General features: G+C 36.4%; 5 protein-coding genes across 16 annotated transcripts; 3 read left to right on the forward strand and 2 right to left on the reverse strand.

The window, feature by feature from the left end:
- Window positions 1-17,042: 17,042 nt before the first annotated feature.
- LOC132631925 (uncharacterized) lies at window positions 17,043-22,708 on the forward strand. 5 transcript variants are annotated; one of them, XM_060347664.1, is made up of 7 exons: window positions 17,043-17,252; window positions 17,481-17,554; window positions 18,128-18,908; window positions 19,926-19,984; window positions 20,366-20,494; window positions 21,020-21,155; window positions 22,138-22,708. In XM_060347664.1, exons 3-7 carry the CDS (start codon window positions 18,201-18,203, stop codon window positions 22,357-22,359), a joined length of 1,254 nt encoding a protein of 417 aa, XP_060203647.1. In that variant the 5' UTR covers window positions 17,043-17,252; window positions 17,481-17,554; window positions 18,128-18,200; the 3' UTR covers window positions 22,360-22,708. The 5 variants fall into 5 exon arrangements, with proteins under 5 accessions (XP_060203647.1, XP_060203649.1, XP_060203648.1 ...); XM_060347666.1 differs by having other exon boundaries at window positions 17,490-17,554; XM_060347665.1 differs by lacking the exon at window positions 17,043-17,252 and adding an exon at window positions 17,276-17,329.
- A 6,824-nt stretch (window positions 22,709-29,532) lies between these two features.
- LOC132631927 (probable prolyl 4-hydroxylase 12) lies at window positions 29,533-32,342 on the forward strand. 2 transcript variants are annotated; one of them, XM_060347672.1, is made up of 7 exons: window positions 29,533-29,702; window positions 30,554-30,670; window positions 30,912-30,969; window positions 31,068-31,157; window positions 31,456-31,513; window positions 31,636-31,808; window positions 31,899-32,342. In XM_060347672.1, the coding sequence occupies exons 1-7, from the start codon at window positions 29,632-29,634 to the stop codon at window positions 32,247-32,249; spliced, it is 918 nt and encodes a 305-aa protein (XP_060203655.1). In that variant the 5' UTR covers window positions 29,533-29,631; the 3' UTR covers window positions 32,250-32,342. The 2 variants fall into 2 exon arrangements, with proteins under 2 accessions (XP_060203655.1, XP_060203654.1); XM_060347671.1 differs by having other exon boundaries at window positions 29,535-29,702; window positions 30,551-30,670.
- A 1,161-nt stretch (window positions 32,343-33,503) lies between these two features.
- LOC132631928 (gibberellin 20-oxidase-like protein) lies at window positions 33,504-48,270 on the reverse strand. 5 transcript variants are annotated; one of them, XM_060347673.1, is made up of 2 exons: window positions 34,753-35,494; window positions 33,504-34,333 (listed from the first exon to the last, which is right to left on the reverse strand). In XM_060347673.1, exons 1-2 carry the CDS (start codon window positions 35,106-35,108, stop codon window positions 33,742-33,744), a joined length of 948 nt encoding a protein of 315 aa, XP_060203656.1. In that variant the 5' UTR covers window positions 35,109-35,494; the 3' UTR covers window positions 33,504-33,741. The 5 variants fall into 5 exon arrangements, 2 of the variants coding, with proteins under 2 accessions (XP_060203656.1, XP_060203657.1); XM_060347674.1 differs by lacking the exon at window positions 34,753-35,494 and adding an exon at window positions 46,925-48,262 and having other exon boundaries at window positions 33,505-34,333; XR_009579183.1 differs by lacking the exons at window positions 33,504-34,333; window positions 34,753-35,494 and adding exons at window positions 39,539-39,888; window positions 47,852-48,270.
- Window positions 48,271-52,697: 4,427 nt separating this feature from the next.
- Window positions 52,698-58,418, forward strand: LOC132631929 (kinesin-like protein KIN-10C). Of its 2 annotated transcripts, XM_060347675.1 has the most exons (17): window positions 52,698-53,033; window positions 53,463-53,628; window positions 53,717-53,917; window positions 54,021-54,210; window positions 54,306-54,511; window positions 54,608-54,792; window positions 54,889-54,928; window positions 55,386-55,463; window positions 55,567-55,626; window positions 55,748-55,798; window positions 55,920-56,010; window positions 56,119-56,408; window positions 56,498-56,544; window positions 57,424-57,445; window positions 57,532-57,600; window positions 57,702-57,740; window positions 58,176-58,418. In XM_060347675.1, exons 1-17 carry the CDS (start codon window positions 52,834-52,836, stop codon window positions 58,218-58,220), a joined length of 1,980 nt encoding a protein of 659 aa, XP_060203658.1. In that variant the 5' UTR covers window positions 52,698-52,833; the 3' UTR covers window positions 58,221-58,418. The 2 variants fall into 2 exon arrangements, with proteins under 2 accessions (XP_060203658.1, XP_060203659.1); XM_060347676.1 differs by lacking the exons at window positions 55,386-55,463; window positions 55,567-55,626 and having other exon boundaries at window positions 55,742-55,798.
- Window positions 54,553-62,886, reverse strand: LOC132631931 (uncharacterized protein At3g49055). 2 transcript variants are annotated; one of them, XM_060347678.1, is made up of 6 exons: window positions 61,957-62,886; window positions 61,270-61,346; window positions 60,158-60,269; window positions 59,967-60,083; window positions 58,629-59,008; window positions 54,553-54,692 (listed from the first exon to the last, which is right to left on the reverse strand). In XM_060347678.1, exons 1-5 carry the CDS (start codon window positions 62,833-62,835, stop codon window positions 58,664-58,666), a joined length of 1,530 nt encoding a protein of 509 aa, XP_060203661.1. In that variant the 5' UTR covers window positions 62,836-62,886; the 3' UTR covers window positions 54,553-54,692; window positions 58,629-58,663. The 2 variants fall into 2 exon arrangements, with proteins under 2 accessions (XP_060203661.1, XP_060203660.1); XM_060347677.1 differs by lacking the exon at window positions 54,553-54,692 and having other exon boundaries at window positions 58,206-59,008; window positions 61,957-62,885.
- Between the last annotated feature and the right edge of the window lie 8,223 nt (window positions 62,887-71,109).

Here is a 71,109-nt window from a genome sequence, read left to right on the forward strand (position 1 = left end):
CAACGGAGTTCTAATTTTCTACGTCACCCCCCGACGGACTTAAGACAATAAAGCAACAACCATAAACAAGCAAATTTCAGCTCATAAGCTCACACGTTTTAGTTTCTACTGGCTCGTTCTACTCTTGGAAAGATTACATTTGGTGGGGTGATCCTACATTTCCCATAACGACTGGAAGGGTCATTACACCAGATACCAATTAAAAAATCGTTCGTCCCCGAACGGACAAAGATGAAAAATCTAGGGAGGAGTTACCTGTCTCGGCGAAAAGCTGAGCGTATTTGCTACGCATATCAGATTCTGTTTCCAAAGTAGCTTCCTCCACCGGACGATTCTTCCACTGAACTTTCATGGAGGCTATTTCCTTCGACCTCAGCTTGCGAACATCCCTGTCTAAGATAGCAACGGGCTCTTCCTCATACAACAAATTCTCATTTAGCAAAATCGAATCCTAACGGATTATGTAGGAACCATCACTGTGGTACCTCTTCAACATCGACACATGGAACACCGAATGAACGCCTGATAGACCCGGAGGTAAAGCCAACTTGTAAGCCACTTCTCCTACGCGTTTGAGGATCTTAAACGGACCAATATACCTCGGGATAAGCTTTCCCTTCTTCCCAAACCTCATTACACCCTTCATTGGTGAGACCTTCAACAACACTTGCTCTCCTTCCTCAAACTCAAGATCTCGGACTTTGCGGTCTACATACTCCTTCTGCCTACTCTGCGCGGCCAGAAGCTTGGCTCGAATCACCTTCACCTTCTCTAGGGACTCTCTCAAAAGGTCGGTACCCCAAGGTCTTACCTCGAACGCATCAAACCATCCCATAGGAGACCTACACCTCCTTCCGTACAACGCCTCAAATAGGGCCATATCAATACTCGAGTGATAGCTATTATTGTAGGAAAATTCAACCAAAGGTAAGAATTTATCCTAATGCCCATCGAAATCCATCACACACGCACGAAGCATATCCTCAAGAAACTAAACAGTCCGCTCAGACTGCCCGTCAGTATGAGGGTGGAAGGCTGTGCTAAGATCTAACTTCGTACCCAATTCCTCGTGCAAACACTCCCAAAACCTGGATGTGAACGTGGTGCCTCTGTCGGACACGATGGAGATAGGAACCCCGTGAAGCCTAAGCACCTCACGAATATAGATTTTAGACAATTTCTCCGCATCATAAGTTATCTTCACTAGAATAAAGTGGGCAGACTTAGTCAACCTGTCAACAATAACCCAGATAGAGTCAAACTTCCCTAGCGTCTTTAGAAGACCCACCACGAAATCCATGGCTATTCTTTCCCACTTCCACTCAGGAATGGGCATCCTCTGCAGTGTACCCCTAGGTTTCTGATGTTCAGACTTCACCTGTTGGCAATTCAGACATTGAGCAACGAACTCTACTATATCACGCTTCATCCTAGTCCACCAATAATGTTGCCTCAAATCACGATACATCTTAGTGGCACCTGGATGGATAGAATACCTCAAACTATGAGCCTCTGTTAGAATGGTCTTGATCAAGTCGCCCACACGTGCCACACACGCTCACTCTTTGATTCGCAGCACGCCTTCCTCATCAATCATGGCCTATTTGGCCTCATCACGCCATACTTTATCACGTATTTTACACAACTTAGCATCCTCAAACTGCTTAGCTTTAATCTGCTCTAAAAATGACGACCAAGCCTCAACACAAGCCAACACTTTGCCTGTGTTAGAAATATCCAGTCTCATAAAACTGTTAGCCAGAGTCTGAACCTCTCTAGCTAACGGATGCTTAGAAGAAATCAAACGAGTCAGACTCCCCATGTTAGCCGACTTCCTGCTCAAAGCGTTAGCTACTACATTTGCCTTACTAGGGTGATACACAAAATGGCGATGTCATAATCTTTCAGTAATTCCATCCATCTCCGCTGTTTAGAGTTCAGATCCTTCTGAGTGAACACACGCTGCAAACTGCGATGGTCTATGTACACCTCACAATGGACACCATACAAGTAGTACCTCCAGATTTTCAACGCATACACCACTGCTGCCAACTTTAGATCGTGAGTAGGATAGTTTTTATCATGCACCTTTAACTACCGAAAAGCATAAGCAATCACCTTCTTTTCCTGCATCAAAACAACACCCAAACTAGAACGTGAAGCATCACAATAAATAACAAAAACCTTGCCCTCCATGGGCAATGCTAGAATCGGTGCGGTAGTCAACAAAGTTTTGAGCTTTTGGAAGCTCTTGTCACACTCGTCGGACCACTGAAACGGTACCTCTTTCTGAGTTAAGAGGGTCAAATAAGAAGCAATAGAGGCAAACCCTTTCATAAACCGACTATAGTAGCTAGCCAGACCCACGAAACTACGGATCTAAGTCACTGATGTGGGCCTAGCCCATTCCCTGACTGCTTGAATTTTCTGAGGATCCACCATAATACTTTCCTTTGAAATAACATGCCCCAAGAAAGATACATAAGACAACTAGAATTCATGCTTGGAGAATTTAGCATACAGCTCCTTCTCTTGCAATACACCAAGAGGAATTCTCAAATGTTTCTCATGCTCTTCCTTACTCCTACAGTACACCAGGATATCATCAATGAACACTATTACGACTGAGTCTAAATAGGGCTTAAACACACTGTTCATCATGAACGCAGCTGGGGCATTTGTAAGCCCAAAACACATAACCAAGAACTAATAGTGCCCATACCTGGTCCGAAAAGCGGTTTTAGGAACATCCTCTGCTCGAATCTTCAACTGATGGTACCCTGACCTTAAATCGATTTTAGAGAACACAGAAGCTCCCTGTAACTGATCAAACATGTCATCAATACGAGGAATGGGATACTTGTTTCCGACAGTTACCTTATTCAGTTGACGGTAATCAATACATATACACATGGACCTATCCTTTTTCTTAACAAACAACACAGGAGCACCCCACGAAAAGGCACTCGGGCGAATAAACCCCTAACTCAAAAGATCTTGCAACTACTCCTTCAATTCCCTGAGTTCTGCTGGCACTATCCTATAAGGTGGGATAGAGATAGGATCAGTCCCTGGGTCTAAGTCAATCCTGAAGTCAATGTCACGATCCGGTGGCATACCAGGCAAGTCCGCAGGGAACACATCCGCAAACTTGCGTACCACTGGAACCGAATCAAGGGATAGAGTATCTGCACTAGTGTCACAGATATATGCCAGATAAGCTAGACAACCTTTCTCTACTAGCTTCCTAGTACGAACAAAGGATATTACTTTTTTAGGGAGGGGACTAAGGTTATCCTTCCACTTGAGTCTAGGTGCCCCGGGCATGGCTAGTGTAACAGTCTTATAATGGCAATTTAGTATAGCATAATGCGGGGACAACCAACTCATACCCAAAATAACATCGAAATCTACCATGTCTAAGGTCATCAAATCCGTCTAAGTACTATACCCTATAAAAGTAATTGCACATGCAGGGTAGACGTTATCCAACAGGAGTAGATGCATAAATAGGGGCATCAAGGGTATCACACATCATATCCAGACCCACAGCAAAATAGGTAGATACATAGGAAAAAGTAAAGCCCGGATCAAACAAAACAGAAGCCATACGGTCATAAACTGAGATAGTACTTGTGATAACCGCATCGGAGGCCTCAGCCTCGAGTCTACCTGGGAAGGCGTAAAAATGACTACGCCCTCCCATCGCCTGTGAACCACCTCGATTACTATTACCAGTCTGAGCCCCGCCCTTGCCAGGCTGTTGTCCGCCTCTACCAGCCACTGGACCGCCTCAGTTAGGCTGGGCGCCACCTCTACCAGCAGTGTGGCCGCCCTGCCCTGCTAGTTACCGATCTTTACCCCCTCGATCTGGTGCAAACGGAGCTCGGGGAGCCTGATACTGAGTCCCCTGTCCACTCTGTCTAAGTCTGGGGCAATACCTCTTGATATGCCCTACCTCACCACACTCAAAGTAAGCATGACCCAGCATAGGCCGCTGAACAGAAACTGATGAAGTAGTGTAGCCTCAATGCTGACCGGAAGCCTGATAATTTGCCCCTGATGGGCCCCCAGCTGACACCTATATCGCGGACTGGACATGATGCCCTGAATACACCTGTGAACTCTGACCTCTCGAGAAGGGGTTGCTGAACATCCCACCCCTATGAGCCTTCTTCTCTACCTGCTTCAGATGACTCTCCTACCTAATATCCTCAACAATACGGACATGCTCCACTATCTCCTGGAATGAAGCTCCAGTGGCTACAAGCTGAAGAGCTAATAACTGAAGCCCCGTGTTCAATCCTTTCACGAACCACCGTATCTTCTCCCCCTCAGTGGGTAGCAACTGAAGAGCACAACGGGATAGGGAGTGGAAACGAGACTCATACACAGCAACCGACGAGTTCCCTTGATCAATAGTAGTGAACTCATCCTTCCTTCGGTCTCTCAGAGTACGCGGAACGTACTTATCCAGAAACACAGAGTAAAACTGACCCAAGTCAACAGAGGAGACCCAGCTGGCCTACACTCCACATAAGCGCTCCACTAAAGCTTGGCATCACCCAAGAACTGGAAGGTCACAAACTCTACCCCGTACTTATCCACGGCCCCCATCTTATGAAGCCTCTCGTGACAGTCGATGATGAACTCATATGCGTCCTCTAACTCAGTACCATAGAACACAGGAGGTTTCATTTTTTGTGAACCTCAAAAACAGATCATGCTTCTCGCCAATCATCATTGGCCCTACAACTGGCCTCGAAAAGGCCTCAAATCCCGAAACATCCTCCAAGCGAGGTGCTACCGCTGCTGCATGCTGAACCCCCGGAGCCTATGCTCTGTCCGGATCTGGGGCTGCTACTCCTGCGCCCCTACCTGCTGGACCAGTTGCTATAGCTCCATCCCGTGCTAGCCCATGCAACTAATTCAGCACCTGTGCCATAGCGTCTGGTATACCCTGAGCAGCTGCAGCTCCTGGCGGAATTAGTACTGCTGTTGGCTGGGTCGGTGCAGCTGCATCTCCCGCTGCCTCGTTAGGAACCACTGGAGGCACAGAGTCAACCACTGGGATGCCGCCCCTTGCTGGGGCCGCCCCTGTGCCAGCTTCTCTACCTCTGACTGCTGTCGTGCGTGTTCTCGCCATCTACGAGATAATGAAGGATAGTTAGATACTAATTTGAATCATCAGATACCAATTGGAATCAGTAGCATGAAAGAAAGAAAAAGGAGTTTTCCTAGTGTCTGGCAACCTCACGAAGATAAGTATAGATGTATCCGTACCGATCCGCAAGACTCTGCTAGAGATTTCCTAGACGATGAGATCGACGAACCTAAAGCCCTGATACCAATGGTGTCACGTCCCAACCCTCCATGACTGGCACCCAACTAAATCTTAGTGGCAAACCAACACGCAAGACATCTATCCAGTCAAATCCAATTTTCTATTAACAAAACTAATCAGTTATTACTCATTCAAACATCAAATGAACAAAATAAGTCGTGCCATAAAATACCGAAATAAGTGCGGAAGTTCTAACTATTACAAAATCCCCAAAATTCGAAAGTCATCGTATAAGACTCTAATCTAAAACATTTCTAAGGAATGAAATCTAACTAATAAATAACCATAATGTCCAGAGTACGAAAAGACGTCATAGAAGGAAGATCTTCGGGCGGCATGGCATGGGAAGAAGCCCACCCTAAATCTGTCAGCAAACGTCCTTCACGCTAGATGTGAGAGCGGGTAGCGGTCTCTGTATCACAATCTGCACTCAAAAGAATGCAGCAAGGTAGTATCAATGCAAACACTATGTACCAGTAGATATCATAGGCTGACTAAAATTATTATCAGGCATATTTCATAAAATCAATAGAATAAATAAGCCAGTCAACAAACATGAATATCAATAAATCACAGCAAGTCAACTAAGGTTTATCAATATTCTAGGGTTTCCATTTTAGTTTCACCATTAAAGAACCATGAAGGGGATAACAATAATGAAGAAGAATTGAATGATAGAATGGAAATCAATGGAACTTACCTCTCAAGGTCTCTTGCCCTAGCTCAGAAATTCACCCAAGCTACTTGTTGGGAAGTGTGTTGATGTTTTGTGAATAGAGAATATGAGACTAAGTATAAAAATCTCGGGCTACTATTTTCCGTCGGCCACTACAGCGGTCATCACGCCGCTGCAGCGGTCTCGCTATAGCCGACCCAAAGAAAATCCTCTCACCGCTACTCCTACCGTCACAACGGTCCATATCTGACAGTGAGCTCGACTTTTTGTCCAGTTTTTCCTCCTATAACCTAACATTTCATTCGAGGCCTCAAAAACACATAACAAACATGCACTGATACGTAAAGACGTCCTACGAATCCACCCGTGGCCTCAGAATTCCCAAAGAAGTTCTAATATTCTACGTCACCCCCCGACGCACTCAAGACAATCAAGCAACAACCACAAAAAAGTAAAATTTCAGCTTATAAGCTCACACGATTTAGTTTCTACTGGCTCGTTCTACCCTTGGAAAGGTTACATTTGGTAGGATGATCCTACATTTCCCATAATGGATGGAAGGATCGTTATACATGGATAATCGACCCACATGATATATCATATGATTTCATGAAGTACTGATTCATTCCTTGAAAAATATAGCCCTGTCATCTATGATACTCACATGGTATCTTAGAGACTGGTTCATTTCATAAAAAGACACTTCACAATCCTCTATGATACCGACGCGGTATATATCATATATTGACAGAGTATCATAGAGGACTGGTTCATTTCTTAAAAAAACTCATTAGTCCTCTATAATACCCATATGGTATGTGTCATATACTGACAGGGTCTTATACAGAACTGACGGTTCATTTCTTCAAGAAAAACACTCAGTCCTCTATGATATCAACTTGGTATATATCATATACTGACAGTCATACACAGTGGCGGACCCAGAAATTTGAACAAACGGGTTCAACAGTGACAAAATTGAACCAACAGTTGATACTAACAGCGACCTTAGACACTATAAAAGAGCACTATTACGACACTAATTGTGCTTCTAATTTTTATTCTAATAATCATATTTGGTTTACAGTGTTGTCTAATACCAATGTATTTTTTTTTTTGGTCAAAGAAAAACTAATCAATGTTTTTTTTACGGGAAAAAAGATTAATCAATGTAACTTTTAGGTTATGCCTATACTTTTAACAGTTCAACAAAGCGACAACGATATGACACCACTTTTCAAAAAAGAAAAATGCACGTTATAAGTTTTAAACTTCTTAAGCCGAATTATTAGTTTAAATGGTTTTACAATGCATATATTCTCTAAATACATAAATAATTTAATAAACCATGTATATAATATCCTTTAGAAAATTTCTCATAAAGTTCTAACATGTTTAAAAATTCATTAAGTTTCAGTCATTATGCATCTTCAATTTTTATATTTTATTTTAAGTGTTCAATTCTGAGAGTTATAATTTAATAGTATTGTATTTGATTAATCAAAAAATTTAACAAATTAAAGCACAAAATTAAATAATAATAATAATGAATAATCAATTTTGAAACAAGAAGTATCCTGGCCTTTTTTATTTTATTTTTTTAATAAAAACAGCCTATTAGGCTAACGAAACACAATAACTAAATATAACATTTCTCAACTTAATAGAATCACAAATGTAAAATACTTACGAATTACTAATCTTATTAAGACATCCATAAGTAAAGTAATGCAGTACAACTGTAAGAGTATACCAAAAGTAATTTCACAATCAGAGGGAAATTACGTTATCAAAAATATTACACTAGGAATCGAACACGCGACCAACCTAAAGTGGAGTTTGATCCCACTTGTACCGATGCACCACAACTTCCGCTTCTTGTAAGTGGATTCATTTTCATTACATATACAATATTTTGTTTTGACAGCCAAATTAATATGTAAAAAATAATATTTTTCCCGGACGAAGTGGGTTCAGCTGAACCCACTTGCAACAACGTGGGTCCGCCCCTGCTCATACATTCAAGAAAAATAAAACTCAATCCTCTATGATACGCACATGGTATATGTCAAATACCAACAGGGTGTCATAGAAGATCGATTCATTCCTTCTCAAAATGATACTCAGCCCTTTGTGATACCCACTTGGTATATCATATATATACTGACAGCGTATCATAGAAGATCGTCAGTTCATTCTTCAAGAAAAACACTCAGTCCTTTATGATAACATCTTGGTATATATCATATACTGATAGGGTATCATAGAGGGTAGATTTATTCCAACACTAGGTAGTCCTCTATGATGCTCATATCGTATATATCATATACTGATAGGATATCATAGAGGACAAGTTAAAAAAATACGTCTTAGTATTCTATGATACCCACATGGTGTACCATGTACTGACAGTGTATCAATACAGGACTGCTCATTCCTTTAAAAAAAAAAAAATCCAATCCTATGTGATACCCATATGGTATATATCATATACAGACAGGGTATCATTAATGACTGACTCACATGATATATCATATACTAGCAAGATATCATAGATGATTGATTCATTCTTTTAAAAAAGAGCTCAATCCTCTATGGTGTCTACATAGTATATATCATATACTGACATGGTATCATACAGGACTGGTGGTTCGTTCCATTAAGAAAAACACTCACTCCTCTATGATATAAACCTGATATATATCATATACTGATTAAATATCATAAATGGCAGATTCAATCCTTAATAAAACACTACTCAGTCCTCTATGATGCTTACATGGTATATGTCATATATTGACAGGGTATCATAGATAGAAGGTTCATTCCAACACTACTCAGTCCTTTATGATATCCATGTGATATATATCATATACTAACAGATTGTTATATAAGATTGATTAATTCCTTCAAAAACATACTCTCTAGTTCTCTATGATACGCATATGGTATATTATATACTGACAGGGCATCATAGAAGACTATTATCAGTTCATTCTTTCAAGAAAAACACTCAGTCATCTTTTATGATATCAACCTGGTATATGCCATATACTGGCAGGGTATCATAGATGGCAGGTTCATTCCAAAACTACTTAGGCCTCATTTGTTTTCATTAAGATTAAGACGTCTGAATCTGAATGCACATCTGAATGATTAAGATGTTGTCTCTAGGTCTGAATACTGAATGATTAAGACTGTTTATTTTTCAACATCTGAATGTGCATAATGTATTCATTTAAACATAATAAATATACAATTCAACTAAAAAATAACTAAATATCATAAAATAAAAACAATAAAATAAAATATTATTTGATAAAAAATGAAACACTTATGTTCACTAGTAATGGTAGAGATGATTTGTAGTCGTGGTGGGTGGTGGTCGGTGGTTGGGGTAAGGGTTGGTAGTGGGGGTGGTGTGAAGTGGGGTTGGGGGTGGAAGGTGGGGATAGTGGGGAGTGAGAGTGGGGTGGGTGGTGTGGGGTTGGTGGTGGGGTAGGACATGGCGATCAAGGGTGGGTGGTGTGAGGGGGTAAGGGTTGGTCGGGTGGGGTTGGTGGGGAGGGTGGGTTGGGGTTGAGTGGAGTGTGGGTGTGGTTGAAGTGAAGGGGTGGGGTTGGAGTGGAGGGTGGGTGGGTGGTGGGGGTGGGATTGAGGTAGAGGGGTGGGGTTGGGGTGGAGCTTGTGGTAAAAAAAAAAAAAATTCATACAAGCATACCTCTTAATGATGTTAAGACTTGGTTTAAGATCTTAATGATTAAGACTTATTCAGACCCAATAAGTGCTTAGATCATAATGCAAACAAATGAACTTAATAGCCTAAGGTCTGAACCATTCAGATTCAGACCTCCAATAAGTGCAAACAAATGAGGCCTTAGTCTTCTATGATGCCCACATAGTATATATCATATTCTTACAGAGTATCATAAAATATTGGTTGTTTCCTTCAAAAAAATACACTCCAGTCCTCTGTGATACCCACATGGTATCATATACTGATAGGGTATCATAGATGACTGACAATTCATTCCTTCAAGAAAAACACTTAGTCCTCTATGATACAAAACCGGTATATCTCATATACTGACAGGGTATCATAGAGAATAAATTCATTTTGAAAATTCATTTTTTAAAGCATTTTAAACAAGTTTTACTTGTGAAAAATAATATAAAAAGTAGGGTCATACATTTAGATACAAGTTTTGTTTGCATTAATTATTTTTCTTTATTACTTCGTCTTATAATCTAATTATTTAACTTTTTTTATTTTTTATTATCTAAAAACAATTAGGTAATATTTTTATTTTATTTTTATCCTTAAAAAAAACAAAAAGAAAAAATAGAAAAAGACAAAAGATAAATGAAAAAGAATTTACATACAATGATGCAAACACACCACCCACATTGGAAAGAAAAGAATGGCGAACTGGAAATTCAGAAAAAAAAAATGACGTCCAACAATGAATAGTGGTCATGGCTTTAAGCTACAACAATACAGGTGTGCACTTCCGTTAAGATTTAGAGCCCGTTTGGATCGACTTAAAAGTTGTTTTCAGTTTTTTTGAGTGTTTAACTGATCAATTTAAAGCCATTTTATGTTTAAAATAAGCTCAAAAAAATAATTGGACCCGTTTGGCTTAGCTTATCTAAAGCAGCTTATAAGCTGTTTTCAGCTTACGAGCCAAAGAAAAAAAAAGTTGGGCTATCCCAATTTTTTTTTTTTTTTTGGCTTATAAAATGTTTCCAGCTTATAAGCTGTTTTTTTTAAGCCCATCCAAACAGGCTCTTAGGGTCGAATTGGTGCTTTTGTTGGTGGTGTCAGTTGGGGGTACTCGGGTAATTTTTTTTTGACCGAATGAGCAGTGCTCAAATTAAATTTATAAGAGGGTATTTTTATGTAAATAGTTTGCCTATAGGGGGCATTTTGTGTTGTTTCCCCAATAAAAAAAAATATTTTTTTTTGCACGGATTATTCTTCTTTTGGGGTGGTTTCTAATCTTGGCCCCTTAAATTGATGGTCTTTAATTTTTACTCTTTACTTAAAAAGGTGGCCAAAAATATCTCGAAGTTTTGAGTTTGAACCCCCGCTTAATAAAAAAAAAACGCAAGGCAAGGCAGACATAAGTAAAAGTCCGCCTTATAAGGTAAAGTTGGTCTTACAAGACAAAATTTGTCGTTTCCGACATAAGTTCTATGTAATTTTTTTACCTATGCCTTAGCAAAATTATTATTATTTCTTACTCTGCTGGGTTTCTAACCCAGAATCTCGAAGTATTTTCGGCCACCTTTTTAAGTGAAGGGTAAAAATTAAAGACCAACAAATTGAGGAGCAAAAATTAAAGACCAATCCGTATTAAGGGCAATCGTGGAAATTGTACAAAAAAAAAAGTAAGATGAGAAATAAAACAACCGATTCTAAAAGGCCCATCTTATAAATACTTGTAGACTATTTGACCAAACTTATTTTTCACCCAAAAGTACTTTTTTTTAATAATTGTTTATTTTTAAAGAAAAGGGTGGTGTTTGACCAAACTTCTGGAGAAAATAAGTGCTTCTGGAGTAGCAGAAATTGTTTTTCAGAGGCTAAAAAATAGCTTCTGTCCAAATGCACTTTTGAGAAAATATACTTAGAAATACTTTTTAAAAGTTTGATCAAACACTAATTGCTGCTCAAAAATATTTTTTAATAATTAGTCAGAAACAAATTATTTTTTACCAAAAACACTTTTTTTAAAATTATTTTAAAATAAATTGATTTTACAAGCTTGGTCTGTAGTACCAAGCTCACTTTCGATTTGATATATTTATTTGTGTGGCCCGTATTTCCCTTGTCATAAATCAAAACGCTATCCATTTGAACTTCTAGATCATATACTACAATAAATTCTCTTAGTTTGGTTTCTAATAACTGACCTATGATGTATACTCATTATATTTATTTTCATCCCTTGTCATAAATCAAAACGCTATCTATTTGAACATCTAGATCTATAGTACAATAAAAATAAATTCTCTTAGTTTGGTTTCTAATAACTGACCTTTGATGTATATTCATTCTATTTATTTTTATTTATCTAAGGTGGATTTTACACTCCCACTAAAAAATAATGCATATTTTATATAATACCCATATTAATTATTGTGTAGAATTTCAATAGCCTCAGGGATTGAGTTGTTAATATTAAGGGTGAAACAAGTTTTTTTATTTTTATTATTAATATGCTAATGTGGACAAATATAAGCGAAAATTTATTTTTAATATAGTGAACAAATTAAAGTAAATGAAGGGAGTAAATCACAAAGTAGATTAATAGCGTGTTTGCCAAGCTTTTGGGAGTTCAAAAGTGTTTTGTTTCTTCCAAAAAATGCTTATGTCACACCCTAATCTCGCTAGGGTGTGATGGGCACCCGACCCTTACTTAGGGCCGAGCGAACCCTCTGACTCTTAGTACACACATAGTCTCTTCGGACTTTTAAATCAAACAAGAATGAAATACATAATAAAGGCTTTCAGAAACTTTCTTTTCATCGTGCTCAAATCAAGTAAAATCTGTAATCATAAGGAATCTGTAACATAATACATAATGGCACATCGGCTGGTGGAGCCGCTTACAAGACTGACATGCTATACCCACGACTCTGTCTGCAAAATCTCTAACTTCGACCAAGACATCATAGCATAATACTCTGACCCGGCAACACTCCAGGGGCAATTGGAGCCTGCCAATCCCGCTGGAACATCTTCTATAATGGCTTCTACTCATCTGGGTGTACCTGCGCGGCATGAAACGCAGCCCCCGAAGAAAGGGGGTCAGTACGGAATATGTACTGAGCATGTAAGGCATGGAATACAAAAAAGAGGATCATAACTGAAACAGAGATTTACCAGAATCAAGTATGACCCTTTAAAATCATCAAAGCACTTGCCTTTTGAAGTGAAAATCATGTATGTCATCATCATATATCATATATCATATAACGTGCCCCGGCCCTCTAGTGAGGGACGCGGTGAATGAAATCATGTATGTCAATATCATGTATCATATGTGCATGAGACGTGCCCCGACCCTCTATTGAGGGACGCGGTGAATAAAATCATGTATGTCAATGTCATGTATCATATATGCAGGTAACGTGCCCCGGCCCTCTATTGCGGGACGCGGTGAATAGAGTCATCATATGCCATCCTGGCCGCCACCCCGTCATCATGTCATCATATCATATATATATATATAATGTGCCCCGACCCGCAAGTGAGGGACGCGGTGAACAATGCAGAGGAGTACGCACGAGAACATACCCTGGCCCGGGACGCAGTGGAGGATACATTAAGGCATGCACGAGCAGAGTCGTGAGAAACTATATGCACATAAAACAACTTTCAGACTCGATGAATAAGTACACAAACGACATGTGAAAGATCATAAACACGTTTCGAGGCAATTCGAGTTAGTATACGAAAGTTAGGGACATTTTACTACAGAAACCTCTTTGAGCGTTTCAAAAGCTATTTTTGGAAAATCAAAGCAATAATCATATCAAATACCTTTTTGAATATCACTATGGACCAATCAAAATAAAACTCTGGGAACCATACACACGTATCAAGACATAGCAAAACAGCTTTCGGAAGTCAAGAACGTTAGCCATCCTAGTGGCTCTAAGAATAGGAGATTCTTTGAAATCATACATATACTTTGTCTGTTTGTTTCACAAGGATCATGCCAAAAGAAAGAAAGGGTAAGCCTTACATACCTGCTCCACGTCCTATTAGCTACGCTTAATTGTCCAAGCTCGCTATCGCTAGTCTACATGCAAGAAGATTTACACAATCATCAAACACATCGTCACACACTTGTCTTAGTCTTTCAAATAAATTCATTTATAATCTGCCGAAATTTCGGCAGCATTTCCCCTGTAAATACAACCATCCCCGAGAATCCAACTCGGCCAAATTATCAACAACAATCCGAGAATTCAACTCGGTCAAATTATTAACAACAATACCAACGATCATACTAACAACTTCAACAATCAATCCAAAATATATTCTAACATTAACAACCCTTGTTACACAATTCAACGACATTTCATTTATATTCAATTTAATCACATATAGTCAAGCTAACACCAATGATCTCACATTCAAGTGTTAATCCGAAATCATTCTAACATGATTCAAGAACACTTCAAACAATTTACATAATATTCAAAACAACCCAACCAACATACCACTTCACCCGAAACCTTCCGAATTCAACAAGAACAATAACAACACATTTCCTTTCCTTCCAAATTCATAAACTACACCAACAATCTATACATTAACAACTTCATTCTCATAATTATGAGAAACCATACTAATGTCAAATTAACTTCTTCAACAATCCCACAACAATTACAACTTCATTTCAAACCACCCAACCTTCATTTTTATTATGGAATCCACAACAACAACAATCAAACTACTAAATAAAAATCAATTCATCTGATCTTAGCAATATACCCTTATTCGGCCATGACCTATATATACATATTTCATGAATTTCATCCATTTCCACATACTACAACATGCACAAATCATCCATTACACATGAAGGAGAAGATTAAACCTTACCTTTATTCTTTGACTTCTCCACTCGGCTAGGGCTTATGAGTTGCCCAAATGAATGCTTTGCTTACTCCAACAACTCCTCCATGTTGTTAGGGACGTTCCACTTGGTTGAATTACTAGAAGAAAATATTTTTTGATCAATTTTCCATGGCATGAATTTTTTTGGAGCCATGGCCGAATGGCCCTTTCTTTTTTTTCTTTCTTTTTCTTCTTCTCCAAGCTTCTTGAATTTTCTAAGTGTGAAGGTGATGATAAATATGACTAATAAGTCATCTATATATACATATATTATACATCCATGTGGGCCAAAGCCCACCCCACTTGGACGACCACATGGCCCTTTCATGAACTTTCTTGAACTTCTTGTGAAATTCCCATTTTGCCCCTAGCCTTCCACAATATTACCATGAACCATCTTGTGAATTTTCCTTTTTATCCTTAGCCTTTCTCAATATTTCCATACTAATAAACAACTTGCACATTAAAATAATTTTGGAAAATAGTCTTGCCCTTAACTTACCACGACTACCTTGAAATATCCGAATGTACAAAATACGGGCTATAACAACTTATTTTTTTTAAAAAGTGAGGTGTTTAATCAAATTTTGGGAGAAAATAATTACTTTTGAGGAGCAACAAAAGTTGTTTCTTAGAAGCTAAAAAAGTACAGTTTTTTCCCAAAAACACTTTTGAGAAAATACACTTAGAAGTTAGAAGCACTTTTTAAAAGTTTGGCCAAACACTAATTGCTGCTCAAAAAATTTCTTTAAATTAATTTACCAACTACAAATTGCTTCTCACCTAAAAAACACTTTTGGAAAAAACACTTTTAGAAAATAAAATGATTTTAAAATCTTGGCCAAATAGGCTATGATACACTATTATGAAGTGACATCTAAGGGAAGATTTCCAAAATTATTCCAAATGGTAAAGTTATTCAATGTGCGTAAGGAGCTTTATTATTATTATTATTATTATTATTATTATTATTATTATTATTATTTTTTGTTGATTCGTAATGAAATGAATTTAAATCATAAAAATTAGTTCAAATTATAGCAACAACAACATATTTAAATTATAGCAACAACAACATACCCAGTATAATCCCACCAGGTGGGGTCTGAGGAGGATAGAGCGTAAGAAGACCTTGCCCCTATCTTTTGAATGGTAAAGAGGCTGTTTCCGATAGACTACCGACTCAAGGAGAGATGAAAAAGCATCAGTAACAAGAAACATTAATAATAAGCATAATAGCAACAAGATAATATGACGACGTATTAAAAGAAATAGTCACATAGTGTTAGAGGTAAGAACTAGCAATCCAAAATAGTATAGAAAGGCATGATAAAATACTAAAGACCTACAAGAGTAATACTGCGACTATTAGAATGCAAGGATAAGTAAGATAACACTCAAATTCTTACTAACCCTCTACCCTAATCCTAATTCATGTCCTTCATAAACTCCTATCTAAGGTCATGTCCTCGGTAAGTCGGATTTGGGCCATGTCCTGTCTAATCACCTCTCCCCAATACTTCTTCGGCCTACCTCTACCTCTCCTAAAACCGTCCATAGCCAGCCTCTCACACCTCCCTACTGGGGCATCTGCGCATCTCCTCTGCATATGCCCGAACCCTCAATCTCACTTCCTGCATCTTATCCTCCACAGAGGCTGCTCCCTTCTCGCCCCTAATATATTCATTTCTCATCCTATCTCTTCTAGTATGCCCATACATCCATTGCATCCGCATCTTTGCAACTTTTGTCTTCTGAACGTGACAATTTTTGGCTAGCCAGCACTCCGTCTCATACAACATTGTTGGTCTAACCACTACTCTGTAGAACTTGCCTTTAAATTTTGGTGATACCTTCTTATCACACAAGACTTCGGATGCAAGTCTCTATTTCATCCACCCTGCATCAATACGATGTGTGTCATCCTCATCAGTCTCTCTATTTCGTTGAAAAATATACCCAATATAATTTAAACTTTCTTTCTTTTGAATGGCATGAGTACCAAGCCTCACTCCTATGTCAACCTCATGCGTTACGCTATTGAACTTACACTCCAAGTATTCTGTCTTGGTCCTACTCAACCTGAACCCTTTAGATCCAGAGTCTGTCTCCAAACCTCCAACTCAGCATTAACTCCGCTGCAAGACTCGTCAATTAAAACTACATCATCTACGAATAACAGATACAAAAAATAGTTAAATAATATCTTCTCATCTATCAAACTACCCAACACCACCTTATAAAAAGGGTTATGTAGTTTTTTGGCTGGTCCGTTTTCCCTTTCTTTTCTGTTTCCATCTCCTAAAATCTAAATTGGAAGCAAAGGAAAATGAGAAGTGGAAACTATAAATAAAAAGTTCTATGCGTACAAGTTTTCTCTTTTACCCTTTTTCCCTTTTCCATTTTCTTTGGCAACTTCCCTTTCTCCCATAAATCCACTGCACTTTTGAGGAGCAAGGAAAAACACACATAGTAGGAGTAGCTAAAGACAATAAAAACACCAAACACGTAATAAACGATTATCACGACTGTTCGATGAAACAAAATCGACTTTAAAATACTCTCACTACGTTAGCCAAGTGCAAGTTGACTTTCAGGTTAGCTCAAAGCCTCTACCTCCTTTCATTTTCAATTCTTTAAAAGCCAGTTATACACTACAACTCAGCAATATATGGTACACACTTGTCCTGATTTCATTCATTAATTTAATTTCTGGCCCAAAAAAGATGTGAGAGTCCGCGTCTTTGATGTGTTCATTTTCTTGATCACTACCTGAATCTGCTACTTGGGTTTGTCAAAATTTATGCTAATTCTGCTTCTGTTAGGTATTACAGCGTGTTTAACTGCTCAGTTGCCCTAAGGTTGATGGCCCAATTTAGTTAATGTTGAAGACTTAAAGGTATTATCTTTGTACTGCTTCCATTTTTTACCCAATCATAGTTCATGTTACTGTATTAGTGGAAGTTCTAGATGTTAGAAGAAAGGGTCTTTGTAGAATCATGTTCTTCTATTTTCAGCATTCTTGATGCACATAGAACTTGCATATTTTAGTATTTATTTTTTGGCACCAGATGAGATAACTATATTAGCATGTGACTCTCAAGATTCATGTATTTAAATAAATCATCATATTATGAATGTCACTGTGGGAATAAGTCTTTCCTTACTGGTTTGTGACTTGTACGACACTGTCGGATAACTGTAAGATTGTTGAGATTCTCTAGTTTCAAAGAAATCCTAGTTTGCCTTTAAAGACAAATTTGGTAGTATTGGAATGAAGAAGCTCGATTAGAACGTAGTGGATATTGAAGATTCATATAGCCAATCCCAACTAGTTTAGGATTGTGCCACAGTTGATGATTGATCATTGATATTTGTCTGAATGATTGTGAGCTACTCATTTAAGTCGTGGGCATTGTGGCTTTTATACAAGATGTCTTTCAACTTATAATCTGCTACGTTGATCTTGCAGACTTTGGCTATTCTGCTAGTTAATCTCAAGGACATTCTTTATCAATGGTCTAACAGTTAGGCCCTAGGAAATCATGTCGGTTCTCTGTGGTTGCCCCCCTCTCCTTGAATGTGTATACTGTGTAGGATGTGCCCGCTGGGCATGGAAGCGATGCCTCCACAGTGCTGGACATGACAGCGAAAATTGGGGTGTTGCCACAGCTGAAGAATTTGAACCTGTCCCTAGGCTCTGCCGATACATATTGGCTGTATACGAAAATGATCTTAGACAACCTCAGTGGGAACCACCTGAAGGATATGGAATTAATACAGATTGTTTAATTGTGAAGAAAAACTATCCAGATACCGGTGGTCGAGCACCACCCTATCTCTTATATCTGGATCATGATCACGCTGACATAGTTCTTGCTATTAGAGGTCTTAATTTGGCAAAGGAGAGTGATTATGCAGTCTTGTTGGACAATAAGCTGGGAAAACGGAAATTTGATGGTGGGTATGTTCACAATGGGTTACTAAAAGCAGCTGAATTGGTGTTAAATGCAGAATGTGAGGTCTTGAAGCAATTGCTGGAGAAATATCCAAACTATACCTTGACTATTACGGGTCACTCACTTGGGTCAGGTGTAGCAGCATTATTGACAATGGTGATAGCACAAAATCACGACAGGCTGGGCAATATTGATAGGAAAAGAATCAGGTGCTTTGCTATTGCACCAGCTAGATGTATGTCATTGAATCTGGCAGTGAGATATGCAGATGTCATCAACTCCATTGTGCTTCAGGCAAGTTCCTGGATAGTTTTCACTTAGGGTGTGTTTGGTAATTCCAATTTTCTTATGTTTGGTTGGCCTGGTGGTAATTGACTTGAGCCTTGGGGTGCTCCCTTTCAAGGTCTCAAGTTCGAAACCCACTGGGTGCAAACAATTTCTGAGGGCCATCGGACTGGGGTAAAACCCTGAATTACCCGTGGTGCACTTGCGGGAAACTCCTTGCCGAGGGCCTGTGCACCCCCGGGATTAGTCGGGGCTCAAAGAGACCCGGACACCCGGTGCTTAATCAAAAAAAAAAAAATGTTTTGGAAACATTTTCTCTAGGAAAACAAGTTCATTAAAATTGAGGAAAATGACTTCCCTACTAGGAGTGGGGAAAACAAGTTCCATAAGTGGCATTTCAAACTCATTATCTCCTCCCCACCCTCTGCCAGTCCTAAAACCCTACTCCCCACCTCACCCTCACCCCCACTCTATAGTGTTTTCCGAGATTACATATAAATGCCCTTGGAACAATTTTTTTTGCTTACTTACCGAACACCAGAAAATAAGAAAATCACTTATTTTCTTAGAAAATAGTTTCCAGGAATATTTTTTCCATGGAAAACATTTTCCTTCGTACCAAAACACCCTCAATCATCACTTTGGACATTCTTAACCACTCTAGATGGGTACTCTTGGCGTGGCAGCATGTAGCTTTCTACATTTAGTTTCAAGGCCTTGTCAATTTAGCCAACTCTCATCCACTCTGCATAAATAAGCAGATCATGTCCTTTCTTCTGCCTGTGTGCTCTCCATCCTTCTTACAAGGGGAGGTTGATTTATTGGCTTTGGAATATGTGCCTAGAAAGCAAGAAGCTTCTTTTATTGTATAAAATGGTTGCAGAATTTGTTTGCGTTGTTTTTAATCTCTATTTTGATGTCAGTTATCAATATGTCTACTGGTATTTTGGACTTGCTTTGAAGTTTTCTCCAATTGTGCTGGCTGCAAAATTTTTCAATCTAACTCCATCTTCTCTTCTTAAATAGGATGATTTCTTGCCACGGACAGCAACTCCCTTGGAAGATATATTCAAGTCACTATTCTGGTAAAAGATAGTTGAATTTGATCTTGTACTTGCTTTCAAGAGTCCATTCCCTCATTTGGAATAAGAACTTCTGATTCCTCATTTAGAAACTCTCTTGAGGGTGGGGTCCAACTAGGAAGCTTGAGCCCTTCTCTTCTTCGTTTTTTCCTACTCTGGGATTTTGTTCATCTTCTTCTTTATGTTTGTGTGGAAATCCAATTTACTATTTAAAGAAACAGAATCATGTTATTGTGAAGTGTCATTGTACCTGCATTAAGATAAGATTTGGTATAACAGTCATGAAGTGGAGGGTCCAATATTATAGATCCTTTTTTTACATGCTAATGTTAACTCTTCATGAGTAACCTCGTTTATTTTCATTTACTTATATACTTTTTGCAGTTTACCATGCCTGTTATGCCTGAGGTGCATGAGAGATACATGCATCTCAGAAGAGAAGATGCTCAAAGATCCACGCAGACTTTACGCCCCAGGTCGCCTCTACCACATTGTTGAGAGGAAACCTTTTAGGTATTTTCAGACTTTAGGATGTGCTACATGAAATTTTCATAAGTTGTTTCTAGAATATGACTTGGCTATGTATGTGGAAAACAAGAAGTTTAGACACAACCCATCAAATAAACAAGTCCTATGATGGTGGCTGTTATGTAGAATAAGCCTTTTTTATTTTTATGATGGTGGTGTCTGGGCCAGCTTGTCTACCTCAACTATTCTACCGGGTACCTGCTGCCTCCCACTAACACAGCTACCAGGTAACTCTGTCCACCAAGGCTTGGGTAGATATGAATCACCTAGTGTTTTTGTCTCCGCGGGAACTTGAATCATTTATTGTACTTTATACTCGTTCAATACTGTTATGTTTCTGTTTTGAGTAAAAGCATCTAGAGGTTTGGCATAAGAACCACCACAACGATTTGCATAGTACAATACAATCGATAAGGACACCATTTTACACTGCTTTATTTTCTAGTCTACTATTAGGCACATGATTACAACCTCTGATTCCTATACTGCCATGTCTATCCATTAAAACAGATGTGGACGATTTCCACCTGTTGTGAAGACTGCAGTTCCAGTGGATGGGAGATTTGAGCACATAGTTCTCTCTTGTAATGCTACTTCTGATCATGCAATTATCTGGATAGAGAGAGAAGCACGAAGGGCACTGGAAGTAAGTTGTTTGCACTTCTATGACGAGTGATGACTTGTGATATAATTCCAAACAAATTGTACTTTACAACATTTTAGCCTTAGTTTTACTTCTTCTAAAGATGCTAGCTCAGCTGTAGGCTATTTGGAATTCCATAAATTCATGGTTCTGTCACTTTTGTGTATGCCTGCTGCGTTCTGCAATAGACACATACAGACATTTTACTGCTGCACTAACTTTAAACGGTGATGGTTCAAAGTTCAAACTAGCATCTCACGTTTGGAATCCACATCATGGGCTCTCCACCTTATCATCAATGATGATGTTGTCTGTACCCAATCCACCCTTGTAGGGCACTTATGATCTCTTACATCATCAGTTAAGATAGTTTATCAGTGCGATCCTGCTTGGCATAGTTCATCACTCTTAATGGTGGCTGAATACAAGTTGTATCTCTATTGATAAAGACTGGGTAAACCTTTTTTATCGCACAAGTGATCCATGCCTTTCACCTTATTAGTTGTTTCAGCATCAAGTTTCGAAACTTAAAGCAGTAACCATGGTTGCGTCTATTGGTTCCTTTAGTCTATGGAGTGAAGAATTTTAGCAACTTATAAGCTCTTTGGAAATAATTTTAGCACTAATAATATAGTCAACTTTGACTAGCTTGGTATTGATACATAGCTTATTAATAGATTTATAAGATCTTTAAATATTTACGGGGAAATTTGGTAATCATTCATTTTGCTTATGCAAATATTGTTGAATTCGCTTATGGGTAGTTGTTCGGACTTGAATAATGAGGGTTATTTGGCTTGGATATACTTTAAATGAACCACTTGTATCTTGTGATTTCAATTGAACTGTAGAACGAATTTGCTACTTTATTCTATTGATGTGCTCAAAGGAGGTTTTCAATGTATCCTCGTTACCACATGGTAGGTGTTCAAGCTTAAACTGGTTTCGACAATTCTTCACATTCATATTTATTTTGTGCATCCAGTTGATGCAAGTGAGAGATCATGTGACGGAAATTCCAGCAAAGCAAAAGATGGAGCGACAACAGACATTAACTAGAGACCACAACGAGGAACATAAAGCTGCTCTACAGAGGGCTGTCACCTTGGCTGTTCCGCATGCTTTTTCACCTTCTTATTATGGAACTTTTGACAAACTAGGGGAAGAACAGTCTGATAAATCGGTCGGGGATTCATCCACAGGTTAATCAACTAAATGCAAGACCACAGATAACTAGGATGAACTGATTGAGCGTCTATATGAGAAGGATGAGTCAGGTCATATGATTTTGAAGAAATCAAGATCACAATGATAAGAAATGTTGTAGCTTAAGCATTATATATGAGTAGTGATATTTGAAGGAGCATCATTCTTTGATTAAGCCATAATTATTTTAATCTCATTTTGATTGGGTTCTGGTTCTTTTTTTCCTTCTCCTTTTGGTGTGTCAGCTAGTGGCTTGTATGAGTATATTTAGACTTACAGAAAATATGCTGAAGTGGATGTATTTATTAGCCTTTTTCTTGTATAAGATTAATATATGTGAAGATTCTTTCCATGGGGAGCAGCTAAGTAGAGCATAAGGAGTTAACTGCTGAAAATATTTCTATGGACCACAGGATGAACGCCACTGTTGCTGTTCCATAATTAAACTAGTTATAGACAAGGATGCATCATTTCAATTGTTTTTCTGGAGATGCATCTTTTTTTTCCTTCATGAGAGAATATTCCATGTAGAAAATGCATCTTTGTTGGGTTTATTTCGTCGAATGAGATGATAATTATAGAAAGAACAAACTGTCAGAGGTTAATATAGTTTCTGCTATGAAATCTCCAGACCTTATTACCCATTTATCCTATTCTTTTCTTTTTAAAATTATCTTAAGAAAAGCATTTCGTAATGTTGCTAAAAATTATCTGGTAAAGTAACTAACAGAAAAGCTAAATGGAGTAAAGTGTAGTTTTTTTGGACATAAACAAGTCTAAATTTACACTGTCATCACTTGAAAGGTAAAACAGAAAACTATCTATATAAAAATTAAGGCAAAATAAATTGACCCTTAAACTTCAAATGTCGATATCACGTTTAAACTTTACTAGTAACCTATTACACATCAAATATATAAAAAAGTGATATTATTTACCCCTGAGAGCTGATAATCAGTCACATGGTGAGAGGTATCCACACTCTCTCACCACATTATCTCCATGTCAACACCACATCATAAATATAAGAGGGTGCAATGAAATTCCCCCCCCCCCCCCCCCCCCACCCCAACCCCCAAACCCTTCTTCTTCATTTGCACCAGCGCCCCCGCCGCCCAACCCCAAACCCCACTTCTTCTTCTTCTTCATTTCCTCCACCCTCACACCACCCCCACCTCCAGAACCCTTCTTCTTCGTCATTCCACCACCTTGACGCCCTTTTCTCCTCCAACTTCACTGCCGCCCTCGATGCCGACCAAATGGATTCAAAACTTAATCAACTTGATGTGAATGATTTGCCAGTGGATGGTTTTTGACATGATAATACCAAGAGAATAGAGGTAAAAATACCAGTGGATGGTTTTTGACATGAAAGAAAATTTTTGACTGGAAAAATGAAAGCTCGCTGGACTTTTTTTTCCGGCCAACACCCATTAATGTTATCCATTTTTTACGATAAAGGTAGCTTTTCCTTCCAAATGGGAAAAACTAAGAACAAAATTTCTCCCCATGGAGTGGAAGAGAAGGGGGAGGAGACGAGCTCGTCGGAGCTCCGGCGGAGGTGGGTGGGGTGGGGGTTACAAAAAAATTGAATTTTACAATTAAAAAAAAGGAAAAATAAATAATATATAACTAAAACGCGCCTCCTTTTTTATTATTTTTTATATATTGTGCCACATCAACTCTCAGGGTAAATAATATCACTTTTTATATATTAGGTGTGTAATAGATCACTATTAAAATTTAAGTGCGATATTGACATTTGAAGTATAATTTAAAGGTCAATTTATGTCTTTTGCCTTTAAAAATTAATTAGTAATTTTAAGAGAATAGAAAACAATTTTCTATAATAGGTCAAAAAATATTAGTATTTAGTAGTGTAAGAATTTTTTTTATATTATCAATGCATATACCTGAAACTCAAATAAAATGATATACATTTGAAAAGGTAATGGTATTTTACAATGCCTAAGGAAAAAAGAAAGACCTACCTTTAAGACAAAAGAAGCAATTAATAGAGTCCGACACTTTTGTAACCCATTTTTTTTTTTTTTTTGGAACCAAACTAACCCGTTAAAAAAACAAAAAAAAATCAAAGTAGCCTTTACGCACAGTGCGTGAAACCCCTAACAAAAACCCCTCCCATTTCCAGCATACTCTTCTCTTTCATTTCCTCCATTTTCACTCTTTCAATATACTTTTGCACTCCCAAAAACATGTCTCAAAGTTTTGAAACTTCAAAGTTTGCTATACAACCCGATATTTGTGAATGCGGTTATTAAACTAAAAACATCAAAGACCCAAGATAATTCGGGTCGCCGTTTTTGGCATTGTAAAGTGCCCGAAGTAAGTGTTTTTACATTTTTTAGTGTTTTTTTTTTTTCAAATTATCCACATATCCAAATACTATCAATGATGATATTATTTGAATTTAATTCATATTACGCAACATTTCAATGCGCAATATAACATGATTTGACAACACATCATGCATGCCAATTTCAGCTTTTTATGGCACATAAAGGACCGATTTGACAATACAATGGTGCATTTTTTTACCGTTTAGAGACTACTGCGCAACATTTCAATGCGCAATAGGGGTTAATATGAATCTATTTAAGAAGAATGTTGGACGAGGTAAAAACTCATCCATTTCATAAGTTTAAGTCTCTTAAGTCATTAAAAAAAACCTCTCTTAAGTCATTCAAAAATAATAATAATCAAACTTCCTACAAAAAATGGCTCAAGATATTCCACCAGTTAAGGTTTCACTACAATGAGATGGTATTATCCTTGATGACAATAGTACAGTTCGTTACAATAAAAGACCAAACGTTCATGTTAAATGTCCACTTGAAATGTTTTATGAATCACTAGTCACTTACATATATGAAAAAATGAACGTTAATCCAGATGAGTATGAAATCTCTATAATAGGTAGATATCCACAATCAATTTCCCATGGTATACTGCTTTATGGTAGGCATTATATCAATGATGATGATTCTTTGAGGGATTATTTGAATGTGCCAAAAGAATTAAAACATTTAGTCGCCCTTAATGTTCTTGAGATGTATGTTGACAAGATACCCCGAGAGGTCCCGCAAGAACAGCCCAGTCAAGTTAACACGTATGGAGATATTAGTTCCTACGGGGACATTTTGAGTGGCGAGGTGCCGCTGGAAAATCTTACCCAACAATTTAATCAAACTTGGTAAATATACATTCTTATATTATTATTTTGTGCAGTAGCACGTGTTTATTTTCTATATTGGTAAATAACCATTTTTAAATCTTTGTAGGGGTTATAGACCTGATACGAGTAATAATGGGCAATCATCTCAATTTAGTGGAGCAGCTCATTATTATCAAAACTCTCAGTTCAGTGGATCTGATTATTATAATAATTCTCAGTTCGGTGCAGCTGATTATTATCAAAACTCGCCAGTGGTACCAACTGTGGATGAAATGCAGTCCTCTCAGTTTGGTGGAGTTGATCATTCTCCACACCATGCTCATTCTCAATATGTGTAGGTTCATCACCTTGATGTTAAATAATATATATATATATATATATATATGTATGTATGTATATTTGAATTTGGAATTTAACATATGCTTTTTATCGTGTAGGAGGAGGCCTTTCTTAGATGGCGTTGATTGTCCAAGTTATGTGGATACATCAGAGAGTGATGGCAATGAACCAACTAATAATGCAGAGGTATCCGATAATGAAGATAGTGAAGGGGATGAAGAAGATACACATTTTAGTCCTTAGAACCAACTCACCACCACGTACCACCTCCGATGGCGGAAAACCCAATTCCTGACAGACATTATATCAATGATGATGCGCAAAACACACTTGTGATATGGGACAAAGTCGAGCAGATTATTTCAATTTAGATATAAACATGATTACTCATGTGTTACTTAAAGACATTGAGGAAACTCCAAGGTAACTTATCTGACCTAGTACATTATATATCTTATAGCAATTAAAATGTCATTGCTAAATGTTGTTTGTTTAAACTTATGCAGGATGCCCATCAAAACTTGTATTAGCATGGTCCACTCCAAATATGGTAAAATCATAAGCAAGAGAAAGGGATTTCTCGGGCGTAGACGTGCTTTTGAGATGATCTTTGGAACTTGAGAATCCTCTTTTCAGGCGTACTCTCTTCTCTTTAGGCTCCGAGTTCTTTTTGGGACGGGGTATATGGAGGATTTACAACATGCTAATCCTGGTACTGTTGTACAGTGGCCGCTTTTGGAGGGCAGAATTTTCGACTTCGGTTTTTGGGCATTCAAACCAAGTATTGATGGTTTTGTTCACTGCCGGAATGTGATATCGATAGATGGGACGCATGTATATAGTCGATATGACATTAAGCTCCTAATTGCAGTAGGTATGGATGCCAATGGGTTAATATTCCCTATTGCTTTCGCAATTGCCGCCAACGAGAGCAACGAGACATGGGGGATGTTCTTGACTCATCTAAAAACTCATGTTATTAAGGGTCGTCAGGGCATATGTGTCCTATTGGATTGTCATAAAGGCATATTGCACAATATGCATACTCTGGAAGGGTGGCAGCCTCCACATGCTTACCATCGATATTATTTAAGGCACTTAAAGACTAATTTGCAAACAAAGTTTGAAAATGGAACTGTAAACAAATTGATGTGGGGGGCTGCGATGCAACATCAACAAAGAAAATGGGCTGCAAAAAGAGGCATATGTTTGGTTGATGAAATTAGAAGTTGAAAAATGGACGCTTTATGTTGATGGAGGAAGGAGACGGGGCATGCTCACAACGAACAGCTCAGAGTCTTTCAATGGACTCCTCAAATCTACTCGAGGACTACCTGTCACCGCAATGGTAAGACTAACTTTCAAGCGGGTCGTGGAGCGATTTGCGGATAGGACAAGACAGGCCAGAGCCATATTAGCCGAGGACGGAACATGGATGCCAAAGCCTACAAAAAGATGGAGCACCATAGAAGAAAGGCAGATGGCCACCAAATGACTGAGTATGACGTCGTTCAACGAGTGTATAAAGTTAGAACGGGTTATTACAACGGTAAAGGAGGAAATAAACATATCGTTACTGAGCGTACAAAATCATACACTTGTGGTAAATGGCAAACGTACCACATGCCATGTTCTCATGCAGTCAAGTGCTTTGAGAGAATAGCCAGAAATGTAACTGATTACGTGGCGGAGGAATATAAGGTCGTAAAATACCTTAGAGCATATTCCAGCCACTTCCATCCCCTTGGTAATCAAGCTTATTGGCCAGCCGCGCCGTTTTCTATGATTGCGAACAAAAAGCATATCCGTAAATTGGGAAAAACAAGCTAACCCGTTATCATAATCAAACGGATATTAGCGAAAAGACTTACTCTCGCTGCTCGACATGTAAGCAATTTGGGCATGATAAGCGTTCATGTGGGCAAAACTCCCGTGGTGGCAGCACATCTGGAAGTAGAAGAGTGTCTAGAACTTGATTTTTTTTTTTAAGTCTATTGTAATTTAATGATGTATTTCGTTGCTAATGTAATGAAATATTTTTCAATTATTATGAACCTCTCGTATTGGATGCATTATTTTTAAATATTATAGTTATTTTTGCACATTCAAAAGGTGCAGATTACACAATACAATAACAAAATAAAAAAGACATAAAAGAAAAAAACAATTTAATGCAAAGCAGAGTATTTTTTTCTTTTCTATCTTTCTTGAACCAGATGAAAGTTGCCGAGATGAGAATGTTGAGATGGATGTGTGGGCACACTAGGAGCGACAGGATTAGAAATGAGGCTATTCGGGATAAGGTGGGAGTGGCCTCGGTGGAAGACAAGATGCGGGAAATGCGACTGAGATGGTTTGGGCATGTGAAGATGAGAGACATAGATGCCCCAGTGCGGAGGTGTGAGAGGTTAGCCATGGATGGTTTCAGAAGAGGTAGGGGTAGGCCAAAGAAATATTGGGGAGAGGTGATTAGACAGGACATGACGCAGTTACAACTTACCGAGGACATGACCTTAGATAGGAAGGTGTGGAGGACCCACATTAGGGTAGAAGGCTAGTATATAAGTCTCGTTATTTTTCCTTATTAGTAGGCACATTAGCGCATTATAATTTCTTGTGCTTTGATTTATGTTATTATTTGCTACTTTCTGTACTTTGATTACTCTATTTTATCTGTGCCGCTTTCGTGATTTGCATTTCCATATCGCTTTGAATTCCTTGATTATCCTGTTTTACTGTGTCGCTTGCATTATTTCATTGCAATATCGTTTTAAATCTTTTAACCTTATCTGACCCCCTTTTTATGCTTCTATTGAGCCGAGGGTCTCTCGGAAACAGCCATCCTACCTTGGTAGGAGTAAGGTCTGCGTACATTATACCCTCCCCAGACCCCAAGATGTGGGATTTCACTGGGTTGTTGTTGTTGTTGTTGTTGTTGTATCTTTCTTGAACCAAAAAAGAACTTTCATAGCTTTAGGAGTAAAACAAAAGAGATTAATCAAAACCCTATAAAATATAACACTTAAACCTAAATATAACAAGTTTCAAACGTACTTCGGAGCACTTTACATCCCCTAAAACGACGATCCAAATGTATATGTATACTTGATGTAATGAGCCGATATTATTGTACACTAAAAAAAAATTAAGTTCTATATACAATTTTTATATTCCGGTGTTTTGAAACGTGACTAATCTTCGGTCAAAGTACAGAAAAAAGCTTAATTTTGAGTTTGATTTCCAAAGAATAAAAGTTGGGGTCGGGGGGGGGGGGGGGGGGTGGAAGATACTTTGGTTTTTTTTTTTAACGGGTTAGTTTGGTTCCAATTTGTTTTGTTTTTTTTTGGGTTAAAAAATTCCGGACCCCAATTAACATGTTTCATTGCCTATCTGCTGCTTACGCATACCGTTTCTTGGGCTAAAAATTGAAATACGGAGTATCAATTTATTTTAGTGAAATCGCAATTTGTTATTTAAAATATTTGAGAAAATCACAAACCAAAAATGAAAACAGAGAAGAATTATGGTTTCTCCAAAAAAAAAAAAAAGAAGATAGAAACAGATGGCAGCAAGGCATTGTGCCACGTACTGTAGGAGCATGGAGTTTCATGGTCCTCTTTAATTGAGTGACTTGAAACTTCATAGATCCATTTCTAAATTCGAACAACCCCTGTCAGTAAAACTCTGCATTTCCCAAAAAAGAAAGCCCTCACTTTCCTAAATTTCTCTGATTTATCAATGGCCAGCTTTCTTTGGGTCTTTATCTTCTTGGTTCTGGGGATCAGTTCTGAGGTTCTTTTCGCCGAAAAGTCAGTAACATTATCCTACTTTCCTCCCTGCATTTTAATCTTATAATAATCTTTGATTTCTCTTGAGTTCTTCAGTAATTGGTTACTCTATATTAATTGCTACGTTTGTTCATGATTTTTTTATATAAACCTCTCTTGATCTGAGTTCATCATGTAATCTTTTTTTTTTTTTTTTGGTTATTCATAGTTTTTGATATATTTAGTTCTAAGGTTGCTTAGCAGTACGGTTGAGATAATTATAAAAACCTTCATGTAATTGAGGTGATTTATTTAACTTTTTTTTTTTTTCCCGTAGACAGCTTCATTAAATCTTTCAAATGTTGGTAAGACGCCATTACCTCATTTACAACCACCTCGGAAAGTAGAATCCCAAGAAATCTTATAGAAAAGGGAAATAGAGAATTTTGCTAGATTATGAGCTAGCACATTCCATGTTCGAGGAATATATACAAGCTTGATATCTTCAAAAGAACTCAATCAGGTGATTTATTTAATTCGATAGGAGTATTTTTGCGCATTGCAGAAACTGCATACGGCCACAGGAGTATGTTGCCCTTTTTCTATCCCCCTTTAGGTTTCGGTCTTTTAAGCTAAAAATTGGCAGCTTCTATGAATCTGTCAAAATTCCGATTTTTAGCGTTGGGAGTTTGAAAAAGAACCTGATTTATCATATTGGACTGTACATGTGGTTTCCTGAGGAGACATTTTTTGACTGTACTGTAGAAGATGTATTACTGAATGAGTTATAGTAAGCTGCATATTTATAAATGTAAGAACAGCAATAATGACCACAAGTTTTGAAGTTATTTTAATAAACTGTGCTTTACATGATTACCAATTTGTTTCAGAAGTCGAAAAGAATTGAGGGGCAATGAGGTGAATGGGGATGGCATTATAAAGTTGGGCCATCCTGTACGCTCTAATAGATTTGATCCCTCACAAGTCGTTCAACTCTCGTGGCAACCAAGGTCAGGTAGTCTATTCAATCATTAACCGTGTTGCTTCTACAATGTTTTGTGGCATGTAAAGAAATTTCATAAGTGCAAAGGCGGGGTCTAAGTAAGTTACACACAAAAAGGGAAGAAAAGTTTTCTTTGTTACGTTGGTGTGATGAAGGCATGTTTGTTTGGCTTCCTGGTTTTCTTGATGAGATTACTTGAATAATTCTCTGTATGGAGAAATAATGGACATTTTTTTTTCTTGAAATAGGGTTTTCTTCTATAAAGACTTTCTGTCAGCAGAAGAGAGTGATCACTTGATCTCTTTGGTAAATCAGTGCCTCGCAACTTGTAGTGCTATTCTTTTTTTTTTTTTTGGCTTACAAAGTTCTCTAAAATGTGTCTTCGTATGAATGCATGTTTGTAGGTGCATGACAAGAGAAATAGCTCCACAAGTGATAATGCTTCAGTGGATGCAGAGAAGCTTCCAACCATGGGTATTCCTCTAGATGCAGAGGTAAGTTCTTTGTTATCCACAGGGTGCTTTATTTGTTCTAATGCTTCTTTAGAGCATAGATGTGACCAAGCAATTATGTTAAGACAATCTTTAGCACCTAAAATACATTACTTTATGTAGAAAGTCTTTACCTTGTAAATTGAAGATCTTAGTTTATTTTATGCATTAGGGTTATATAAATTCTGCTTACCATGACAATGAACTCCATGCTCACTAAATTTGCTGGAGAGAGAGCAGTTCGTGTTGATAAAACTCCGTACTCAGTACTCATAACACGTTTCTTGATAATTAATTCTAGGATCCTATTTCCTCAAGGATTGAAGAAAGGATCTCAGCTTGGACCTTTCTGCCTAAAGGTAGATTTTTCTGCTAGACATATTAAGTTATCATTTTTTTTTTCTAGGTACCCCTCCCAACTGAAGGTTTTAGGTCCACCTTTTCAGTGTTATATGACTTACCGCTACATCCTTGCCTTTAGGAAACAGCAGGCCGTTGCATGTTCTGCACTCTGGGCGTGAGAATTTAAAGGGGAATTATGGTTATTTTGACAGGGACACCGCACTTAAGTCCAACGAACCATTAATGGCCACTGTCATTTTGTATCTATCAAATGTGACACAGGGTGGTCAGATCCTCTTCCCTGAGTCAGAGGTAAAAGAGAATGCTTTTTGTAGTTGGTTTCGTAATGTCATATTTGCTGTTTGTTCTTTAATCCTGATTTATAAGAATTTTTTGGTGCAGAATAAGATCTTGTCCGACTGTATGGAGAGCATTGATATCCTGAGACCAACTAAAGGAAATGCAATTTTGTTCTTCAATGTCCACCTTGATGCATCTCTTGACAGGAGTAGCTCTCATGCAAGATGCCCTGTCATTGAGGGTGAAATGTGGTATGCCATCAAATTCTTTTATCTCAGAAGTATTACTGTACAAAAGGATCCACTACAATCAGATGATGACACCAGTTGTACAGATGAAGATGATAACTGTGCTCGATGGGCTGCTACTGGAGAGTGTGAAAGAAATCCTGTTTTTATGGTTGGTTCCACTGATTATTACGGTACATGTAGGAAAAGTTGTAATGCATGCTAATTCTCCATTTAATGTTATATGTGCTTTGACTGGTTTTTGTTTTTGACAAAAGCTTCTGATTATATAGTCAAGAATTACTCTCTTTTTTTTTTTTTTTTTTGGCCAAATATATTGTGCTAAGTGTGGCAAACAGATAGACTGTTGGCTCTAAGCTGCTGAAGACTTGGCCTTTCCCCTGTAATAATCAGTGACATTAATTTTTTTTTTTTTTTCCTAATAACAAGTCCCTTAGCTGCCAATGAACTTATTAAAAAAGAAGTCCATTATCTGGCAATGAGGAGAGAATTTTGCCTAAATTCTCTTGGTTGACTAATTATATTCCCAATCCTTTTGTGGTCTGTTAGGTTTTTTATTCTTCCAGGTTTAGATGCTTCACTTCCAGCTAAGTTGATAAGGCCTATTTCATTTTAAATAACCTCTCATTAGAATTTCTGAAACTTATCATTGAAAACTCATTCAGGAATGTCTCTGGTGACCTCTAGAAGCTGCAAAAGGTCAAACATAACTGAGTTGCCACCAATAAAGTTGAAGCAACCTCATGTGCCGCCAAATTGGGGAAAAAAATATTAATGGGTAGGGTTTATAATTATATATCAACTATCCATAGAAATTTTAACTAGCGGTGTAACATGGCAGAGCCAGGAGTTCTAATTTATGGGTTCTAAATAATAACTCTTTTATTTATTGCATTTTGGAGATATTTTTTGTATATATCAAATGAAATTAAATACAAATACACGATTTGAGCCAAAGCTATGAGATTCTGCCAAAACCACCGATGACTAAGGGTGGCTCTGCTCTTGTAATAACTTAATGTGTCATCGCAGGTTATTTATTTTATGTTATATAATAGTTGTACTTGCTATTACGGGTAGTGTAATCACAAGTAATATTATCGTAATATTATCTGATGGTCTAGAAATAAGTTACACGGTTAGTGACACAAAACTTAAAGAAAAGAAGTTATCACACACAGAATACATAACTTAGTACTTTGAAAGAGGAGAACAAACGACTCCATTGCCCAAGATACTATAATTGTTTTTAACATCACTTGTAAAAAGAAATGTTTATAAGCTGCAAAAGGTCAAACATGACTGAGTTGCCACCAATAAAGTGGAAGCAAACTCATGTGCCGCCAAATTGGGAAAAGAGCAAGGGTTTATGTTATAATATACCTACTATCCAAAAAAAATTGGAATTACGCCGGTAACTTAACATGCTATAACATGTTTTCTTTTTATGTTATATATAACAACTGTGCTTGTTATTTGTAATATAATTTGATGATGTAAAAATATATTACATGGTAAGTAATAAAACTTAAAACTCACAAAAAAGGTATCATACATAGAATCATAACTTAGGACATTAAATAAAAGAACGACAAACTCCATTGTGTATAATTGTTTATAACCTCACTTGTACAAAGAAATGTTTTTCACCAGAGACACACCAAACGCGAAAGAAGAAAATGCTACAATCATGATGATTATTTACCTGCAAAATGTTTGACAGTGAAACCAACTTTCTCAAACTTGCCTTTCTCATTGCTTTCTCTAAACTTCAAATAATCAGCACAAACAAAAGGCTTATAGACCCTCAAATTTTCATTCCCCACAATCTCTTCTGGTGCAACAATCAGTTTCTCATCTTCAAAGCACCAAAAGAAAGCGATGGAAAATCGACTTACAGGCTTTTTTAGCACAACTCTGTGTTCAGATGACCTCAATTTCCCATTACTCCAAGCCTGTAAGAGATCTCCAACATTAACAACAAGTGTGTCTTGACAAGGATCAATGTCCATCCACTTGCCTTGTTTGGATCTCACTTGAAGACCACCAACTTCATCTTGATACACTATTGTTATGCAACTCATGTCAGTGTGCATCCCTAGCCCTTCAACTTCTTCTTGTTTCGTGAATTCGGGTGGAGTATAGTTGATCACTCTATGATAGCCATGACACTTGTTAAATTCAGATGCAAATTTCTGCTCAAATTCAGGGCCTAAGCTCATCAGTATGACCTCAACAACGCTTTTGGAGAGTTTTTCCATTTTGCTCCCATAAACCTCCATTGCATGACTATGGGACAAATGACAAAAAGCGAAATCGTTGTCAGATAGACAAATCATGTGACAAGAGATCTTAAACAAACATTTTGTGATGCAAGAAAAGAAAGCATTTCTTCTGGACCATAAACACAACAGCAAAAACTAAAAGCAAAGATGTAGTGTTAAGGTCCAACTAAAGGTGTAGGCTAGCAATCAATGAAGTTGATGAAAACTATAAAAGACCGGGATTCAAATCCCAACAGAGACAAAACATGCTAGGTGATTCTTCTCATCTGCCTAAGCCTTGGCAAGTATAGTTACCTGGTACATGTGCTTGTGGGAGATAGCAGGTATGTACCTGGATGAATAGTCGATCGAGGTGCATGCGAGTTGCCTCGAGCACCAGCATTATCAGAAAAAAGGATGGAGTTTTAAGTTTTTTGATTTTACCTGAACTCTGGAATTGGCTGGTTGATGAGGGCTTGGCAAGTGCTTTGTGCTGAGGCAAAGAAGTCAGGTCCAGACACCCTCAGGCTCTCAAAGAAAGGTGAAGCAATGAAATGGGGAGTGTAGGTTTTTATATTAGATAAGGGTCCAGCATTCAGCTTTACATCACAAGGGAGATGGAATATCTGGTTAGAAAGGAAATGAAGTTGTCTGCATAAATCTCTGGAAATTCCATGGTTGCTGATGTGAAAAAACCCCCATTCTTTACAAGCTAAAGAAAGGGACTTAAGGGAAGATGAACTCAAAGGTCTCGAAACGTCAAAAATGGGAAGTTTTACAGAAGTCTGAGATTCAGACATGCTCAACAAGTATATGATGAGCAGATAAGTTAGTTTCTTCTGTTGTGTTTCTGTACGTGATAGAAGTGAGAAGGGCTTGGCTCCAACTATGTATATAATAAGCAAAAATTTAAAAGGTATACGTATAATAATAACATCGCACTCATCCTGGACTCACTAACTCTAAATCTTGAATTTGTCTCTGAATAAACTTATGTGATAAATGACAAACAAGAATCTCAATTGCTACATTTAGGGATGTGGACAAAACAGATGTGAAAACAAGTAACCCTCCAGAGAAATGAGAATAAATAATTATGCAGGATATAAAGCATGTAACGTACTTAAAATAATATTTTGCAAGCTACTAGTAAGCATAATACTAGGACATTTATCAATTTATTAAGGTTTGACAATTTCTGCATAGAGTTAGCCGACTCCGTTCCCCCCGCCCCCCCCCCCCCCCCCCCGGGCTCCTTTATTTTAAGAAAAAAATAAGGTCAATAAGTGGAGGATGAATTTAAGACGCTGTAAGCAATTAGGAGGCAACAGGCACAAATGATGGAGGAGTGCTGGTCAAAACGGAAAAATACGCCAGCCATGATGTTTGCGCCAAAATGAATAATTAATTGTTGTAATTACAAATTAAAAGAATACATATCACTTAACTATTGTTCATACGGGCAAGATAAATTTGTTACAACTAAAATAGACCGGAGTATTCATTTATTTGATATTTGAAATTATTTTTTGTTGTTTTGTTGGTTCTCAAGCTTGGATTCTTCAATGTCTAAAGTTTGACTTGCCTTACTCGTGATTCATTACTCTGTCGAACAAACACGACAATTAAGCAAAGCACATATTTTATATGCAATCGAGGACATTGTGGCCCTTTTATCTATCTATTTAAAACCTAAATACGTGAAAGAGAAGGAGGAAAAAAACAAAAGTGCTGGTCCCATAGCTCCCTTCCACCCCTGATGACACATTTTATATTTCCTCTCTTTACTCCAAGCAAGGAAGAACCAATTAGAAGTGAAACCTGATATGTACTTGCGTTTGAGTTCGTTTGATTAGAATCAAAGTTTGTATCTTCTGGAAGAAACTACTAAGACCGATTTTATGGCATGTAAATGACCCTTCACATTATTGCATAACTGAGAATCTAGTGCCTCATCCCGAAGATCAAACTATTAGAAATATATTATATTCCTTTCTAATCTATTTCAAAAAAAATGTAATCTCTCTGTATTTAAAAATAATTTACCTTTAAACTTCTCATATTATCCTTAATGAAATGATTAATAGTCATAAAAATGTTTTTAAGTATTTTAGACCATAAGCTCCACAAGTCTTCATTCCTTTCTTAGACTCCATGCCTAGATAAGTGTCATATAAATTGAAACAAAGAAGTTCGCAGGGGGAAGAGAGGGACATTGGACTAGATCTATTTAGCAACGAATTCCACATACAAATAGAGAGAGTCCGGAGCCAAAATGACTTATTTTTACAGTTATTAGACAAAAATAGTCTGCTTTTTTTTTTTTAGACCAAAATGGGTATTTCGTTGCATAACCAACGAAATACCCACACAAGGACTGTTCCGGTGCCGATGAATTTCTTGCATTTCGCTACATGTGTAGCGAAATGCAAGCATTTTTTATTTTATTTTCCTTTGCATTTCGTGAATCAATTCACGAAATAGGCATTTTTAATTTTTTTTTTTTTTTTTTGCATTTTGTTGTGCAATCAACGAAATATGTGTTTTTTTTTTTTGCAATTCGTGACACAATCAACGAAATAGGGTTTTTTTTTTTTTTTTTTTTTTTTTGCAATTCGTGAATAAAAAAAGAAATAGGAAATTATATATATATATTTTTTTTGCATTTCGTGTATTAAAAAACGAAATAGGATAAAAAAAATTTTATTTCGTTCATATAAAAACGAAATTGGAATATATATATATATATATATATATATATATATATATATATATATTTTTTTTTTTTTTTTTTTTTTGCATTTCGTGTATTAATGAACGAAATAGGTTTTTTTTTTAATTTCGTGTATTAATGAAGGAAACTGATTTTTTTTTTTTTTGCATTTCGTAATTTAATGAACGAAATAGTTTTTTTTTTTTTTTTTTTGTATTTCGTGAATAAAAAAACGAAATAGGAAATTATATATATATTTTTTTTTTGCATTTCGTGTATTAAAAAACGAAATAGGAATATATATATATATATTCCTATTTCGTTTTTTTATAAACGAAATGAAAATAAAATTATTTCCTATTTTTTTATATAAACGAAATACAAAAATACAAAAAAAAATTATTTTCATATTTCGTTTTTAGATGAACGAAATAAAAAAAAAAACTTATTTCGTTTTTTAATAAACGAAAAAAAAATAGTTGTAAAGTCAAGACATAACTTTATCTTGAATATGAATATAATTCTAAAAAATATAGGGAGAAAAACTAGTTGTAAAGTCGTCAAACTTTAGATGGTCATAACTTTGCGCTCGGACGTCCGTTTTACGCGTTTTTTTTTTTAACTTGCTTATTTTTTCGAGATCTATGCGAACAAACTACCGCAAGGCGGTTTGGCCGAGCCGATTTTAAAAAAAAAACAGCTTTTATTCCATTCAATTTCAATTTTCCCGTGAATTTTTCAGTTTTATTTACTTATAAGATGATGATACGCAATAGATTTCAACGTAAAAATCTCGGGGTAATGTAGCTGTGAATGTCAATTTCACTTCTGCGGTTTCAATTTTTGAAAATAAAGCTGACCAATTTTCTTGACATATAAAGTTGACTAAAATAACCTTACAGTCAAACACTAAGTTTTTTCAAACAAAACTTACTTCGGGCACCTTTTCAACCTCTAAAATGACGATCCGAACGTCTACGTATCCTTGATGTATTGGGCCTACATTATTGTACGCAGAAAAAAATATCAGGTTCTATATAAAATATTGATGTTTCGGAGTCTTGACACACGACTAATGATTGGTCAAAGTATGGAGAAAAACACTAAGTGTTGCAAAAAATAAAGTTGGCCAATTTTTTTTTTTTGGTACTGTTTCTATAAAGCAGTATTTTACTGCGTTATAGAAAAAAAAATTTGGTACTGTTTTACTGCTTTATAGAAAAATAAAATAAAATATATATATATATATATATATATATATATATATGAAATGCAAAAAATAAAAAATTATAATTTCCTATTTCGTTTTTTTTATTCACGAAATACCAAAAAAAAAAAACTATTTTGTTCATTAAATTACGAAATGCAAAAAAATAAAAAAATAAATCAGTTTCCTTCATTAATACACGAAATAAAAAAAAAGAAAATAAATCAGTTTCCTTCATTAATTCACCAAATACAAAAAAAAATAAAAAAAACCTATTTCGTTCATTAATACACGAATATATATTTTCCAATTTCGTTTTTATATGAACGAAATAAAAAAAAATTATGCTATTTCGTTTTTTAATACACGAAATGCAAAAAAAAAAAAAAAAAAATTATAATTTCCTATTTCTTTTTTTATTCACGAATTGCAACAAAAAAAAAACCCTATTTCGTTGATTGTGTCACGAGATGCCAAAAAAAAAAAACCATAACAAAACAAATCACTTTCGGTGAATCAATTCACGAAATAAAAAAAAAAAAAAACATATTTCGTTGATTGCACAACGAAATGCAAAAAAAAAAAAAAAAAAATACAAATCAGTTTCGTTTTTATTCACGAATTGCAAAAAAAAAAAAAAATGCCTATTTCGTGAATTGATTCACGAAATGCAAAGGAAAAAAAAAACAGTTTTAATTTCACGAATTGCAAAAAAAAAAAAAAAAAAAAAAAATTAAAAATGCCTATTTCGTGAATTGATTCACGAAATGCAAAGGAAAAAAAAAATTCTTGCATTTCGCTACACATGTAGCGAAATGCAAGAAATTCATCGGCCGGAACAGTACTTGTGTGGGTATTTCGTTGGTTATCCAACGAAATACCCATTTTGGTCTAAAAAAAAAAAAGCATACTATTTTTGTCTAATAACTATAAAAATAAGTCATTTTGGCTCCGGACTCCAAATAGGTCTACCTATCCAAAGGATACTTCAAAGGCTTTAGGATTGGTCTCTAGGTCGCGTGCACAATCTTATTTTCCTCCTCGGTCAAGCCCTTCAAAAATATTGTCATCGATGGATGACTTTATATCATCTGCGAAAGAAGTTAGACTAGAACAAAAATCACTTATTAAGTAGCTACCCCCCCTAAAAAAGAAATCGGCAGCTTCATCCAAAATCCAATTAGCAACATAACAATCTTCTTGCTTTGGCCATTGCCCTTAGCTCCAAGTTTCAAATGAAAGGAATGAACTTTTAGAAGTGAGCTACGCATATTTGAATCAGATTTATATAAGATGATTTCTCATTGAGAAAAACAAGACACCAACCAGCCTTTTGTCATTAAATTTGCACGGGAAATAATCGCATGTACAAGCTAAAAGCAGTCAATATAGTCTATAACTGTCCATCCACCAAACCTTGTTTTCCTCATTATTTCTCTCTTGTTACTTATCACAAACTACACTGGAATCACTGAGTATCTGAAAACAGGTTAAAGCTGAAGAAATAGCAAAGATGAGAAAACTATATCCTTAGTTATGGAATGTTACAAACAAGGCAGTGATTTATACTTGAGTCTTCTTTGTAGCTTTATTACTGCTAATATCAAAAGACAGGGATTCCGTCCTCCAAGCATCATTCAGGTTGCTTATCTGAGGTCCTCTACAACTGCAAAAGGGTAGGTAAGAGTTCTTTTAAAAATATTTTTTTAAAAAAACCAAGTTACCTAGTACTCCAGTACATGAAGAGCAATTTCTTAAATATGCTTGGTCACTTGTCAATTTTATATTGCCTAATGATCACTTTTTCTAGATATACGAGCATAAAGTGAGATCAGTTGCAATGTTAAGTGAGATTTAAATGTAAATTAAACTCTCATTTTGAGAAACTCAAATACAAGTACACATAGTTTTGTCAAATACACAGACTTCCCTAAATCATAGCTTTAATGACACTAGGAAACAAAGAAACGACTAAATCCTGGCAGCTGAACGTCAAATTTGCAGTCTGCTTAGGGAATGGAGCAAGGAAAATAGTGGACATAACAACGCTAGCTAAGATATAACTTTTAGCAGTAAGTGAGCTGAAGAACAAATCCATGTCTATTGGGGTTTGTTGTTTAAAAATAATCTGTATAAGTCTAAATAAAGTTTCTGAATCTATAAAACACTTAGTAAAAGCAGATTACACAATCTGTAAAAACTTAAAACCAGTAAATTACAGAAAATGGACAAATGAACAGAAACAGTGTTAGGAAAAATATATTCAGAACATAATCGAGCCCACTTAGTTCAAAGTGTGTCCTTAAGGAAATTATTCCCCTCACAGTACTCGAGGTTGATGGAATATCCCCTCCCAGGATAGAACGATTATCTTACCAAAATAGTAGTACTCCAAATTCTGGTAGCGGCGAACCACTCAATGACAGTATATCACACAGAAAAGAAAACTTTTAAGAAGAGTAGAAGAATAGAGGATTTCAGAAAATTCGTAAGTAATAATCTGAATATTAACTGGAATTTATAGCCATTAACGCACTGGTTGGGAAAAGGTTTGCACCTTTTCAGAAAGGTTTGCAACCTTTCAGAAAATGTACGTTTTTAAAAAAAAAACGGAGGGAAATTTAAATTAATCCGGGGAGAAACGGGTCGCGGGTCAGACACGCGGATCCGGGTCACTAACGGGTCAGAATCTGGAAATAATTAATTAATTAATAAATAATTAAATTAAAATTTAAAAGAATTTTGGTCCAAAAAGATTATCAATCAATCAGATCATTTGACCAAATCCAAATCTAAAGCCAAAGCCAAAGCCGAAGCCGAGCCGAGCGAGCGACGCCGCCGCCGCGTGGGGTCCTTTCCCCCTCAACCCTTTTAGCAACTAGAGAAGGTGTAATGTAATATGTACACATCTCTTTTTCTCTCTTTTTCCTATGTGGGACAGATGTTTTAACCAAAGCACAAGGAACCTTTTACATTTCCCAAAGCAAAAGGGACCTTTTATATTCCCTTCACTTTTCATCCCATCATTTCCCATTCACCAATATCAAAAAACCCAACAATCCCCCACATGAATGGGGAATGACCATAATATAAAAGAATGCGCGGACAAGTGTGATATACAAGCGAAGATTGACTGCATCTGGATAAGTAGGTTTCCCTTTGAACTTTCCGTAGTGAACTTACATCGGATATACTCGATCAATCGGTAGATTTGATATCTTTGAACCGTCGAACTTTGTTGTATACCTAGACAACATAAATCACACAATCAACCTTCAACCATTTATGGTTCTCACGGTTGTGTTCGTTTCAGCCATGAACACCGCCTGGTTTCATGAGTGCATAGAGAATGGGCCTTCACTATCATTCCCTTTTAAAGCGGCTTACACTTAACACTCACATCGGTGATTTCTAAACATGTGGTCTTATAGCCACATTATCTGGTCATACACTGCCAGATTTAGATAATCATTAAAAATCTTAATGCTTTATTAACTCATTAACAAGCCATAAAGTTTTATCCTTATTTCTGAACATTGTCTTCATCCGAGAATGGGTTGAGTTGTTTGACAATGTTGAACCGTTAGTCATAACTTTGTTTGATCTCTTTGAACCTAGTTCTTGGGATCTCCAGTCTGCTAGGTAGAGTTACCGCCATGATGACTTGTCATCGGCCTTAACCCCATTCCCATTGATGATCTACTAACTCCCTCTCTAGATAAGCCTTTTGTAAGCGGATCCGCTACGTTATTTCTTGACTTTACATAGTCAATCGTGATAACGCCACTAGAGAGGAGTTGTCTAACGGTATTGTGTCTTCGTCGTATGTGATGAGATTTTCCGTTATACATTACGCTCCCTGCTCTTCCTATTGCTGCTTGACTGTCACAATGTATACATATAGGAGCCAAAGGTTTGGGCCAGAATGGAATATCTTCTAAGAAATTCCGGAGCCATTCAGCTTCTTCACCGGCCTTGTCTAAAGCTATGAATTCAGATTCCATAGTGGAACGGGCGATGCAAGTCTGTTTGGATGATTTCCAAGACACTGCTCCACTCCCAATTGTGAAAACATACCCACTCGTGGATTAACTTCAGACGATCCAGTGATCCAATTTGCATCACTATATCCCTCAATCACTTCGGGATATTTATTATAATGCAAAGCATAGTCTTGAGTATGTTTCAGATACCCCAAAACTCGTTTCATTGCCATCCAATGTGTGTAATTGGGATTACTTGTAAACCGACTCAGTTTACTAATGGCACATGCTATATCTGGTCGTGTACAATTCATGATATACATCAGACTTCCCAACACTCTCGCATAGTCACCTTGTGATTTACTTTCACCTTCATTCTTTTGAAGTGCGTAACTCACATCAATTGGAGTTCTGGCAATCTTGAAATCCAAGTACTTGAACTTGTCAAGTACTTTCTCTATGTAGTGAGACTGTGATAATGCTATACCTTGTGGAGTTCTATGAATTCTGACTCCTAAGATTACATCAGCAACTCCTAAGTCTTTCATATCAATTTTGCTAGCCAGCATGCGCTTTGTAGCATTTATCATGCTTTGTAGCATTTATATCTGCCATTTCTTTGCTCATTATCAGCATGTCATCAACATACAAACAAACAATGACTTCGTGACTTGGAGTGTTTTTAATGTAAACACATTTATCACACTCATTGATTTTAAAGCCATTTGCCAACATGGTTTGGTCAAATTTAGCATGCCATTGTTTGGGTGCTTGTTTAAGTCCATAAAACGACTTTCAAGTTTGCACACTTTCTTTTCTTTACCAGGAACCACAAAACCCTCGGGTTGTTCCATGTAAATTTCTTCCTCCAAATCACCATTTAAGAAAGCTGTTTTAACATCCATTTGGTGAATTTCAAGACCATACACGGCTGCCAGAGCCACTAACACCCGAATGGACGTTATTCTTGTTACAGGCGAGTATGTGTCAAAATAATCAAGGCCTTCTTTTTGTCTATAACCTTTGACTACAAGTCTTGCCTTATATTTGTCAATAGTGCCATCAGCTTTCATTTTCCTTTTAAAAATCCATTTAGAACCTAAAGGCTTGTTTCCAGGAGGAAGATCAACCACTTCCCATGTGTGGTTATCTAAGATTGATTGAATCTCACTATTGACTGCCTCTTTCCAAAATGCTGAATCAGAAGAAGACATCGCTGCTTTAAATGTTTGAGGCTCATTTTCAAGCAAGAATGTCACAAAATCTGGTCCAAAGGAAGTAGATGTCCTTTGACGTTTGCTACGCCTTGGATCCTTTTCACTTGGTGTACTTTCCTTTGGTTCTTCCCGCGGTCGTTTAGATCTTTCACTTGACGACTCACATTCAATTTTATACTGATAAATATTTTCAAAGAATTCAGCATTATCTGATTCAATTACCGTATTAACATGAATTTCGGGATTGTCGGATTTGTGAACCAAAAACCGACATGCTTTGCTGTTTGTAGCATATCCAATAAAAACACAATCCACAGTTTTTGGTCCGATTTTTACCTTTTTAGGTAAAGGAACTTGTACTTTTGCTAAACACCCCCACACTTTGAAATATTTCAAGTTGGGTTTTCTTCCTTTCCATAGTTCATATGGAATGGATTGTGTTTTGCTGTGGGGCACTCTGTTGAGTATTCGGTTAGCTGTAAGGATAGCTTCCCCCCACAAGCTCAGCGGTAAACCGGAACTTATTAGTAAAGCATTCATCATTTCTTTCAATGTCCGATTTTTCTTTTCCGCAACTCCATTGGATTGTGGTGTGTAGGGGGCAGTGGTTTGATGAATAATTCCATATTCTAAACATATCTCTGCAAAAGGAGATTCGTATTCTCCACCCCTATCACTTCTAATCATTTTTATCTTTTTATTTAGTTGATTTTCGACTTCATTCTTATATTGCTTAAATGCTTCTATTGCTTCATCCTTACTGTTTAGCAAGTAAACATAACAATATCGAGTGTAATCGTCAATAAAAGTTATGAAATACTTTTTCCCACCGCGAGATGGTATTGACTTCATATCACAAATGTCAGTGTGTATTAAGTCTAAAGGATTTGAATTCTTTTGAACGGACTTATACGAATGCTTAACAAACTTTGATTCAACACATATTTGACATTTAGATATATTACACTCAAATTTAGGCAATATTTCAAGATTAATCATTTTCCGCAAGGTTTTGTAATTGAGATGTCCTAAACGAACATGCCATAAATTATTTGACTCCAATAAGTAAGAAGAAGCAGATTTTCCATTAATACTGGCAACAACCATTACATTAAGTTTGAAAAGGCCCTCGGTGAGGTAGCCCTTTCCTACAAACATATCATTCTTACTAAGTACAAATTTATCACTAACCAGCACGCACTTAAACCCATTTTTCACGAGTAGTGCGGCTGAAACTAGGTTCTTCCTAATTGATGGAACATGCATGACGTTGTTGAGAGTCAGCACTTTGCCGGATGTCATCTTCAACAGAACCTTTCCATATCCTTCAACTTTGGCTGTTGCAGTATTTCCCATGTATAGCTCCTCGTCAGGTCCAGCGGGAGTGTAAGTTGTAAATGCTTCCTTAACGGCACACACATGTCGAGTGGCACCAGAATCAAGCCACCACTCCTTTGGGTTGCCAACCAGGTTGCACTCGGACAACATTGCACATAGGTCATCAACATCTTCCACCATGTTTGCCTGACCCTTGTTTTTCTCTTTGTCCTTCTTGGGGACACGACAGTCGGGAGCTTTATGGCCTGCTTTACCATAATTGTAACAATTGCCCTTGAACTTTTTCTTGTTAGGATACTTCTCCTTTCCAGAACGCCTCTTCCTTTTATTGTTCTTTTTCGGAGCAGCATCTTCAACGACACTTGCCCCTTCAATTGGTGAACTCTTACGGTACCTCTTATCAGCGGTTTTGTTATCTTCCTCGATCTTGAGACGAATCACAAGATCCTCCAATTTCATTTCCTTTCTCTTGTGCTTAAGATAATTCTTGAAATCTTTCCATGAGGGTGGCAACTTCTCAATCATTGCAGCCACTTGGAATGCTTCATTCACTACCATACCTTCAGCAATAAGGTCATGGAAGATAAGTTGAAGCTCTTGAACTTGGGTTCCAACAGTTTTTCCATCCATCATTTTGTAGTCTAGGAATTTGGCAACCACAAACTTCTTCAAGCAAGCATCTTCAGTTTTGTACTTCTTTTCCAGTGCACTCCATAATTCTTTGAAGGTCTCTACTGCACTGTAGACGTTGTACAAATCATCTTCTAAGGCACTCAAAATGTAGCCTTTGCACAAAAAATCAGCCTGTTTCCAAGCCTCAGTAACCATGAACTTCTGATTGTCAGGCATGTCGGCGGCAGGCACGGGAGGGTCCTCACTGGTGAACTTTTGCATACCAAGGGTGGTAAGCCAAAAGAACATTCTCTGCTGCCATCCTTTAAAGTTGGCACCGGTGAACTTCGCAGGTTTATCAATCAATCAGATCATTTGACCAAATCTAAATCTAAATCCAAATCCAAATCCAAAGCCGAAGCCGAGCCGAGCGAGCGACGACGACGGCGCGTGGGGTCCTTTCCCCCTCAACCCTTTTAGCAACTAGAGAAGGTGTAATGTAATATGTACACCTCTCTTTTTCTCTCTTTTTCTCTCTTTTTCCTATGTGGGACAGATGCTTTAACCAAAGCACAAGGAACCTTTTACATTTCCCAAAGCAAAAGGGACCTTTTATATTCCCTTCACTTTTCATCCCATCATTTCCCATTCACCAATATCAAAAAACCCAACAGGGTTTTGTGATACTTTTAAGTATGTTTCTCATTTTTGATCCATATATCATTACTTCCTATGCGCTCGTAGTTAAGAAATTTAAAAGACACTAGTGGTGCTACAGATATGGACTTTGACAAGTTTCCAACTATCAACCAGATCTATGAGTTATGGAATTTCCTGTTGAAGACAAAATTACCTTGTGAGACATGGCAATACCTGCAGCTACTGACACTTCCCCATCTGGTAAATACACGGCAGGTACTCTATTATATCATTGGATGGGGGATTATTAGAAAGAGAACTATTTATTTATTTAGGTTAGCAACATGCCCTCTTCACAGGGCCTGTTTCTTTTCTTTTGACCAACAGCATGATTATTTTGTTGATGGGTGGCGGCAAGAATCGAGCTCAGGACCTATTCTGATCTGATACCATATTTGCGTGAGCAAGCCTCATCTAAAAGCTCAAAGTGTCGCAAATGGTTATTATTTGTTCAGGTTATCAACAATATCCCCACTTGAAAGTTAAAAAGTGAGCAACATTTGCTGTCCTCAAATTCGCCGTTAAATATCCATAAATCCAACAAAGAGCATGCATCTCACAACCAAGTTCATGTGATACAAGGACAGTGACTCTAATTTAAAAGGAACTAAGATGAAAAGCATCGAAGATTAAACCTGCAGCAATAATTGAGGCTATTCTGACATTCATCAGGAATTCCCCATCCAAGTTGGCAAATTATTAGGTGCATCTAAACCACTATCTGTTTAAGTAATATTATGTGGATACCTAAACATCAGAGAACTAACAAGTGGTGCAATTTCTAAATCACTAGTCTATGCAGCAGCTTGTGTGAAAGTTCTCATACAAAAGACATTGATCGAATTACCTATGGCGGATGAGGATCGAGCAAGCATTACTTTGTAAGCCATACATCCCTCAGCATCAAACTTTTCAAGCACACTGTTTTTTTACTTGCTTTTCATTCACAGTAACCTCCATAATTTTAGCTTTATAAACCAGGAATCTAGGTACTGGGAACACAACAATTCTGGGGTAGCAAATAAAACAGCATGGTAATATAACACCTGATCCGAATGGGTTAATATAACCCCTGAACAATGTTATTTTATCCCTTGAGCAAGACTTATCAACCCTCTGAGCAACTTGTTATTTTCTTTCCAAAAGGCAAATCTTGAAAGAAACTCATACTAGAGCCTTATAAAATCGTTCAAGTCCTAGACCAATAGCTGATGGTAGACAGTGGTGTAGCCAAGTGTACTGAAGGGGGTCAATTACTCTCCTTCGTCGAAAAGTTACTCTGAGCTAATAGAGTAAAAACAAGTTCTTTTGTATATATATAAATTGTTGAATCAAAATGGCTAAATACATCCACACACTGCAGGTTTGACAAGGGGTTCCAGGGATTCCCAAAACACACACAGACACACAAAATCCCCAGTAGAAACCTGAGGCATCAATCTGTACGATTAAACTGACCGTTATGTCTACAAGAACAGATGGTCAGCTCCATCCATGGGCAACACTTATTGAGGCAGCAATTAGAATTGAAAGACTCTTCTTTTACAGTAAACCAAACTCATTTCACCACTTGCCCAACACAATTAGAAAAGCTCAAAATTTTCATTAAAAAACCAATCTTATCGCATTCAAGTTTATAACTTTACCAACTTTATCAACGAGAAAACAACCTTATTGCAAGTAAAAAAAAAAAACTCCAATAAAACAAAGGTTAACCACAGCTATCAGGTATCAAATATCATGATTTTTTAATCACAGGATCAAGAATCCGCACCAGAGCTGAACTTTGGGGGGTATTCTGAAGAAGAATTAGGTTTCTTGATAGAGCAAGATGACCTAAAGGCTTCAACATGAGACTGACATTTCAAATAGTCACCTTTATTTTCTTCCAAACACTTCTTCAAAGCATCCACATCACAAACCGTCTTCTTCACACTCTTGTTTTCCTTCTCTATTTTCCCCTCCATTTTTTTCACAACCCCACTTCCTTCCCTGTATTATCAAGAATTTTCTTTTGGAAGTTTTGGAACAAAAAGAAAAGGCAAAGTACCTTGGGACCCTCAACTTGTGGATTTTTATTGGATGAACACCTAAATTATGCGTAATTACCTCCGAATTTGGTAACATGATACTCTCGATCCCCCTAGATGCTGGCAATCCATGGTCGTGTGACACACGCGCTGTCACATGAATTTTTTTATCCATATGACATTTTTTAAGGATAAAATATATATTTATTACCTTTTAAAGTTCACCAATTATTTAGATCATCTTTTTTGGGCCAAATCTGTAAAAAAAGAACTTGAAACAATAATATTTTGACCATACTTTTTTTTTATTTGGCTAAAGATAATGATATTCTAATCAAGTTATTTTTATATATTTGGCCAGAAAAAGAAGAAATACACAGTTAAAGCAAATAATCATTGTATCTAAAAAGAAATAAATAAAATATCAATCAAATATTTTAAGAATTTGACCCGAAAAAAATAATGTAGAGTTGAAATAAATAGTAATTGCATGAAAAGAAAAATACACAATTTTTTTTATAGAAAATACACCGTCTAAACTTCATTACTTTTGCTAAACCTTCTTTTTATTTGGCTAAAATAAATAGAGTTTCAACTAAGTTATTTAGATTTGGATCCAAAAAAAGGAAAAAAAAACACATAGTTGAAATAAATAATCATTATATCTAAAAAGAAAAAAATACAATTGGGATAAAATATGCAATGAATATTAAGAAAAAACAAAAGGAAACACAATTGGAAAAAATAAATCATTATATTGATTATATGGCGGTTAATAGTTGAAAAATACTCCACTTGGAAGCTGATTTTTCGATTTTTGACCCTTTCACGCGCCTAAATGAGAGTGTGTTCACGCTCTTTGCCATATCAGTGTCTAGGGGGGTCGAGACTATCATATTACCAAGTTCAGGGGATAATTAAGCCAACACATAGTTTAGGTATACACTAAATAAAAATGGACAAGTTAGGGGTCCCAAGCTATTATGAGGGTAGTCCAAGAAAGAAAAAAGAACTAGGAGAGAGGGATGGACACTTGGTCAGGACTCCTGGACTGGACTTTTGACATATGCTCGAAACCCGAATTGGCCCAACTACACATACCGAGAGAATGACGGGCAATTTGTAGGATTGTCCATAGCTGGGGCGGTTCTTTAATTTTTGTCCCTCAAATTGGTGATCTTTAATTTTTGCCTTCTGCCTCTGTTCAAGGCAGAATTTGCAAAGGCAAAGGGAAAAAGTTAAAGACTACCAATTTGAGAGCCAAAACTTAAAGATCACCAATTTGAAGGATAAAAATTAAAAACCACCCCAAATGAAGGCCAATCCGTGCAAAAAAGGGAGAATGACAAAAATGGACCCTTATTACTACTCCCTCCGGATAAAAAAGAGTGTCCACTTAGCATTTTTTTAGGTAAAAAATGCACACTCTTTTGACCACCAATATACTCCCTTTATTTCAATTTATGTGAACCCGTTACTATTTGAGGGAGTTTACGAGGTAGTACTTTGACCATGTTTTTCTTATATTTTTTTCTTAATTATTTGAATTATAAATTATCACGACTTAAAGTACGTTTTATGTAGTTCCTAAATATATAGATTTTATTTTTACAAACTTAAAAATCTATGTCAAAATTTACGGTTAAAGTTATAAAGTTTGACTCTTTACTCCGAAAAGATTCACATAAATTGAAATGGAGGGAGTATAAGGGAAGATCTCAAAGTTTTGTAGTCCTCACATGATTTTTTTTTTTTTTTGGTCTATTTTACCCTAATTGCTTCGGGAACAATTTTAGGCCTAACTTTGGCTTGCAAAACTATGCCAGAGGCCCAATTTTGGCTTGCAAAACTCCGGATAGAGTTTTGCATTCAAAACTCTGCCTGAGGCCGAAATTTTGCCCGAATAGGCCTAATTTTATTACAAAACTCTATTTTGCGATTTTTTTTTGCTAAGCCGGGGTTCGAATCCTAAGCCTCATGGTATTAAGCGTAGGGCAAAAATTAAAGACCACCCCCCAAATAGGGGCATTCCTGCGAATTGCTCTACTTGAACATGACTCCTCTTTGAATTTCATGGACTGGACTTTTTGACATATTCTCGGCCCAATGTTACACAAGTTTTTGCATGGATTGGCCTTCAAAGGGCGTTGGACTTTTATCCTTCGCTTAAAAAAGTAGCAAAAAATATTTTGAGTTTCTGAGTTCGAATTCTCACTCAATAAATTTAAAAAATCGCAAGGCAAAGTTTTGTAGCAAAGTAGGCCTATTCGGGCAAAAGCCTGCCTTAAGACAGAGATTTGCCTTAATGTAGAATTTGCCTCAAGGCAAAAGTCTGTCTTACGGCAGAGGTTTGCCTTAATGCAAAATTTGCCTCGAGGCAGGTTTGCATTTTTTTTTTATTACTTTGCAAAGCAAAAATTAGGCTAACTTTTGCCCGAATAAGCCTACTTTGCCTTACGATTTTTTTTACTAAGCTGGAATTTGAACACAGAACCTCGGGATATTTTAGTCTAAGGGCAAAAATTAAAGACCAACAATTTTGAAGGGAAAAAATTAAAGACCACCCCCGAATAAGGACATTCGTGAAAAATGTCCAAAAATGGACCCTTATGTCTAGGAATAAGTTTAAAATGATCCCATAAATATACTCGAGTTTTGATCATCTAAGTTTGTCAAAAGTGAGCATTTTTATCTCCTCAACTATTTAACAAACTCTGGCTTAGATTTTATGGAATCGTGAGATGCCATCAAACTATCGAAATGACTCATTTATGCCACTCGTCAATAATTTGGACCATTTATGCCATCGAATTATCGGAAATGACTCATTTATGCCACTCATCAATAGTTTGGCTCATTTGTGCCATCGCTCGTTACCAAAATGACTCATCCATGTCATTTTTCATTAATGTCGGTTTTACAATACCAGATATGACACTCGGCCTCCAAGTAGATCATGGTTGTGCGTGGGTAGGGTGTATAGGTTGGATTTTTTTTATTAATTTGGGATTTAAATTAGGGCTAATTTAATTAAATGACGTAGACTTCTAATTAGAGGCCACGTGTCATATCTGGTATTATAAAACCGGCGTTAATGAGAATGGCATGGATGAGTCATTTTGGTAACGAGCGATGACATAAATGAGCCAAACTATTGATGAGTGGCACAAATGAGCCATTTTCAATAGTTTGATGGCATAAATGAGTTATTTTTAATAGTTCGATGGCATATTTGAGCCTTTTCCAATTTTCTTTTTACTAGAAACATGATTAGGAAAATTCCGTCAACTCTCATAAAACGCAACATCAAAAACTATATCAGACAAAAAACAAATAAAACGTAATAGAAAGTGCACCTCAAAAAACTACAACGCACTTCAAAATGGATAAAAGAAAAAGAAAAAAAAAAGAGTAGAAATTGCAAAATTTTCAGCTATAAATGTGAGTTTACATTTCGTTTGTTTCATTTATAGGAAACTTTAGAATTATACTCCCTCCGTCATGCTCTTTCCGTTTCAATTTATGTGACACTTTTCGCTTTTCGAAAGTCAATTTGACTAAACTTTGAAGCTTAATTGGATTAGATTAACTTAATATTTTAATATTAAAATTTATATATTTGAAAACTACATAAGAAGTACTATAAGTTGCAACTTTTATCATATCAATTCAATGAAAAAATACATCTTAAAATGTTAGTAAAAGTTCATGCAGTTTGAATCTCGGGAACCGAAAAGTACCATATAAATTGAGACAGAGGGAGTAATTTATTGGCACCTTTTACATTTCGAGATTCAAACAAATCTTTCTTTGACTATAATTTTTCATATATCTTTTTAATATATTGAATTATCAATTATTGTTATAGTACTTTTTATGTGGTTTTCGAATATGTAAATTTTATTTTAAAAAACTTAAAAGATTCCATATCTGAATTTACGATTAAAATTAAACCGTTTAACTCTAAAAAATCTAAGTGTGCCACATAAATTGGGGCAAAGGGAGTAGAATATAAAGTTATTTGCTTTGTTCCATTCCATACGATTTTTTTCTAGTTCATTCAAAACAGAATAATTTCTTATATTCAAACTTATTTCTAGTTAGAATTTATCGTGTTTACCTTTAATACCATACAAATAGCCCTACAAACATCATAACATATATAAAATCTTATGGAAAATGCATCGACATCCTTTTAAATTTGCCAACAAATTTCATATGGACATTCAAACTACGATCTATTTCAATTGATCACTTGAACACATGATAAAATATTTTTATTAGATCGTTTCAGTTCAAATTTTAAAAAACAAATCATGTGTGTTCTCAAACGTCTATTAAATAATTTTTTTATTTTTCACCCCATGTCCGGCACCAGCATTGAAGTCCGATTATATCCGAATTCGCACCGTGTAGGCCCCATTCGGGGAAAGGGGTCCTATTAAATAGTTAAATATATTATTTACGCATTAAACTCAAAACGTCATATATTAATTTTATTTTTTTTCGTCATATATTAATTAACAAAAAACAAAAGGGAAAAACTGGACTTATATATAGCGGGATTTAGGAAATATAAAAATGTTGGGAGGAGCGGCAGGAGGACAAATGAAGATTGAATTTGAAAATTGAACCCTAACGGCTACTTGTCTTCGATACAGGATCAGTAACAGTCACCAAACATCCACTCTGTCGGTTTTAATCCCATCTCCATAATTTGTTTTCGATGGCTTTGTCTACACCCGATTCAAATCGCTTGAAACGAATAATGTCTCGTAGAGTACGAATTGTTGGGAAAATCCGAGCATTTACTGATCAAGAGAATGAATTCTATTTGAAGCCGTGGGTCACCGTGTGCCGGACCAAAGAGAGCGATCTCCATTCGTCTACAAAGGTTAAAATTTCATTTGGAGATGAAGTGAGCAGGTAATGTTTGTGCTGAATTTTGAATACTAATTTGGCCATGAGAGGGTTTCAACTTTAATTTCTGTGGTTTCCAGATTGCGGTGTTAACCAGTATTAGTTTGTTTTAGCTACAAATGATGAACAATTGTTTTAAGCGTTAGCCAAGGAACCCACTGCCAATAGGTTAGATCCGCCCATGGATTTAATTGCATGTTAGTCATTGGGTTGTTAGGTCTTGTTCTAGTCCTAATAATGTGAGATTCTATGATATCTTTGGCGAATTTTTGAAGATAGCCATTTGTTGATGTAATTTTTACATAGCTTTCTTTCTTTTGACATTGAATTTGAGCTTGGTATTCTTTGGGTTAATGGCGCTAGGCATCTATCCTTTTTTTTGGAAGGGAAAAATCTGAGATGTTCTATTTTTTTTTATTTTTTTTTATTTTGCAGCCGAAAAGATGTATATGAATTGGATAATTGTTATGAACAAGACGAGGATAATGCTGTAGTATTCACAAGAGAGGTAAGGTCACTGATATCAGAAGTTCTCAGTGGTCGAAATGTATCAATTATTGCATATGGAGCTAAAGGCAGTGGAAAAACCCACACAATCCAGGTCTGTCTTCTGTGTATTTCCCCTTTGCTTATCTAATAATAACCTTCTATTACGTTGAAACTGAGGATATTGTTTCTTTTTGTTGTAGGGTTCTGTGGACAAACAAGGTTTGGCAGCAATGGCAATAGATGAGATCCTTTCGCAGACAAAGGATACAAAGAGAGCAGTGTTCGTTTCTTTTTATGAGGTGTTCCAGGATCATGTCTATGATCTTTTGGATCCTAATCATCCTGAAGTTCAAGTGCTTGAAGATTCTCAAGGAAAAATAAAGCTCAAAGGACTGTCTAAGGCAAGTTAAACTAGTTTAATGACTTAACCTAATCCTGGGAGTAAAATGTTGACAAATTGCATATTGTTATGGTTAAGATCGGTCTCTTCTTTTCTTTTACTAGGTTGCTGTGAATTCCATTTCACAATTTCATGATCTAAGTGCTTGTTGGGCTGCACCATGCTATTCAGTACAAAAGACACCAGTCCAAATGCCCAAAAGGAGTCACAAAGGTTTAATGATACATATAGCATCTGCTGATGACATCCAGGGTAGTAAATGTCCCAATGTGATGAACTTTGTGGATTTGGCAGGTCAGCTAGTCCTAAACCTCCAAAAATTGTAGAGATATTCTCCTATGCTCAATAATTTCATTTTAGTTATCGTCATTGTATGGTTGTGCTCTCAGGCTATGAGGATTCCAGAAGAAGCAGCAAAGATGGAATTATGCTTACGGAAAGTACTAGAATAAACAAGTCTTTATATGCCATAATGAACGTGGTGTACGCTCTGAACACAAATGAAAAGCGTGTGCCTTATCGAGAAGGCAAACTCACTCGGATGCTGCAGGAATCTCTTGGAGGCTCCAATCATGTTGTGTTGCTTACCTGCTTGGTAATCACTTCTCATCATTACATGGTTGATATTCTGTGTACATTCAAAAGTCGTTTGGAAGATTCCTTTTCTCACCCTTCCATTGTTTTGTTATAGAATCCAATTGTTTGCCAAGATACTCTTTATGTAGTAAGTTTGGCTTCACGATCATGTCAAAGCACTGGCCAGATATCGACAAGCTCTGCAATGAAAAGTAAAAAGCACACTAATCAACAAGTACGACTAATGGGTACCCCGTTGTCTGGGAAAAAGAACAACTCTGCTTGCAATTTAACAGGAAGGTATTGCGACATGACATATCATATAATGAACTAGCATATATCGCTGCTTACTGACTGATGCGTACTTAAACATTTGCTTTTGTGCTTTCATTGAAGGAAATTATTCAGTGAGAGAAAAGCTATCATCTCTAAGCAGGTACTGATGCATCTATTGCTTTTGTCCAGACAGAGTTTTATCCTTTTGGTTCTGATTCCTATATAATTGGTTGAATTAACCATTTAAAAAGATAGTTTACTACAAGCCCCCAACATTAGTTGTCAACTTTGCTTTTGTCCAGACAGAGTTTTATCCTTTTGGTTCTGATTCCTATATAATTGGTTGAATTAATTGTTTAAAAAGATAGTTTACTACAAGCCCCCAACTTTATTTGTCAACTCATCTGGTTTGTACCTCTATGTTTTAGGGCATGAAATATAAACTTCTTCACTGCACAAAGTCTTCTCTTTTACTTTTGCAATGTTGCTTTTTCACTTTTTGGTTGGGTTTATTGGTTCACTAAAATGATGGAAATTATCCTAATCTAGCTGAAATCAACTGGCAATTGTTTATATAGCACTTTAACGTGTCATTGATTTGTACCTTAACATCATAGGATGATCTCAACTCAGCTACAAAGTTTAAGCCTCTTTCAGAGAACGCTTCAACCATCACATCTTCCTTCCATAAAAAGGTACACGACTTAATCAGTTGAAGCATTGGTTTACTAAAGATGTTAACATATCATTCATTCTTTAGTTTATGCCATGTGGAACTTACGGTGTTATGTTTTCCAGACTTCTCAAGACAAGTCCAATTCAGTTAGCTCTGGAGCCTTGATATTATCAGCAGAAAATGTAAGTGTTCTTAAATTTTGTGAATGCATTTCTGTTCCTTTTGTATTTTGCTGTTTTGAAGGCTATGCATCGGCTTAATTAATGTAGCTATGCATGGGCGCAACTAATGTATTAGTTTCAGGTAATCCCAAATGCTGTCAAGGAAACAATCTCTGTTAAGAAGATGGAAAAGGTGAGGCAACTTAAATTTGGTTGTATAGTAATCATTTAGTTCAACATTTTCTGCAAGGTACTACTACTGCACTTTTTGACTTGGAGCTGTCTGTGTACTGAGAATTATCTTTGCATCTCAGGATGCCTCTCCACCAAATAAAGCAGAGGATTTAGAAGTTACTCCCGAAGTTCATTGTGATATCAAAGAAATAGTTTCTTTTGCACATGATGGTAGGTTGGGTGACAATTTGATTATTCTGTTTAATAGTGATATCAAAAAATTCAAAGAAATATTTCATTTTCTGAGTTTTTTTTTCCACATATACTATGACCTTGCAGGTATGGTTGGTATAGAGAAGAAAAACGATGACGTGAACATAGACAATGCAGGATCACCACCGCTAAGTGCAAGACTTAGAGAAATAACGAATAATTTACGGTTGTTGGAGGCTTCAACTCCTTTGCATATACTGATGCCAAAGCAATCAGATGCATCCCAAGGAAGCCTTGAAAGTCGTGACATTACAGAACCTAAAACCCCAAAAACTGAAACTGATGTAAGAACTTTGGAGGTTGACAAGTATACTAGTCCTTGGGAAAGATTTCATACCCGCAGTTCTGGAGTAAAGGTAGTGATTTACTTTTTGTGAATAGTTTTTTAAGCATTTTGTTGTTTGATGCTACTTTCAACTCATTCAATCTCCTTTTCATTGTGCAGAATTGCCTTGTCCAAGAATATCTGAATTTCTTAAATACTGCAAGCAAGTAAGTGAACAATTTCCCACGTAACCGGTTCTCCTCTTTATGTATCGTTCTTTTTCCTTTTGGTATTGGTTGTCAATTTTTTGCGGACTAAGATTTTTCTTATCACCCTTCTTTTATTGCCTTAAAAAATACAATAAGACTAACTTGATATTTGCTTCTCAAGCTATATTTCCCTGTCCTGCTTTCACTTTTTTTTTTTTTTGGCAAAATCTCCTTTTAAATTTGCAACAACAACAACAGCCCAGTGAAATCCCACAACGTGGGGTATGGGGAGGGTAGAGTGTACGCATACTCCTACCAAGGTAGGACGGCTGTTTCCGAAAGACCCTCGGTTCAATAGAAAGCATAAAAAGAGGTCAGATAAGGCCAAGAAGTTCAAAGTGTTGTAGAAATGAAAATAACGAAAGCGATTAAGTCATGATGAAGTAGTTTGCAAAGGGGCAGTAGCTATCACAGATAAAATAAGATAATCAAAGTACAGAAAATAACAGATAGTAGCAGAAATCAAAGCAAGAGAAATTATAGCGCGATAATGCGACTACTACTATGAAAGGATAAACGAGACTATCTACTAGCCTTCTTTTAAATTTGCGAAGCAGAAAATTGCAAGTTTGTGTTTTTTTTTTTTGCTTTCCAGCTTTCACCTTTTTGAAACAGTTTCTTTTTAGTTGTAAAACATTAAGTGGTAAAAACTGCAAATTTTAAAAGTAGCAACCTTAATGTAATGTTATCTTAAGCAACAAACCACAAGTTCCTGCAGTTCCTTTTTTGATTGTCGGGGAAAGATTTTAGCCAGAACTAGTCTTATAATCTGCTTTGGTGCTGCGACTATGCATTGGCTAATTTTAACATTCGTCTTTCTCTCATTTGTGATTACAGGGAAGAGTTAACAAGGATCCAGGTAAGCTCGTATTTGGATACTATTCTTTATCATGCCTATCATCATTGCACATAATGGTTTACAAGATAATATCATATTTCACACAGGGCATTGGAGAAAAGAGAGCAACTTACATTCTTGAACTTCGTGAAGATTCTCCAGAACCTTTTAAGAGGGTAAGAACCTTGGAACATAATTCATGGTTTTGCAAGACAGAAAAAAGGATAATAATGTTTGTACTTAAAAATATTGATCTGTTTTATTAACTTTTACTCAGCTTGAAGATTTGCAAGAAGTTGGTCTCTCGGCAAAGGAGGTATTTTCACTAATCTTTACTTCAAAATATCGCTTGGTGTCCAATGTGTAGCAGTTAATATTTTGAGCTACTGTCATTACTGCCTAAGAAGAAAAAATTGAATCTATGCGGGAAAAAGACATTGCTAGTGTAAGTCTTTTGATCTGGTGTATGTGTTGATCTGCATTTGACATTAGTTTTCTCCATGCACTTCACCCCTCTCAAAGGAAAAAAAAAAAAAAAAGGAAGACATCTTGAGTTGAGGGAAAGTAAGAAAAGAACACAAAGATTTAGAAATTTCACTTGATTGTGCAAGAACTTTGTTGGATGAATTAAAGGACTTTCCAAGTATTCAATTGAAATTACTTGAACTTTATTCTCTGGGGGATGAACTAATAGAGAATTCATGCAATTCATGCCATAATTCTTTGGTTTTCTGTTTTGGTTCTTTTGCAGGTAAATGGCTTGATGAGAAGAATGGCTGGACAGCTTTTCAACTAGATTGTGAACAATAGTTCTTTTGATGGCAACTAGAATTTGCCAGCATTTCCATTATGTTGCTAAATCAATTTGTTAGATTATACAGTTTGATATATTTATGTATCAGTTGTTGTAGTTATGTTCTATTATGTAAATGTGAAAAAACTTTTTGCCTTTCCAATGTTCAAGCCTCGGCTATGAATGACTTTTTAATCTTTCCCTTTTTTTATATCTTTTTATCTCCCAATTGGAGTTATTAAACTGGACTTATCTCATGAAACGACCATCCAGGAACAAGAATTATTCTACTGTAGCGATCTCCTTCACTATTATTCTTCGTGAAAGCCATCAATTATCCATAGGATGGAAGCAGAAATTCATGTAAAACATTTAAATAAAGGCTAAAAATTAAGGGAAGAAAGCCTTTACTTTGGGCTCGGAGGAGAGAATGAGACAATCAAACATTAACTGACAAATGCTTGCATTTCTGGTAGCATCCTTGTTACTTGTCGCACAGCAGTTGTATCATTAACAGTGCAGAACTTGAGAGCCCGCCACGGCCAGCATACATGCCTCAATCTACGGCGATTTATTCGCTCCTTTTTCTCCGCTACTTCTAATTGTCTCGTTAGCTCCTCGATCTGCTTACGTAATTCAGTAGCCCTGCTGTCTGCAAGTTGGAGAGATCTCTCAGCTGCCTCCCGCGCTGCGATGGCTGCCGCCTCTAGCTCATCTTTCAGCTGCAACTTGCTATTGGAAGTACGTAAAGCAGCTTTGATCTTTTCCAATTCTTGTTTCTGAATACTGACCTGTCGTTAACAAAAACATCACATTTGCCTTGTATTCACAAACTAGAATTTGTTTTTACTAGTCTGGATATACAAGTAGCAGCTATTGGTGTTAATCATAGGCCAATCAGAAAAAGCGACTCCGTTTTGGTTTGCCTTTTTTTTTTTTTTAGCTTTCTAGCTATTCAGGGCAATTGGTTCTCAAAAGCTCACCTAATTCCAATGGTTGTTTAATGAATTAAGCAGTCAAAACCTATGCTGTTCTTTTTTCCATACAAAGATTCCCAATTACAGACATTGTGACTATCTGAACCCAAAAGGACTAAATAAAGGTTGGAAAAGCTGCGAAGGTACAAAAAAATGCTACTCAAAGTATCTTAAGAAAATTGTTGCAGAAAGCATATGATAGAAACTGCATATCAAAACAGTAGAGTATATCGGTTAATGGCAAAGTAATTAATGCGATGTGTCTCTTTTCTGGGGACAAGCAATTTTCGAGGAATATTACTTAGCGATATCTTATTTTTTGGTTTAGTGCTAAATGTCAAAGAGTTCTGTGTTAGTTGTAATGAATTTGGGAGTGTTCAGGATAGTTTTTCCTCATATTGCAGAAAAGTTTGCTAGCACAGAAGAGAAGCACCACATTCTTCTAGCCTCCTAAGAAAAGCAAATTTCCCAGAGTGAGATAGGGAAGTGTGGCCACCCCCTACTGCATAAATTGGCTAGAAACTGTACACAAATTCGTTTTCATTCTTTCAAAAACAGTGACTGATTGCATTCATTAATCTTAGTTGCATTAGTATCTATTCGGGAATATTTGTTAGATCAGTAGCTATAGGCTATAGCCAACTTACTACTGCTTTATATTACTGACTGACCACCAAATAAAATCTAGCAACTACTTGTGACAACTGACAATGTGAGGGTAGGAAACAAACCAAGCAGAAATAAAAGAGCTCGATTGATCATGCAAACCTACCAGTTCTTCCCGCTTTTTAATAGCTTTCTTACCAGCTTCCACTTCCATTTCACAAGCTTCTCTCCATCTACGGATTTCTTCTTCAGCCTCTTTATTTTCTACCATGAGTTCTGCAACCTGGAAGATGAAACGGGGAAAAGGCATGAAACAGTTCAACATCTTAAGGAGTGTTACCTGAGTCAGAAACTAACCTTTTCAGTAAGCATCATTTCTCTATCTTCCAACTCTTTGATGTATGTCATATTTGCTTCTAGCTTCTGACTTTGTTTGTCTGATAGATGCTGCAGAGACTCCATCTCTGACCTGGAAGTTACTAGATAGTTAAACACAAGACTCCAGGTAAATGATTAAATTATGGTTAATTTTTTGATCATCCATTTAGTCCAATGCTTGCCCCCTCTTATAAGTATGTTCTCTGGTAATCGCATTGAAATAAGAGCGAGTAGAGAGCATGTGTAAGCTGTTGTTTAGTTTGTAATATTGGAGTAATAATATTTTAAATTATTTGGGTACTACAGTCTAAATATTCCAACGTGTTTGTTTTGCGACACAACCTTTAATCACTCTTTTGAGGCAGTGATAATATCAGGCCTCAAGCCTTTCCTTTCTGTTCTCTTCATCTAATTTCTAACATAAGCGAGGTCCTTAGTGCCTGTGTGCGTCTCTTAGTGTTTGTATACATGTCTGAAAGAGAGAAAACAGAATGATTCTCAGGCTCATTTAGGTCCAGTAAATTCCTGTGTGTGAAGTTTCATGAATGAAAGAGGGTGATATTATATCATTCTTGAACTTCTTGCAGTTGCCAGAAATGATCTTTCCCTAATAAAGTAAAATTTAAGCTTCAAGATTGGACCATGCTATGTATTACCCTAAAAAGGTACACTTCACTACATCCAATTGATTGAGCCTCATTCAGAGAATGTCATCCTTGTTAATGTAATGCTATCAAGCACTAGGCTTGATTTTACACTGTATTTAATGTATTGCTACTCATTAGAGCTTCATGCTCCCACTATCTAAGCTTCATGTAAAATATGAAAGATACTATCATATACGTACTACCTACCTTAGTAGGAGTAAGGTCTGCGTACACTCTACCCTCCCCAGACCCCACGTTGTGGGATTTCACTGGGTTGTTGTTGTTGTTGTACTATCATATACATACTTGATTTAAGACAATATATGTTGGATGCAGTCATGGAATATGGTTAATAAAAGAAAGCTAGACAAAAGACCATTCCTAATTTGAAGATGGACATGATAACAATATATCTATGAAAGCAACATATTGCCAGCACAATACCTGGATTCCTCCAAAGACCTCTGCAACTGTGTGATTTCAAGTCTTAACTTCTTTGTTATTGCTTCGACAGTTGAGGCCTGGTAAGTGTCAATGAATAAATTACATCTAGTCAGAAGCACGCTAACTGATTTCCAATCAAGCTTATAAAAATACTACCTTCAAGGTGATGAACCATTCTCTTCTAAATTCGCAATATACACAAAGGTCAAGGATATTGTTGCTAAGTTGATTAAATTAGTCGTAAAACCACCTGAAGAGGTGGCAGGTGAGAAAGAATTTGATGTCATGATCAGTAGCAGTAATGCTCCTATCTGGATCTTAATAGTCATTTCTCAATTGTTAACAAAGTTGTTAGTTATTCGATCATTCGCAGATACATAAATGGAAACATGAATTTTCCTGAACTCAGAATAAGCATATGTACACTATTAAGTTCTTTTCAAGACTGGCATCTACATCTTTATATTTGTATGACTATTGATTCTGAAATTGTCATCTCAATATTTGAATAGCTCTATCGTTGGAGACCTTGCTATTCTTCTTTTCAAATGTCAAGACAAACATAGAGATGCAAAGCCAAATCTCGAATTTAGAGAGAATGGTTCAAAGTTAGCTACCACGGTAAGTTACATATAAGTATATGTGTGTGTGTGTGTGTCTGTGTACATACACAGCCAAAAATGTTACCAGAGCAACAGCTTCTGTTTGGCATTCATCATTATCCGATTTGACGCTGGTATCAGAATCTAGATTATCTGAAGAGGTTTCGCTTTTTGCACTTCCTATCATAAATCCAAACCCAAAGCCAACCTTTTGCAACCCTCTCTCTGCAATCTGCAAAATGGCTCCTTTCTTCTGTTCAGTATTGCACCTTAATCTGTTCAAACTCTTCTCTGCTGCCTCCTTTTCCACTAAAGCAATCTTAAGCAAGCTATTAATATCTCGATTCTCCTCTTCTAAACTCACCACACTATTCTCCAATTCTCTCTTCTCCTTTTTCCTCATTTCCTCACACTCTCTCCATTTTTCCTCAACTAGATTCACCAGTTCTAGAACCAGCTTCAGCTCTACAGAAAACACTGTTGTTTTTTCTCTTTTCTCTTCGCGCTTTAACTCAGAGTTTTCTGCTCCATCCACACACAAATTGAGATTGTCAACCAACCTCAGTAAACTATGCTTCGCAGATTGCACAATCTCCAAATTACGCGAACAAACTGCTGATTGCTCTCTTTTCTCATCTAGTAGTTCCTCAGCTTTCTTTCTTGAGACCTCAAGCTCAGTCCTTATTCTCTCTTTTTCTTCGTAAAAATGCATTTCTCTACGGCGAAAATCATCCTCAAGTCTCTGAATAGCGAGACGAAGTGTGTCTCTTTCCTTGGAGAGATCAACGTATCGCTTGAGAACATCGTCCTTTTGCAACTGAATATGGTGAAGGAGATCATCCTTTTCAGTCAGTTTCAATTGGAGGCTTTGGTTGGAAGCGCGAAGAGTCTCAATTTCCGCGACGAGAGAGTTGTTTCGTGAGCGTAAATAGCGAATGTCATGGGAGATATGTTGAGTTTCCATGGTATCCCGATGTCTCCGTAGTTTGTGATTGAAGTTGTCATGAAGAATAAGAAGGCAAGCACTCGCAAAGGAAGCTACCAGTCAATCAAAATGAATTTCCGTTAGGTGAAAGTAGTAGTATGTACCGGTTTGGCGCAGGAACTTTTGTTACAAAATTACTCACTCTATCTCAATTTATGCGAAGGGAAGGAATTCGGAATAGATAGTCAAAATATTTAGAGTAAATGATCAAAAACACACTTAAACTATCACTTTTTTCGTAAGTTCAATTTTATATCTCAACTATCTATTATTTCCTTTACCTACTTAAACTATTGCTAAAAACACACCTTGACGCTAGTTTAGGTAGGTAAAGGGAACAATAGACAGTTGGTCAATTCTGCATTGAGGTGTGTTTTAATACAAAAGGAGTGATAGTTTAGGTAGGTAAAAGGAACAATGAATAGTTAGGATATGAAACTCACGAAAAAGTGATAGTTTAGGTGTGTTTTTTATTATTAACTCAATATTTAATTTTAACTATGAATTCGGGATAGATTTTTCACATTTTTTAAATAAAATTTATATATTTGAAAAATACACGAAAAGCATGACAAATCACAATAAATAATGACTCAAAATATTTAAAAGAAGAATTTTTAAAAAGTAGTCAAAGAAAAAATTGTTTGACTCCTCAGACAGTAACACCTTTACATAAAATGCGACGAAGAAACTAGTAAATTATTCTCATTTCATCTTATATGGAGTATTACATAGGTTCCATTTTGTTTGATAATATTTTCTTATTAAGTCTGTTTGGGAAGAGTGTCACGTATCTATATTTGTTTAATGAGAAATTCTTATAGCAAAAATGTTATGTCATGTTTAAGATCAGACATTTCAAAAGTTTTATCTGTAGTAGTAATACATATGTAATGACATATCTAAGACCATAAGTTTCAAATTATTTTTTTCTTTTTTTTCAGTAAACTTTGTGCAAGTCAAATTATGACGAAAAAAATGAAACAGAATGAGTAATAGTGTTAAGGTTGTAAATGACATTAACAAAAAATAAAAAGCTTTCGGGTTTCGACATACTTACTGGTTAGCACCTTGTTTGGAACGTTGTTACCCATTGTATTGTATTGTATTGTATTGTATTGTATTGTATTGTATCGTTACCACACTTACAATATTTGTTTTGATTGTTATTTAAAATGTATTGTATCGTATTGTTAATTTCCGTCGCTAAGTAACAATGAAAAACCTCATTTTATGTAACAACTGATTTGGTGTTATCCCATTATTACCTAATTTCTCTTTCCAATTATGTCCTTTATTAGTATTCCATAATCATATTTTACCCTTTACCCTATATTATTAATTATGTGTTCTTCATTCTTCTGTCTACTCCTAAGTTTAGGTTTTGCCCGCTCTTCTTTTCTCTTTTTATCTTTGTCTCCTTCTGTATTTTGGTAAAAAAAGTTTTATTAATAATTAATTATCAATGTTGTTCTCAAATGCTATTTTGTTCTTTTATGCAAGCATAGTACGAGAAATGTTGCTTCTAGATTGAATTTATAAGGAACTTCTAATGAAAAAAATGTATTCCTTCGGTTCATTTTTACTTGTTCACTTTTGACTTTTCACGCTGTTTAAGAAATAATGATTAAGATAAGCATTTTACCGCAATACCCCTATTAACTAATACTCAATCTCAATAATTGAAACCCAAATTACTATACGTCCACTGTTCAACATTAATTTTTTATAGATACTAGCACTTTACAACTCATCCATCTCTTTAGTGCTTCAAATTCTTTGGAGCCAAACAGTAAACGAAGAGGTTTGTGTAAATCCCAATGCTATGCATTGGTTAAGTAAAATTGACCATTACCATTTCTAGAAGCCTTGGTAAATAAATTAAGGGTAAAACAGGAAAAAGAAAGTTGTCTTATATTGATATGTGAAAAAATGAAAATCTATTTTAGAAATAGTGGACAAGTAAAAGTGAACGGAGAAAGTACTTGTTATCGTTTTTAATATTTTTCATTAATTTTGTTACAATCTACATGAATTTAACTGCTTAATATATTTACAAGACATAATTTGTGATAATTTAGCAGAAAGAATTTGTGTTAAATTATTTTTTTAGTAATTATTGATAAATTTAATATTTACAATAGTTTAGGACATTTTAGTAAACTTACCAGTTACAATACAGTACGATACATTCAAACCAATCAACAAAAGTGTTATTTGAAGGAAATTGGACCGGGCCACCCATGTGGCTCAAACCCGGGTCCATAGTAATTAATTAAGTAAATATATAATTAGTTATATATTTATAATTAATATTAGTATTTCAATTATAAGAGGACACAAGTTTAGAGTAAACAATTGCGTCTATTCCGTCTTTTAAAAGAGAACACTCTTTCACAAGAAAAGACAACGTCTGAAATTCTTCTCCTCCCAAAAACAATAGAAAATTCTTCTCCTTCTCTAATTCTCAAGTTCTTGCAAAGTGATTCTATTGAAGATTCTTTCCGAAAGCAAGAACACCTCTGTAACTAAGGTAAGTTATATAGACTGTGGCTATTTCGGTGTAGTTCGTGTTTCATAAACATGTGATTGCAAAATTTGACTAGTGAAACGAATTCAATGATCCTACAAACTGTGTGTTTGATTTAATTCTTCATTGGCATCAGAGCCTGCGTTGTTCGTTTTCCTGGTCTTATTTATTTCTGAAAAAATTACTGCCGTATGAATTTTTTAATTCTGTGTTTGTTCGTGTTTTTTTTTATGAATGATTCAGAAAAGAGTTCTGATAATTCGTCAGATAACAGTAATGTAAAGTTGAACGTATGTTAAAGTTTTTTTATCTGAGTGGCAATTGGGATTAGTTAATGACACCAATTTAATTAGTAATGGTTCTAATGATACTCCATAAGAAAGTAGAGTTCTACTTGGACAATTAGACAAAGTTTACTTGGAAGTTTATTTTCACTATCTGTTACAATTTTTATGTGGTGTGGCTACTGGAATAGCCAATAATCTGAAGAAAAAAAATTGTCTTTTGGCGTTAAAAGCCAGTGATGTTTCTTGTAATTTTCTACAATATTTGTTTGGTGCAACCCTATGAAAACCTGAGAAGTTTATTTTTATTTGCTTCTCTGCCTTTAATGGTTTCTTTACATATAAAGACTTACAGTGGGAATTCATAATTATAAAGTAGGACCCACTGTGTTTTTTACTTTGTCAATCTGGTTCCTAGTTAATAATCACAGTACAAGAATTGTTACTCGAGTTCACTGTGTTGAATAAAAAGGGATTGAAATTTTTTGTTGAGATTATAGTCGAAGAAACTGTATACGGTAGAAACCGGATATGAGGCGAATCGGTGGAACGAGGAACCAGAGGAAGGAATGAGAATGTGAGGGATACTATTCGCCCTTGACCGGGGTAATGCTTGCGCCGGTGTTGGGCAAGGGCACCGACAGGTCTGCCTTCGACGTTGTCGTAGTGGCCAAGCCCGGTGACCCGAGCATCCAAGCCCGATGACCCGAGCATTCATGGCCGTTTGTCCGAGTAGCCGTTGGTCCGTGTGGCTGTTGCATGCGGGCCACGCGCCAGTAGCGTCCTGCCACAGTCAACTACCTACCATGCGAGTGTCAGACGGCGCCGTCAGTCTAATCCCACCAAATCCGTGCAGAGCTGTCCTTGTTATTATTATTTTATTATTTCCCATTGTATGAGACTCATGGAGGTGACACTATAAATATGGCATATCCTCCTCCTTTGGGGGGGGGGGGGGGGGTTGGCTCCTTTACTTTCCAAGAACATTTATAATAAAAGAGTTCATATATATAATCTCTCTTTCAACATCTGATTCGGCCAGGGCCGTTTATTTATATTTATGTTGTGTTTATTCCATCAATTATCCCACATTGTTTATGAGCGTTTGTATTCATAGCGAATCGCCATCATTAGCCATTTTATTGAGGAACTCCCACCTATACATTTTCCCTATCTAACATACATCAAGATCCAAGCACATATTCTATACCCACATACAAATTTAATTGATTATCCGATTCCGGGGTAAACAGAAACCAATGGCAACAACATTTTGGGAAAGATTCTTTTGAACAGAAGATGCTAAACTCTGTTTTCTCGTTTTTGGTCACAAAGCAACATTTGTTTTTGTTAAAAGTAGTGGAATGTTGAGGATCCATTAATTGCACTCTGCCGTGCATTAATATTTGGACTGTGAGTTTCAATATATGACTTTGAAAATTGATATATCCACATACCCGTTTGTGTTTTTTTTTTCTTTGCCTTTGATCAATTTTTTTTGGTCTAAGAAATATTCACTGTTTTGTGTGATTTTTTTTTTTTTGGCATGGCTAAACTTCTCTTACCTTATTTATATAAGATTAAGTGAAAAACTCAGAACTGGGTAAGTAGTTGGATGTGACCAACTAACATTCAAGTTTTAACCTTGACTTGAACGTGATTAGGAGTATGCATTTTGTAATGTATTAATTTTTTTTTTATTAAAATACAACAGAGTGTAAAACTACAGTGAATGGCCAATAAATTGCCTGCAACTGTCACACTAGAAAAGAGTATTTTTTTCATCTGTTATAGAATTTCATTATGAATATCTTGAATTTGTGTAATTTAAGATAAGTATTCCTTAGATATTGATTATGTTAGATTTACAACATATAAGTATTTCAGATGATGATTGGAAACATAGTGAACTTCTGATTCTGAATCTAGTATAAAATAAATATTAACATGATTAATTATTTTCGGAATTTCTATGTATATGAATTTAGGCATGTGAAAAGTACATAGTTGTCTCATGATAGTTTATACTTGTTTAATTCAGTATGTCAACTGCTGCGAAAAATATTGTTGCCGAGCTTAACAAAGGTAATAAGCTAAATGGAGACAATTACGAAATATGGAGTATGAAAATACAATATGTCCTGGAAGAGCAAGAGACTCTTGAAGCTCTTAATGTGTCTATGACAATTCCTGAAAATGGCGATACTCCCCAACATGTGAAAGATCTTGAGGCTTATCAGGCTTGGAAAAAGAAAATTCTCTTGCTCGCATAATGTTGCTGAGTAGCATGGATAACGATATTATGAGAGAATTTCGAAAGTATGACAATGCTAAGGACATGTGGTCCGCTTTAAAAGAAAAGTTTGGTCATACTTCAGTTGCCAAGTTAAGAGCGCTTATTATTAAGTTTGACACCTATAAGAAGCGCCTTGATGATACTATGTGTAAGCATCTGCGCCATATGTCAACTATGGTGAACGAACTTAAAGATGTCAGTCATGTGTTGACCGAAGAGCAACAAGTACAAGCTGTGATTCGCTTCCTACCCCAAAGCTGGGAAAATATGAAAATGCACTTAACCCATAATGTTAGCATCAAAACTATGGAAGATGCTAAGCGACATTTGGAACTCGAGGAAGAGCTCCTTGGGATGGACAAAGCTACTACAAGTGTGTATGTGGCGAGTTCGGGTTCAGAACCTGGAGAAGGCCAAAAACGCAAGTATGGAGGTTTTTTCAAAAGAAAGGGGAAGGGACATGCCTCGAAAAAGCCTAAGTATAATCAACACGAAAAGTAAGGTGCTTATGTTCGAAAGAAGAAAGTGAATATGGCAAAGCTCAAATGCTACAACTATGAGAACATGGGACATTTTGCTCGTGACTGTACTGAGCCTAAAAAGGTTTATGACCTTATTTCTAATTTACATAGTGATGTAAATGTATCATGTTCTGCTTATCTAACTGAAACTCATCATATGTGCATTGTAGACTCGGGAGCCACCGACCATATAGCGAAGGACAAATATGCATTTGTAGAATTTCGATGAATTCAACAAGGAGCAAAATGGATTTATGTAGGAAACAACTCCAAAGTGGAGGTCAAAGGAATTGGTACCTGCAAACTTGAGATGCATGGTGGCCGAACTTTGTTTCTACATGATGTACTATTTGCCCTGTCAATTCGCCGGAATCTAGTCTCAGTCACAATGTTGATTAATTTAGGAGTTCATTTAATCTTTCATGAACATGGTTTGGATTTATATTTGGCCAAGACAAAATATGGCACTCGTTATCCTTGTAATGGTTTTATTCTATTGGATAGTGTACCTAGTTTCGATAATAATGATTTTTGTTTTTCCTTATTTATGTCTACTTCTAATTGTGAAAATGATGTAAATATATGGCATGCTAGGCTTGGTCATATTGGCCAGCAAAGAATGAATCGCTTAGCCAAAGAACATCTTCTTGGCTTTATAGACAAAGTAGATTTGTCTACTTGCGAATATTGCCTAGCCGGAAAAACTGCAAGAAAACCATTTGGAAAAGGTAAAAGTGCCGACACTCCATTGCAGTTAATCCATTCTGACATTTGTGGTCCAATGAATGTAAGGGCAAGACATAGTGCAGTTTATTTCATCACATTTATCGATGATTGTACTCGATATGGTTATGTCTATTTGATTTCTCACAAATCCGAAGCTTTTAGTTGCTATGTTAAGTTTATGAACTTAGTGGAGAATCAACTAGAAAGAAAAATCAAAGCTTTAAGAACCGATCGAGGAAGAGAATATTTGTCTGATGAGTTCAAACAATTATGTGATGAAAAGGGAATTCAAAGGCAATTAAATACTCCCTACACTCCACAACAAAATGGTGTTGCGGAACGACAAAACAGAACCTTGTTAGAAATGGTTAGGTCAATGATGGCACAAGCAAAATTACCTATTACCTATTGGGGTGATGCTTTGCTCCCTGCTGCATTTGTACTTAATCGTGTCCCTTCTAAGTCAGTTACATCTACGCCGTATGAGTTATGGACTAAACGAAAGCCCGATTTGAGCTTTTTGAAGCCTTGGGATTGTGCCGCTTTTATACATAATCCTTTTTCCCGATATGGAAAATTAGGTCCAGGGGGAAGAAAGTGTATCTTTATACGATACTCCGAACAATCTAAGGGTTATGTGTTCTTGAGTGAACAAGATAGTGGCATTGTAACTGAAGTTGAATCACGCGGTGTTACATTCTTAAAGAATGATTTTCCTAAGCAGGGCGAGATAGGTCAAGACTTATCTCTTTATGAAACTACGGACCAGATCGCTTCCGCTACCGACGTTCAAATGGATTTGAGTAGGAGTCATTTTGATGATAATGGATCAGTTCCTACTACCACAAATACTCAACTAGTATTGAATCCTTTTGATATTGCTGGTCCAAGTGGGAGTAACTTACCAATTGATAAATCAATTTATCAATCTTAACCTCGATGAACGAGCCATCCAAAAATTCCGCGTCGTCGATTTGAGATCAAAGGGGAAGCATTTATAGTTACTCCACAAGATGAAGAAGAGCCATAAAATATAAATGAGGCTCTTACATGCCCCGCTAAGGATAAATGGTTAAAAGCAATGGATGAGGAAATAGAGTCAATGAAATCAAACCAAGTTTGGGAATTGGTTGATCTACCAATGTGTCGTAAAGCTATTGGGAACAAATGGGTTCTCAAAATCTAGCGTAAGGCTGATCGTAGTATCGAAAGATATAAAGCTCGTCTCGTAGCTAAGGGGTATACACAACAGGAAGGAATCAATTATGAGGAAACATTTTCACCTGTTGTAAGGTTTACCTTAATAAGGCTAATTTTGTCAATGGTAGCTAATTTAGATCTTGATTGCATCAAATGGATGTAAAAACTGCATTTCTTAATGGAGAACTAGAAGAGAAAATTTATATGGATCAACCTGTAGGTTTTGTGAACAAAGGTCAAGAGCATAAAGTATGCCGACTTCGTAGGTCAATTCATAGCCTTAAGCAATCTTCTAGACTATGGTATTTACGTTTTCATAATGAGATCATCTCATATGGTTTCACTATGATTCATGAAGACCATTGTGTGTACATCAAAATATCTAAAGATAAGTTTGTGATCTTATCATTGTATGTAGATGACATACTTATAGCTACAAGTGACATCGAGTATGTTAAAGAAATAAAAGGGTGGCTATCATCAACATTTGAGATAAAAGATATAGGTGAAGCATCTTATATTCTTGGAGTTAAAATTTCAAGAGATCGTTCAAAGAGATTGTTGTCTCTTTCACAAGAGCCTTATATAAAGAAAGTTCTTGAACGATGTAGGCATTGCAATTTAGTCGGACTTAAATCCACAAATTAATCTGTGGATCATATTCTAAATTCGAAATGTATTGGTCCAGACAAATAT

Source organism: Lycium barbarum, chromosome 3, assembly GCF_019175385.1.
Source record: "Lycium barbarum isolate Lr01 chromosome 3, ASM1917538v2, whole genome shotgun sequence".
Lineage (NCBI taxonomy): Eukaryota > Viridiplantae > Streptophyta > Magnoliopsida > Solanales > Solanaceae > Lycium > Lycium barbarum.

What these genes read in the sequence shown, in the direction of transcription:
- LOC132631925 (XM_060347664.1), top strand. Translation starts at nt 18,201, where the DNA reads ATGTCGGTTCTCTGTGGTTGCCCCCCTCTCCTTGAATGTGTATACTGT. An exon ending in TCAACTCCATTGTGCTTCAG is followed by an intron (nt 18,909 to 19,925) that starts GCAAGTTCCTGG and finishes CTTCTTAAATAG; the next exon opens with GATGATTTCTTGCCACGGAC. An exon ending in GTTGAGAGGAAACCTTTTAG is followed by an intron (nt 20,495 to 21,019) that starts GTATTTTCAGAC and finishes CCATTAAAACAG; the next exon opens with ATGTGGACGATTTCCACCTG.
- LOC132631927 (XM_060347671.1), top strand. Translation starts at nt 29,632, where the DNA reads ATGGCCAGCTTTCTTTGGGTCTTTATCTTCTTGGTTCTGGGGATCAGT. An exon ending in GTGATCACTTGATCTCTTTG is followed by an intron (nt 30,970 to 31,067) that starts GTAAATCAGTGC and finishes GCATGTTTGTAG; the next exon opens with GTGCATGACAAGAGAAATAG. An exon ending in TCCTCTTCCCTGAGTCAGAG is followed by an intron (nt 31,809 to 31,898) that starts GTAAAAGAGAAT and finishes TTTTTGGTGCAG; the next exon opens with AATAAGATCTTGTCCGACTG.
- LOC132631928 (XM_060347673.1), bottom strand. Translation starts at nt 35,108, where the DNA reads ATGTCTGAATCTCAGACTTCTGTAAAACTTCCCATTTTTGACGTTTCG. An exon ending in CAGCCAATTCCAGAGTTCAG is followed by an intron (nt 34,334 to 34,752) that starts GTAAAATCAAAA and finishes TTTGTCCCATAG; the next exon opens with TCATGCAATGGAGGTTTATG.
- LOC132631929 (XM_060347675.1), top strand. Translation starts at nt 52,834, where the DNA reads ATGGCTTTGTCTACACCCGATTCAAATCGCTTGAAACGAATAATGTCT. An exon ending in AAGAGTTAACAAGGATCCAG is followed by an intron (nt 57,446 to 57,531) that starts GTAAGCTCGTAT and finishes TATTTCACACAG; the next exon opens with GGCATTGGAGAAAAGAGAGC. An exon ending in TTGGTCTCTCGGCAAAGGAG is followed by an intron (nt 57,741 to 58,175) that starts GTATTTTCACTA and finishes GTTCTTTTGCAG; the next exon opens with GTAAATGGCTTGATGAGAAG.
- LOC132631931 (XM_060347678.1), bottom strand. Translation starts at nt 62,835, where the DNA reads ATGGAAACTCAACATATCTCCCATGACATTCGCTATTTACGCTCACGA. An exon ending in AGGTCTTTGGAGGAATCCAG is followed by an intron (nt 60,270 to 61,269) that starts GTATTGTGCTGG and finishes AGTAACTTCCAG; the next exon opens with GTCAGAGATGGAGTCTCTGC. An exon ending in AAATGATGCTTACTGAAAAG is followed by an intron (nt 60,084 to 60,157) that starts GTTAGTTTCTGA and finishes TTCATCTTCCAG; the next exon opens with GTTGCAGAACTCATGGTAGA.